This window comes from Euphorbia lathyris, chromosome 10 (genome assembly GCF_963576675.1).
Source record: "Euphorbia lathyris chromosome 10, ddEupLath1.1, whole genome shotgun sequence".
NCBI classification, from domain to species: domain Eukaryota; kingdom Viridiplantae; phylum Streptophyta; class Magnoliopsida; order Malpighiales; family Euphorbiaceae; genus Euphorbia; species Euphorbia lathyris.
This window is the reverse complement of record NC_088919.1, coordinates 72,170,941-72,243,029: the sequence shown is the minus strand read 5'-3', so window position 1 is coordinate 72,243,029 and position 72,089 is coordinate 72,170,941. Positions and strand designations below refer to the sequence as shown.

The 72,089-nt window shown below is 35.7% G+C and overlaps 2 protein-coding genes and 1 long non-coding RNA gene across 16 annotated transcripts; 2 read left to right on the top strand and 1 right to left on the bottom strand.

The window, feature by feature from the left end:
* The first annotated feature begins 39,644 nt into the window (after positions 1 to 39,644).
* Positions 39,645 to 43,734, top strand: LOC136207949 (DUF21 domain-containing protein At4g14240-like). 8 transcript variants are annotated; one of them, XR_010676972.1, is made up of 8 exons: positions 39,645 to 39,739; positions 39,843 to 39,921; positions 40,021 to 40,108; positions 40,195 to 40,352; positions 40,877 to 40,960; positions 41,086 to 41,199; positions 42,045 to 42,815; positions 43,523 to 43,733. XR_010676972.1 is itself a non-coding variant. In XM_065998808.1 (4 exons), exons 1-4 carry the CDS (start codon positions 40,462 to 40,464, stop codon positions 43,562 to 43,564), a joined length of 363 nt encoding a protein of 120 aa, XP_065854880.1. In that variant the 5' UTR covers positions 40,373 to 40,461; the 3' UTR covers positions 43,565 to 43,734. The 8 variants fall into 8 exon arrangements, 2 of the variants coding, with proteins under 2 accessions (XP_065854880.1, XP_065854879.1); XR_010676971.1 differs by lacking the exons at positions 39,645 to 39,739; positions 39,843 to 39,921; positions 40,021 to 40,108; positions 40,195 to 40,352 and adding an exon at positions 40,373 to 40,584 and having other exon boundaries at positions 41,086 to 41,163; positions 43,523 to 43,734; XR_010676970.1 differs by lacking the exons at positions 39,645 to 39,739; positions 39,843 to 39,921; positions 40,021 to 40,108; positions 40,195 to 40,352 and adding an exon at positions 40,373 to 40,584 and having other exon boundaries at positions 43,523 to 43,734.
* Positions 43,735 to 47,026: 3,292 nt separating this feature from the next.
* On the top strand, positions 47,027 to 51,032 carry LOC136207971 (uncharacterized). 4 transcript variants are annotated; one of them, XR_010676990.1, is made up of 9 exons: positions 47,036 to 47,303; positions 47,432 to 47,525; positions 48,058 to 48,212; positions 48,707 to 48,806; positions 48,896 to 48,951; positions 49,696 to 49,749; positions 49,862 to 49,944; positions 50,539 to 50,666; positions 50,779 to 51,032. It is a non-coding gene; the product is annotated as an uncharacterized lncRNA (long non-coding RNA). The 4 variants fall into 4 exon arrangements; XR_010676992.1 differs by having other exon boundaries at positions 47,027 to 47,303; positions 48,058 to 48,806; positions 50,439 to 50,666; XR_010676991.1 differs by having other exon boundaries at positions 47,028 to 47,303; positions 47,842 to 48,806.
* A 17,360-nt stretch (positions 51,033 to 68,392) lies between these two features.
* Positions 68,393 to 70,757, bottom strand: LOC136209324 (uncharacterized). 4 transcript variants are annotated; one of them, XM_066000763.1, is made up of 8 exons: positions 70,620 to 70,757; positions 70,367 to 70,448; positions 70,187 to 70,236; positions 69,923 to 70,069; positions 69,367 to 69,669; positions 69,237 to 69,273; positions 69,113 to 69,134; positions 68,393 to 69,028 (listed from the first exon to the last, which is right to left on the bottom strand). In XM_066000763.1, exons 2-5 carry the CDS (start codon positions 70,411 to 70,413, stop codon positions 69,575 to 69,577), a joined length of 339 nt encoding a protein of 112 aa, XP_065856835.1. In that variant the 5' UTR covers positions 70,414 to 70,448; positions 70,620 to 70,757; the 3' UTR covers positions 68,393 to 69,028; positions 69,113 to 69,134; positions 69,237 to 69,273; positions 69,367 to 69,574. The 4 variants fall into 4 exon arrangements, 3 of the variants coding, with proteins under 3 accessions (XP_065856835.1, XP_065856838.1, XP_065856836.1); XM_066000766.1 differs by having other exon boundaries at positions 70,367 to 70,445; positions 70,620 to 70,750; XM_066000764.1 differs by having other exon boundaries at positions 70,367 to 70,440; positions 70,620 to 70,750.
* Between the last annotated feature and the right edge of the window lie 1,332 nt (positions 70,758 to 72,089).

Here is a 72,089-nt window from a genome sequence, read left to right as displayed (position 1 = left end):
CTAAGTTCAGCTTCTGCTGATCAAATTGAAGCCTCCGAGTCATCGGTACAAGGGCTGACCAAAGGTAAACACGAAACCGAAATTACCTTTGCTGACAAATCTACTCCTGCTGATATTGTAGAAACACCTATTCCAGACAACTCAACATTGCCCAAAGAAATCAAAATTCCAAGAGGACATTCGGAGAAGTCCATTCTTGATGCTGTTGACAATAAGCTGATGATGAGAGATCAGCTTAGAAAGTATCTCAGCAATGTTGTATTCGTCTCAGTTCATGAGCCAAAGAGTTTCGCTGAGGCTGAGCACGATGAACACTGGATCAATGCTATGCAAGAGGAGCTTGATCAGTTCAAAAGAAATGAGGTATGGGATTTAGTACCAAAACCTAGGAACCAAAAGACCATAGGAACTAAGTGGGTCTTTAGGAATAAACTAGATGAGCAAGGCAACGTAGTCAGAAACAAAGCCTGACTTGTAGCCCAAGGCTATAGTCAGCAAGAGGGCATTGACTATAGTGAGACCTTTGCACCCGTAGCTAGGTTAGAGGCTATACGTATTCTATGTGCCTATGCTAGTTACATGAATTTCAAACTATATCAAATGGATGTCAAGAGTGCATTTCTTAATGGCTTTATAAACGAAGAGGTATATGATAGTCAGCCTCTAGGGTTTGAAGATCCAAAACTTCCAAACCACGTTTATAAACTCAAGAAGGCCCTATACGGCCTGAAACAAGCACCACGTGCTTGGTACGAGAGGTTGACCAATTTCCTGCTGACCAGGAACTATGTCAGAGGCAAAGCTGACACAACCTTATTCATTAAGAAAAAGGGAAAAAAACCCTGCTGGTACAAATTTACGTAGATGATATAATCTTTGGTGCTACTGACGAATCTATGTGCAAAGAATTTAGTAAACAGATGCAAACTGAGTTCGAAATGTCAATGATGGGCGAACTCAACTTCTTCCTTGGTCTTCAAATCAAGCAAGGGAAGAACGACATCTTCATCAGTCAGTCCAAGTACGCCAAAGAAATGTTAAAGAAATTCAATATGGAAGAATGTAAGCCCATATCAACCCCAATGGGTACTGACACTGTCCTGTGCACGGATGAGAAAGGTAAGTCAGTAGACAGTAAGTTATATCGAGGTATGATTGGCTCTCTACTCTATCTTACTGCTAGTAGACCTGATATTCAGTACTCAGTATGCTATTGCGCTAGATATCAAGCTGACCCCAGAGAATCACACCTTATAGCTGTAAAAAGAATTTTTAGATATTTGCAGAGCTCAGTTAATGCAGGTTTGTGGTATCCAAACTCAAACGACTTTACACTCATTGGATACACTGATGCTGACTATGGACGGGACAAGCTAGAGTGTAAGAGCACTTCTGGAGGATGTCACTTCCTTGGAAGCTGTCTAGTGTCTTGGTTCAGCAAGAAGCAGTCATTAGTTACCCTGTCTACAATTGAAGCTGAGTACATTGCTACTGGAAGCTGTGTGGCCCAAGTCATATGGATTAAGCAACAGCTTGAGGATTATGGTGTCAAAACAGAAACAATTGAAGTCAAATGCGATAACAAAAGCGCTATTGACCTGTCGAAAAATCCAATCCAACACAATAGGATGAAGCATATCAGCATAAGGCATCACTTCATCAGAGATCATGTACTCAAAGGTGAGATCAAGCTGACCTACGTACCAACAGATGAACAACTTGCAGATATCTTCACTAAGCCTTTGGCTCGTGAGCAATTCAGCATACTTAGGGAAGCTATTGGTATGTGTAATCCCATTCAATAAATTCTTGATCAATATTGACTGATTATACTATATGCCGAGTAGCTATTGCATGCTAAGTAACTTACTCAAACTGAGCTAAACTGAATAACATAGAATCACCTTATGCTGACTAGACATACATGCCAAGTGATTACTATAGGCGGAGTTACTCTGTATGAAAATTTCTTCTACGTAAAACTGAGCACTTAGTATCTCAAACGTTTGGAATTCTAAATGCCGAGTAACATTTACTTGGACATTAAATAGCACACACGCATTAAATAGCCACCTAGGATGACGTAAGCGCAATAATTAGAAAACAAATGCGTCGAACGTGTCATAAATGCCAGATTATTGTCGTTTGATCATCTCGAGGTAAAATGGCTACTCCAACATTCCAGATCAACTCGACCCTCTATAAATAGTGGACGAATTCCCACTCACATCTCTTTACACCTTGAAATCTCTGGCAAATTGATTTCTATCTAAATCCCTAATCTTCAAATACTCTCAAAAGAATCCCTAAAAATCATGTCGGATACCCAAAACATCTCTGGAGCTGATTATGACGGCAATCACTCCGATGAAAACCCTCCATCTCCTGCTCAGCAGGAATACGTCAAAACTCCCTCTAAGTCTCAAGGACAAGGTCAGCATGACCAAACTCCGAGCAAGAGCCCCCAAGCGGACCTCACAACCTCTTCGAAAAGGAAGAAGAAGAAGGAAACGAAAGAACCAGAAAGAACCTATTCCCCAGTTTTCGGCAACGTTAGGGGATGGAAAATTGATCGCTCCCGCTGGTTCTCTAAAGGGTTTTTCGAAGCTGAAAAGCCCTTCTGCGAATGGATCTCTAAGAATGGCTAGACTGGGTTGTTCTCTATCCGTGAAGCCACCTATCCTGAGTTAGTAAGGGAATTCTATGCCAACTTGAGAGCTGTTGACGATGATAGTGACTACATGGTCACTAAGGTCAAGGGGAAGAGGATCTTTGTTAACCCTCCTTATCTCGCTACACTGCTAAATCTAAAGAACGAAGGAGCTGAACTCAGAACCATAAACGATCCCGGTAAAATCGACTACCCTGTTGTATTTTGTAAACCGAAGGAGCACAAGGGAGAAATAGCCAGTACGTGTATGGGTCAAAATCAAAAGATGGCTCACTACATTCTGACCAACTTCATCTATCCCAAGATCAGTGCACAATCCTCTGCATCTAACTTCGAGCAGTGCTTCATATGGCACATGCTGACCTACCAGCCACTCAACATGCCTGTATTCCTTATCGGCAGATTTAAGCGGAGCACAGGGACACTTAGGTTGGGGTCCCTTATTACAAAGATCCTTCAAGATCATCGAGTGAGCTTAGCAGAAGAAATTCAAGTTTGGTGTACGGAGATTTCTGCAGGTATTCTATTCGGCTTGGCTTATGACCAACCAATTGTACCAAGGAAAGGAAAAGGAGCGGCGGTTGAAGAAGCACAAGCTATGCCGACCAAGAAGGGAAAGAAGGTTGTGGAGCAACCTTGTACTGACCACACCAGGAAAGATAAAAAGCGGAAAGCTGACCAAGCCGCTAAAGACATCAATACTGCCCCAAAGAAAATTTGGATTGTATCTAGCGTGTAGAAGGCTACTGCTGAGCAAGCCAAGTCAGCAGGAAAAAGGCCCGTTGTGCATGAGGAAGAAGAGAAAGAGGAAACTCCTGAGACACCTCTAAGGAAGAAGAGAAGAACATCTGGTCTGAGTCACATTGATGCTGCCCCTCTTGATTTCGTCATCTCTGATGATTCCCACTTCGTGAGAAGTCAAGAGATTGACCTTGAGAAAACCCCTGTTGACCAGGAAGATGACTTGGGAAATTTCGGAAGTCAGCTTGGTGCTGAGAAAACAGTGAGTGTTGATGATGAGCAAGCTAAGGATGTTGCTGCTGGAGAGACCAAGTCAGTTGATGCTGAGCCAACTGAACTACAAGCTGACCAAACAGTAAGAGTTCAAACTGTGAGAAGCCTTAATGCTGCCCTAGAGCTCAATTCTTCATCTGAGTCTCTTGACTCAATTGCTGCAGACCCCTCACCTCCAACCAGAACGGTCAATTCTGAAAAGCATTTTAAACGCAAAGCTTACAAGCCCAACTCCCTAGATCTATTGCCTGATTCTCCACTTAGAGAACCAATTACTGACCTAACTGGACTTCAGTACGAATTCTTCTCCTCCGTCATAGAACCAACTCTGGATCAATTCACACAAAAGCAAGCCTCTATTACTCATACTGAGGAACAAGCCAAGACTCCTAAAAATCCAATTTCTGCCGAGCAAGAGCTCGAAGTTCAAGCTGATCAAGAAGGTGAGCGAGCAAAGGAAAATCCTATCCATGTAAGTTCTAAAGTAACTCCTCCTGCACCAACTCAACTTCAGAATGATACTGTGCAGGTCAATATCTCTGCCGATCCACCTCTCCATAATCTTGAAACGCAGAATGTTGAATAGTCAGTCCCTTCTGCTGATCTGAATAAAAGTCCAGCTGTTGATCATGCTGGCCCATCTGGTCTTGGAAAGCAACATACTCAAATACCGGCCGCTGAGCAAACTCTTAAGGCAACTTATGCCTACCTAAATGCTACTGAGTCTAGGCGTCGGATCATTGACTCAGCTCAATCCATTCTCCAGGATTTGACTCCCTCTCATGTCGATGCTGCTGGGTTCGTTAATGTTGAGTCAACACAACTTTCTTCTGTCACTCAGCTCTTGAATGAGATCAAGGGTCTCAAAGATCTTGTGAGTGTCATGACAACTGTTCAATCTCAACAACCCAAGCAAGACTCCATAGTGAAGCTGGCTGAATTGCAGTTAATGATGGTGAATCACATGGATTCCCTCCAAGGCCAAATAAATGCTCTATCTGCAGTAAACATGGGATATGCTACCTCTGCTGAGGTTGACCACCACTTCACCAAGCTACACTCTGAGCTGATCGGTACCCATGAGCTAATTTCCTCCTCTTCCTAGTGTTCGATCGAGCAAATTAGTGAAGATATCCGTCTACTCAACTTGAGTAAGGAAGAGATGGATACTGACTTGGTGAAAACAAATGAAATCCTGCAATACTCCCAAGCCACCTTCCAACATGTGCGCCACACGAATGCTTCTACGATTCGGCCTTGCTCAAAATGTATCATCAAGCTTATGCTAAGCTGACTAACACGCTGACCTGGATTGGGAAATCACAAGAATATATTCTCAGTATGCTTAGTGCATCCATTCGAGTCCCCGGATCCATTATAGACGATGGCGTTCCTGTCTTCGACGGTCTCAGGGAGAGCACGAAATAGCTTAAAGCGTACTCAGTGAGATTGACTCGTGTTGTTCTGAATGACACTTTCATTCCTCCTCCGCCCGATGCTGGCAAAACGGGGGAGAAAGAACAAGCTGATGGAACTCAGCACAAATCAAGGGAAGCAGGAGAAGCATCTGGTAGTCAGCAGCAACAAAGAAACGCCAAGGGAAAAGGCAAAGTTAATCCTGCCCACCAAGCCCAAGTCAACAGAAAGAAATAGACTAGTCATTCGAACTTGACTTGCAGTATTGTATTTGGTTTTGGCGTTTTCTATTTTTTTGTATGCTGTCTAACCATCTATTTATTGTAAGCATCTTTTTCCTTTTTTTTAAAACTGACTTATCTACATATGATGCTTACTTAAATATGCTATATGCTGAACTGTCTTAAATGAACAAACAATCGAAGGAACATGCATGAAACTCTCAACACACATTTACTCTGATACATGAATACATTTTGCTCTGATACAAAAATTCATAGATATAATCTCTCTGATACCTAAAACTGACCGTGTATCAAACTGAGTAAACACATGTTCCAACATATTGACCTCTTCTGAAAGCTGACCTAGGACCATCTGAATTAGATCTTAGAAGGTGTAGAATTGAACTTAGTCAGTACAAGCATGTTTTGATTTTTCTCAATTAAATCTTGGAAGGTTTAGAGTTAAGTTAAGATAATGGATGCAACCCTTACGGGGGAGTAATTTCAGAAAAATGTAAGGCAATTCAATCATGGGGAATTTCAAAACTGAGTTCCATAATTAAAAATTTTGCCAACATCAAAATGGGAGAGTTTTTTGAAACACCTTTCCAACGTGATTTTGATTTGACAAAATTATTTAAGTTAATCCATGATTAAGACAATTAAATTTAAGTGCTTTGATTTAATTGTACTAATGCGTTTGTTTAATGTTGAGTATAAAAATATTTGTAAGAACAGGAATCAAATTAAGACAGAACATAATCAGCATGACAACATAGCACGGGCTGAGTAAAGAATAACTCAGTACGAAAGAAGAAAAGTCTTCTTCAGAACCGAAGCTTACAAATGAAGCTGATCACAAAAGCTGAGTGAAAAGCAACTCAACATAAAAGAAGAGAAGTCCTCTTCGGAACTATATCTTGCAAAACGAAGCTGACCGTGGAAGCTGAGTGAAAGACAACTCAGTATCGGAATTGGCAACAATCAAAGACAACGGCTATCAAAGTCATGCTGAATGATTTTAAGACAGCACGAATGATCCGTTTGCTAAAAGACAAGATTCGACAACTGTCTGCACCAATAATAGAGACCTCGAAATTACTCACAGAGTCAATTTCGAGATGCATGGGTCAATGTCCGTTAGCTAAAAGATGAACTGGCACTACAAGACAAACCTGCGAGAAGAAGACAAGCCTGGCGCCTGCGGAATTCAGACGACAGGATTGGCCTGCAAATCTGAAGCTGACGAGAACATGTCGCAAGAAAAAGCCATTTGAATCCAACAGATAATTCCGGATTCAAATGATTGTGTCTTCAGACATCAACTAAAAAAGGACAAGTGCAGTTCTGGGATCGTTAGCCGATTGCAAAAAACAAAAAGAGAACAAAAGTATACATACAAAAGCACACCAAAACAAGAAAAAGATCTTACACCACATTTCCATTTCTGTGTAAAAGCTAGAGTGATTTTTGTAATCATCTAAAGTGTTATTTGTCTGAAAAAGAACAATTCTGTATCAATTGTAAAATTGAGAGAGTGGTGCTGAGTACTCGATTTTAAGTACTCAGCGGTAGAGAAATCTAGGTGTTCGGTTATAGCACTTAGTAGGAGTTGAGTAGACGAATAGAGGACGACACTCTTGCATATTCAACTGCCTTGTAAACGGTTGGTTTGTGCTCTACCTTTAAAGAGCTCAGTATTGGATTGAAAAATCCCGGAGGAATTCTGGGGACTGGATGTAGGCGGAGAGGCCGAACCACGATAAGTCGTGTTGAGTAATTTCTATCTCTCTCTCAATATATATCTGTATGTGTTGCTTGCTATATTTACTCAGTATATAAATTGTTCAGGCTGACACTGAGTAGATTAGAGTGTTGAGTTGGAAGCTGACCACAAAAGTGTAATTTCCCAACTCTCAAGTAAAAGAGTTCTAGTCAGTATCTGACTAAAGCCGTCTTACGTATCACTCGGCCGTGCTGACCAAAACTGAGTTGTGAAACTCAAAGATTTATATTAAGTCAGCATAATTAAAACGAAAAAGTTATATTAGTTCCTAACCCCCCCTTAGAACTAATCACACGGGACCAACAACATCTAGATCAACACAGCAGATAAGCATAAAGCAATATGTAAAAAACACAGTTGTTTGTAAGAAGATACGATAATATATTAACTCAGTGAAGCAAGAAACATGGCAGCAGCAAACACTAAGATTACACAGGTTAAAGCATCTATTTTCTAATGTTGACAGAAACTTGGTTTGATTTAGGTTTGGTTTGCTGACTAGGCTTCAATGTATCTTGTCGCTGAGCTTTTGTGCTGGGAGGGACATCAGAAGTTGATCCTGGATGTTTCTTCTGTTTAGTTCCTTCTGCCGGTTGTGTGTCTTTCTCCCCCGTTTTGCCAGCATCACAAGGCTGAGGGACAGCAGCATAAAATTTCCCTTGATCAACATCACGAGTTAGCAAAGTTGAATACTGTTAGAATGGAGGAAGAGGAAACCAAGTCTCTAGTAGCAGTCAGCTCAGAATGGAGTTGAGTGAAGACTTGAGCAACTTGTGCCGACTGACCTACATTTGAGTTTGCGGCATATAGGGCATTTAGCTTTCCTTCAATAGTATCCATGTGGTGCACCATATGTAGATGAAGGTTAGCCATCTTTGTAGCAAACTCCTGCTTTGGCTGCTGACCAACCATATTGGTTAGCACACACATAAGCTCCTTAAGACCTTTGATTTCAGTTAGAAGTTGCGTTATAGTGCTTAGTTGAGTAGTCTCAGCAGAATGACACTCAGCATCAGAGGCATGAGTGCGTTGGATGTCAGCAATCAGTCCTTGAGCAGCTTGAAGAATTCTTTTCCCAGAATGAGAAGTAGTAAGAAAGCTTAAGGGGTCAACTGATGGATTCTCAGGAACTGAATTCTGGTTACCAGCTAGTATTTGGATATTTGATTGCTGACTAGAAATGGAGGTGCCGTCATGATTAAGTGAAAGGTGAACAATGGGAGTGGCATCCGGGGAAGTTGGGCCATCAGTTGTAGCTGACTTGTTGACTAGCTGCTCAGGTTGGATCAGAGTGGTTTGTGCAGCAGCAGTGCCTTCCTGCTCAGTTTCAGTCTGGAGCTGAGTATTGACTTGTGGAGGAGTCAGCTCAAGATTTTCCTGAGCAAGAGTGTCTTCATATGCTTGTTCATTCAGCTGAACAGCAGGTTCTTTGATCACTTGCTTAGTTGAGGCGTGAACAACGGTGTCGGCAGAGTTCTGACCCTTAGAAGCGTCAGCTTCGACATGTTCCTGACTACGAGAAACAGAGGCTTGTTTTTCCTGGACTGGTGAAGGTTTTGCAATTGGTTTGGAGAAAAAGTTGAATTCCAACGCAGTCAGGTCAATAATAGGATCACGCAGTGGAGAATCATTGAGTACATCAAATTCGGGTGGTTTGCGTGACTTCCTTTTGAATCGTTTGTCACTTCCTTCTTTGGATAGTTTTGGAGAAGGAGTTTGGTCAGTAGAGATGGTGTTTGTTGACTTAGGAGAGACATCAAGATGGACATCCTCAGCTTGTTCTTCAACAGTCGTGGTGTCAACAGGAGACTCAATTGCTGGCACAATAGCTTGTACTTTAGCAGTTGAGTTGCTGGGTGCATTCTTCTTTGTCTTCTCAACAGAGACAGACTTTTCCTGTTGATTATTAGGAGTTGTTTCAATACCATCAGTTTCCTGAGCTCGCAGGAAGAATGAGTCCTTTGGAACAGCAAAGTCCAGAGGAGTTGCGTTCAATGGTGTAACTCCAGAAACCTTCTTCCTCTTTAGGGGTTGCGTAGTTTCCTCCTGTTCGTCCTCAATCTCTTGGACAACAGCGGGTCGTTTTTGGGAAGCCTTAGCAGGTTCAGCTTTCTTCTTAGCTGACTCAACTGGAGAATGTCTGTTTAATACCACTTTAATTCTTTTTGCAGTCTGAATCGCCGGTTTAGTTCTCTGTTCAGATGATGTGTCTGCTTTTCTCTTTTTCCATTTACTGGGCCGCTCGATTTGCTCCTCATCATCTATCACTGTTTCCTTTCCTTTCTTTGATTTGGATTTGAAAGGAAGGCTGTGTGCTAGTCCAGTAAGGATCTCAACAGTGATTTCCGTCCCCACTACACTTACTTCACCCTTGAAGCTGATTTTATGATCCTTGAGGATCTCGGTTATGAGTGATCCCATTCGAAGAGCTCCAGTGCTTTGTTGAATTGCCCCGATAAAAAACACAGGCATATTCAGGGGTTTGTAAGTCAGCATGTGCCAGATGAAGCACTGCTCAAAGTTGGATGCGGAAGATGTGGCGTTGACCTTTGGGAACAGATAATTGGTCAGGATATAGTGAGCTTGTCTTTGCTGCTGACTGAGTGAAGTGCACGAGACTTCACCTACATGTCCTTCTAGCTTACAGAACTCAGCATCATACTTAGTTTATAATCATTGGTTTTCCTTAACTCAGTCCCATACTCTTTTAACTCTAAAAGTATGGCCAGATAGGAGGGGTTTATGATGATTTGCTTGTCATTAACGTAGGTTACCATGAAGTCAACATTGTCTGTTGCAATCAGCAAATTTGACTAGAACTCAGTTACAAGTCTTGGATAGGTCAGGCCATTGAGGGAGAAGAGTTTCGTCCATCCGTTTTTGGATATCCATTCGCTATAGGGTTTCTCAGCTTCAACGAAGCTCTTGGAGAACCATCGTGAGGAATGACATCTAGGTCCTCAACGTCTGAGAACGCAGATAAGAAGGTTCTTTGCTTAGGCTTCCTACCCTTGTCCTTCTTCTTTTTCTTTGAAGGAGTTGAATGTTCAGTGTTGGGGTCAATACCAAGGATGCCGACTTCATCCATGGGTTTGTCGTGCCGACCATGACCCGTTCTCATCATACTCTTGCTCAGGTGGAGAAGGAGGATTGATAAATGAATGGTTGTCTTCATATTGGTCATCGGAGAGATTCTGGGAATCAGACATGGTGTTCTTGAATGTATCTTAGGAATGCCGAGAGATTTGGGATTTGAGAGAGAGAGAGTTCGAGTGCGAAAATCAAGCGTAGAAAGTGAATAGTGAGAAATCTTTCACTATTTATAGCCGGGAGGAATTGATTTGATAGGTCAAAGAAAACAGTGGGAATTTGAACCATCGATAGTCAATTATTAGTGACATTAATTGTGAGAAACATCGCATAGTTTTACTAATGATGACGATTACGTCATCCTAGAGGCTACTTAAATACACGTGCAAACCCTAATTGTGCAAGTTGCTTTACTCAGCAACGTAGTTACTCAGCAGTTGAAGTGCTGAGTGTATAAGTCAGTTTTATAACTTTGCATGGTAAAAGCACTCAGCATGCATAGCAACTCAGCATGTAAAAATCACTCAGCATGAATAATACTTAGAATTTATTGGAGAGGATTAAACATACCGATAGCTTCTCTGAGTATGTTGAATTGCTCACGAGCCAGCGGCTTGGTGAAGGTATCAGCAAGCTGCTCATTCGTTGGGACGTAGGTCAGCTTAATCTCACCTTTGAGTACATGGTCTCATATGAAGTGATGCCTTATGCTGACATGCTTCATCCTGCTATGCTGGATTGGGTTCTTTGATAGGTCAATGGCACTTTTGTTGTCACATTTGACTTCAATCATTTTAGTCTGAACACCATAATCATCTAGCTGTTGCTTGATTCAGAGGACTTGGGCAACACAGCTTCCAGCAGCTATGTACTCAGCTTCAGTGGTTGACAAAGCTACTGACGACTGCTTCTTACTGAATCAAGACACAAGACAGCTTCCAAGGAAATGACATCCTCCGGAAGTACTTTTTCGCTCCAGCTTGTCTCTGAAGGAAATTAAGGCTAAGGTATAGCAGCGGAAATATAAAAATTTTAGCCTACTTCCTTTTAACCATAGGATCCGTTAATCGTTATTTCATATAAAGAGGGATAAGAAGAAATACCTTTCGATGATCAATCTACCGTTGCAAACGAAGTGCCCACAACTTCAAAGGAGATGTAAACTGTTTACCAATCTGCCCCTATCCGAAAAAGACCTTCCAGACCTCCGATCGACAATCCCTTCAGTGGAAACGTGGAAGAATATGTCTAGAAGCTACTGTCCAAAAATCGCGACGATCCGACGGTTCAATCTCCGGGAATCCTCGAAATAGTGAACTGACCTGATGTAGGTGAAGAAAAACGAATTTCTCCCTTTTGATTGTTTTTCCTTCTTTCGTGAACATGGTGAGATTAAGTCAGAATCAACCCTTATGAGATGCAACTAAAATAGATTGCCTCTAATAAACCAACACAAGATCAAAGAGAAAGAGGGATGAATAAGATTAATCAATCGATGGAATGCCGTATGAATTCTTGTTCACGAACTTGGGAATAGAATTCTTTTCTCCCTCTCTTAATTAAGCAATTTCGAAAATCACTTAAGGGAATGGATATAGGCTTAGTCGAAATTCACTATAGGGAGGGGTATATATATTAGCTTGTATCTAAACCCTAGTTAGATAGGAATAGGTTACTTAATAAGAATCCAATTCGGAAAAGGATTCCTAATTATTATCTCACTATATATCTAATATATTTAGGATAATAATAAATAACCTAATTGGATAATAATAGGAGAATATTAATCTAATTAAAACTCCTAATTAAATTATCTCTTAATTAATTTAATTCATAATCCTAATCTAATTAGGATTAATGGAATAAAATTAATTCCTTACTAATACATATAAATTTCGGCCCCCTCCTTGTATTTGGGCCTTACTGGGCTTAATTGGGCTTCCATCTATTAATCATATCCATCTCTCTTTTGGTTCCAAGTCTTATGTGTGATCCATTAGGTCGTTACTACTTCTGGCCGTATGCAACCTATTAAATTAATTTCTTCAAGAATTATATTTAATCCCTTGCATAACAGAATGATGTACAGAGTATGTTATTGGCAAGTCCGTAATCATTCCCCCAGAGTCTGTTAAGAAGACAAGTTGATTCTGTCGTTAACCCTTCCGTATTAGTTACGGTATAATACGATCCTTTATCAACTACATCCTTGAACTGAATCTTATGACTATGGGTAATGTCAAGTCACATATAGCGAGACGTTCGTTTTACTTGTTATTGGCCGAGTCAACTCAAAAAGATAGGTTAAGTGAAATCCGAATTTCTACTCTTAAGCTATCACCTTGCAAGGGTTTAGAGTCGAGTCTTCCACAAGCGATCCTTGGATGTATCTCCCATTAATCGGGAGTGATAAATGCTCAATCCAATGTATAACTACCCTGAAATTACTTCCTGTGACACCCAACCTTTGCAGTTCACACCCCAGAGTCATCTCTGTTAAGGATCGTGGGACCACAGGATCAAAGTCTCACATTCAGTAATTCAGGATGACCAATTAACATTCCTTTGAGTCTGAGGATTAGTTATACCTATTAATACCAATGAGATGAACAGTTGACAAGGATGAATCTACCCATCCTGTTATCTCAAGTCGGATCCCCAATCCTAATGAACAACGTTTCACCGGATCTATGTAACTGTCCAGATATCTATATATGTGAAGCTTGTGAGATCAGCTTTCTGTCGGACAGAAGACATTGTTACATATAAGTCTCAACTGTGATATATCAATCCTAAATATATCACTTGACTTGGGGTGGTTTTAAGTTTATCAGTTTATTATAAAGTTTTGTCTCACTTCATGCTTGTATGAACACTTTATAATCACTTTAAACAAACTTACGGATTTCCTTTTATTAGACTTTATTTAGTGCTTAAAAGGGATTGCCTTTATATAGTTATAAAACATATATCTCATTAAAACAAATGATATAAAGAACAATTCATTTACAATAAGTTTGTATCCTGCAACAATTGACTATAGGACACAAAACCCCAACATACTCCCACTTGGACTAAAGCCAATTGTTTCTAAAACTTATCCCAGTAGAAGTTAAATGACGATCATGTACTTTCTGGGTTAAAGGCTTTGTTAACGGATCTGCAACGTTGTCCTCTGTAGGTACTCTTTCTATTCTCACATCTCCTCTAGCCACAATCTCTTTAATGATGTGGTATCGCTTTAAGTAGTGCTTGGATGCATTATGAGACCGTGGTTCCTTTGCTTGCGCAATGGCTCCATTGTTATCACAGTACAGAGTAATGGGATTGACAATGTCAGGCACCACACCTAGTTCTGTAATGAACTTTCTAATCCAAACCGCTTCCTTTGCTGCTTCCGCAGCAGCGATGTACTCTGACTCGGTCGTAGAGAAAGCTACGCTTCCCTGCTTGGAACTTTTCCAACTGACCGCGCCCCCATTTAGGATAAACAGGTATCCTGATTGGGATTTAAAATCATTCTCATCTGTGAGATGACTAGCGTCTGAAAATCCTTGTATTTTCAGATCTCCTTCTCCATACACTAGAAACATATCTTTAGTTCTTCTCAAGTACTTAAGAATGTTCTTGACGGCAATCCAGTGCTCGTCTCCCGGATTCCCTTGGTAACGACTCGTTACAGATAACGCGAACGCTACGTCGGGTCTAGTGCATAGCATAGCATACATAATCGAATCGATCGCGCTGGCGTACGGGACTACAGCCATGCGTCGTTTGTCATCATTAGTTTTAGGACATTGATGATTGTTTAACTTTACTCCATGTACCATGGGTAAGTTACCTCGTTTCGATTCAAGCATGCTAAACCGATTTAGCACCTTTTCAATGTATGTAGCCTGTGAAAGACCAAGCAGTCTACGTGATCTATCCCTGTAGATCTTTATACCAAGTATATAGGCTGCTTCACCGAGGTCTTTCATTGAGAAGTTACCGGATAACCATATTTTCACTGACTGTAAAAGAGCAATGTCATTTCCCATTAACAGTATATCGTCCACATATAGTATGAGAAATGCTATAGAGCTCCCACTTGCTTTCTTGTAAATGCAAGCTTCTTCGCAATTTTGTTCGAAACCAAATTGTTTTATGGTTTCGTCAAAACGCTTGTTCCAGCTTCTAGATGCTTGCTTGAGTCCATAAATGGATCTCTGAAGTTTGCAAACTTTATTTGCATCCTTTGATATGAAACCTTCAGGTTGCATCATGTATACATCCTCAAGCAGGTTTCCGTTTAGGAAATCTGTTTTCACATCCATTTGCCAAATCTCATAATCAAAGTGAGCGGCAATTGCAAGCATGATTCTGATTGATTTGGACATAGCAACGGGAGAGAAGGTTTCGTCATAATCAACACCTTGTTTTTGACGATATCCTTTCGCTACCAACCTAGCCTTGTAGGTGCTAACCTTTCCATCCATGTCAGTCTTATTTTTGAAGATCCATCTGCACCCTATGGGTTTTATCCCTTCGGGTGGATCAACCAAAGTCCAAACTTGGTTAGTATACATGGAATCCATTTCAGAATCCATGGCCTCAAGCCATGCTTTAGAATCTGGACTAGTAAGAGCCTCTTCGTAGTTTTCGGGTTCGTCGTCTAACACGGGAACCTCATCATCATCTCCCACTAGAAAACCATATCTAACTAGGAGTTCACGAACTCTTCGTGATCTACGAATAGGTGCCACTGGAGTCTCATTTAATGGGACTTCTTCGGGTACCTCAACCGCCTCCATTGTTTCAGTTGGTGTTTCTTCCTCTTGAACTTTATCGAGTTCAATCACGCTTCCTTTTTGTGTTTCTTCGAGAAACTCTTTCTCTAAGAAGGTTGCGTGTTTGGATACGATCACTTTCTGATCATCTGGATGATAGAAGTAATATCCAATAGTTTCCTTAGGGTTTCCAATGAAGAAACATTTATCAGATTTAGAATCTAATTTTTCAGACGCAACGCGTTTGACATATGCTGAACAACCCCATACTCTCATGAAATAGAACACGGGTTTCCTACCAACGAACAATTCATATGGCGTGGAACTAGCGGATTTAGTTGGTACTCGATTCAGGGTGAAGAGGACAGTTTCTAAGGCATAGCCCCAGAACGTCTTTGGAAGTAAGGCCATGCTCATCATGGATCGTACCATATCTAATAGGGTACGGTTTCTCCTCTCGGATACACCATTGTGTTGTGGTGTATAGGGAGGTGTCCATTGTGAGCATATCCCACATTCAGTTAGATAATTCAGAAAATCATCAGAAAGATATTCGCCACCTTGATCAGATCGAAGTGTTTTTATTTTCTTTCCTAATTGATTTTCCACTTCATTCTTGAAGCATTTGAACTTGTCAAAAGCTTATGATTTGTGCCTCATCAAGTAGATATAACCATAGCGAGTATGGTCATCTATAAAGCTAATGAAGTATCTGAATCCTCCTCTTGCTTGGACTGACATAAGGCCACATACATCTGAATGAATGAGTCCTAGAGTGTCTGATACACGCTCACCTTTATTGCTAAAGGGTGTCTTTGTCATTTTACCTTTTAAACATGATTCGCATGTTTCCAATGATTCAGAATCGATTGGATCTATAAGCCCATCTGAATGTAGCTTTAGCATGCGTCTCTTGTTTATATGGCCTAAACGACAATGCCACAAGTAAGTTGAATTATCTAGCTTATGTCTTTTGGTATCAATTGCAAAAACAGGAATTTTATCATCTAACACATAAATCCCATTTTGTGATATTCCTGAAAAATAAAAGATCGAATCTTTATAAAAATTGCAACTATTGTTCTTTATTGAAATATGAAAACTGTCGCCAACGAGACGGCTAATAGAAATAATGTTACGAGACATCTCAGGAACGTATAAACAATTCCTTAATTCTATTACAAGCCCAGAGGGCAAAAGTAAAACATAATCTCCAATTGCGAGGGCGGCAACTCTTGCTCCATTTCCCACTCGCAAGTTTATGCTTCCTTTCTTTAGTTCCTTAGTCTGTTTTAGCTCCTGCATATTTGTACAAATATGGGATCCACATCCGGTATCAAGTACCCAAGATTCAGACCATGAAACCGTATTTATTTCAATATAGAACATACCAGATGAAGAAGCACCGCCTTTTCCCTTCTTGAGGGTGGCTAGATACTCCTTGCAGTTTCTCTTCCAATGCCCGTCTTTACCACAGAAGTGGCACTCTCCTTTGGGCTTCTTAACTTCCTTTCCATTGGACACATCTTTCTTACCTTTCTTGGGATGTTTAGAATTGGGAAATTTCCCTTTTCTTTTCCTCGATCCCTCGATTACAAGAGCCGGTATGGCCTTGTCTTTCTTCATATTGGGCTCAACTGATTTGAGCATGTTTGCAAGCTCTTCAAGAGAGGTTTGCAAGTCATTCATTTGGTAGTTCATGATGAACTGTGAATAACTCTTTGGGAGGGACTGAAGAACCAAGTCGGTACTTAATTCGTTGTCCATCACAAATCCAATACTAGAAAGTTTGGTAATATAGCCTATCATCTTGACACAATGTGTCATGACAGATGTGCCCTCTTGCATCCTGCAACGATATAACAGTTTTGATATCTCGTAGCGTTCGCACCTGGTTTGTTTCCCAAACAATTCCTTTAGGTGCATGATGATGGAATAGGCATTCATCTCCTCATGTTGCCTTTGTAATTCCGATGTCATCGATGCAAGTATGATGCAAGCGGCATGATCATCATCAGCCTTGTGCTTCTGATAAGCATCAATTTCCTCGATGGGAGCATCATCCTCAGGGATAGGGGGTATCGATGTATCAAATACATACCCTATTTTATTGAACTTCAAAACAATTTTGAGGTTGCGATACCAGTCGGTGAAGTTTGAACTATTCAACTTGTTATCGGTAAATGTTTTCCAGATTGGTGTTAGTCATGATTTTAAGAGTGTGTGTTTAAACAAAACCCGAGAGTGAGAAAGAGTAAACGTATGTCATTCATTTGCTTTAAAGTTTAACAATCTAAAATTATAGGCCTTTTAATTTATTTCAGATTGCTCCCACTATTTTGCCAAATTAATAACCCTCCACATTAATTCGAAGAATTTCACAAATCCTTTAGTGAGCTAGGATCCTAACTCCTGAGATTTCGCCTTGAGTTTACTCAACAAGCTAGTCTCATTCATTAGGTAGATTCATATAATCAATCACATCTCTAATGTGATTCCTAGGTTATTGGGTTACTAATCACATTAGTAACTAATATGCTATTCATATTAATCCCAACCGTTTTGCCCATTAGTTTATGACAACATGAGTTTACTCATCCAATTATCATAATCTAATTTAAGTATTACCCCATATTCATGAAAAATGATTTTCGATAATTCACGTGTTACCATAAGACCCCGAGCTTGAGTTTACTCAACAACCCAAAGGCCCCCAGTACTGCCGGCTGAATTATAATATTAGGGAGGGGCAACCGATTTTAATAACTTACTTATTTACTTAACTTTTTAGTGAGGGATTTTATTTAAGTCTCATAATCTAACTTAGTCTTGATTTGCTTTAGCATACATCAGACATACATACATTCACATACATTGGCGTTATGGACATATCATCTAAATTATTCCGTCGAGCCAGAGACGGAATAAAAGGCCAAACCTAAGGAAATACTAACTATTACATATTTCTCTTTAGGTCATCCGTCTTCTCCTTGGCGCCTTGAAATTACATTTTAATTTCTATACTACTATAAGAAAACTTCAATTGAATTGAAGGGAATCAGATGAGAGGAGAAATTACAATAGATAGTAGAAAGGCAGGACGCGCAGGCCCTATTTCAAAAATACCAAAAGACTAAAAGAGGGTCCAAATATGTCCATAACTCCAAACATGCATAGACTCAATTAAATAAATTTAATTGATTGATTACATAACCGGCTTATGTAATATTTAGGTTAATCACATTAACTCGTCAAATTAACTTTCATCCAATTTTACTTCTTATCGTTTTGTATCTTTATATTAATCATTAGATTAATATAACCATATAAAACGTCGATTATGCATGTCCCAATTATTTTGATTTCAATTCATTTAACACTTTGATTTACAACTTGGTAAAAACAAACTTTTAAACGAATTTTCATTCGATAATCAAAACAGAAAACTATTAATTTCCGAAACATATATATATATATATATCAGATTTTAAAACGGTTTTTAAAAACGATTTTCAGAAATAGGAAAAACTACAATAGATTTCCGTTTTATAATTTAGAATTAATAAAACTAATTTTATTAACCTAACTATAAAACTAATAGATTTTGTTATAATGATTATCAACCGAAATAATTAGGAACATACGCATAATCAATTTTAATTAACAATTAACTAAAATTTATTTATCTTTAGAATTAATTAATCAAACAATTTGTTTAACCATAAATATTTATTCAATCCTATTGAAAAACTTCTAAATTTTCATATATGAAATAACGGATTTAACGATGGCTCTGATACCACTGAAGGAAATTAAGGCTAAGGTATAGCAGCGGAAATATAAAATTTTTAGCCTACTTCCTTTTAACCATAGGATCCGTTAATCGTTATTTCATATAAAGAGGGATAAGAAGAAATACCTTTCGATGATCAATCTACCGTTGCAAACGAAGTGCCCACAACTTCAAAGGAGATGTAAACTGTTTACCAATCTGTCCCTATCCGAAACAGACCTTCCAGACATCCGATCGACAATCCCTTTGGTGGAAACGTGGAAGAATATGTCTAGAAGCTACTGTCCAAAAATCGCGACGATCCGACGGTTCAATCTCCGGGAATCCTCGAAATAGTGAACTGACCTGATGTAGGCGAAGAAAAACGAATTTCTCCCTTTTGATTGTTTTTCCTTCTTTCGTGAACACGGTGAGATTAAGTTAGAATCAACCCTTATGAGATGCAACCAAAATAGATTGCCTCTAATAAACCAACACAAGATCAAAGAGAAAGAGGGATGAATACGATTAATCAATCGATGGAATGCCGTATGAATTCTTGTTCACGAACTTGGGAATAGAATTCTTTTCTCCCTCTCTTAATTAAGCAATTTCGAAAATCACTTAAGGGAAGGGATATAGGCTTAGTCGAAATTCACTATAGGGAGGGGTATATATATTAGCTTGTATCTAAACCCTAGTTAGATAGGAATAGGTTACTTAATAAGAATCCAATTCGGAAAAGGATTCCTAATTATTATCTCACTATATATCTAATATATTTAGGATAATAATAAATAACCTAATTGGATAATAATAGGAGAATATTAATCTAATTAAAACTCCTAATTAAATTATCTCTTAATTAATTTAATTCATAATCCTAATCTAATTAGGATTAATGGAATAAAATTAATTCCTTACTAATACATATAAATTTCGGCCCCCTCCTTGTATTTGGGCCTTACTGGGCTTAATTGGGCTTCCATCTATTAATCATATCCATCTCTCTTTTGGTTCCAAGTCTTATGTGTGATCCATTAGGTCCTTACTACTTCTGGCCGTATGCAACCTATTAAATTAATTTCTTCAAGAATTATATTTAATCCCTTGCATAACGGAATGATGTACAGAGTATGTTATTAGCAAGTCCGTAATCATTCCCCTAGAGTCCGTTAAGAAGACAGGTTGATTCTGTCGTTAACCCTTCCGTATTAGTTACGGTATAATACGATCCTTTATCAACTACATCCTTGAACTGAATCTTATGACTATGGGTAATGTCAAGTCACATATAGCGAGACGTTCGTTTTACTTGTTATTGGCCGAGTCAACTCAAAAAGATAGGTTAAGTGAAATCCGAATTTCTACTCTTAAGCTATCACCTTGCAAGGGTTTAGAGTCGAGTCTTCCACAAGCGATCCTTGGATGTATCTCCCATTAATCGGGAGTGATAAATGCTCAATCCAATGTATAACTACCCTGAAATTACTTCCTGTGACACCCAACCTTTGCAGTTCACACCCCAGAGTCATCTCTGTTAAGGATCGTGGGACCACAGGATCAAAGTCTCACATTCAGTAATTCAGGATGACCAATTAACATTCCTTTGAGTCTGAGGATTAGTTATACCTATTAATACCAATGAGATGAACAGTTGACAAGGATGAATCTACCCATCCTGTTATCTCAAGTCGGATCCCCAATCCTAATGAACAACGTTTCACCGGATCTATGTAACTGTCCAGATATCTATATATGTGAAGCTTGTGAGATCAGCTTTCTGTCGGACAGAAGACATTGTTACATACAAGTCTCAACTGTGATATATCAATCCTAAATATATCACTTGACTTGGGGTGGTTTTAAGTTTATCAGTTTATTATAAAGTTTTGTCTCACTTCATGCTTGTATGAACACTTTATAATCACTTTAAACAAACTTACGGATTTCCTTTTATTAGACTTTATTTAGTGCTTAAAAGGGATTGCCTTTATATAGTTATAAAACATATATCTCATTAAAACAAATGATATAAAGAACAATTCATTTACAATAAGTTTGTATCCTGCAACAATTGACTATAGGACACAAAACCCCAACAGTCTCGTCCATAGTCAGCGTTAGTGTATCCAATGAGTGTGAAATCATAAGTATTAGGATGCCATAAACCTGCATTCACTGAGCCTTGCAAATATCTAAGGATTCTTTTTACAGCTATGTAATGAGATTCCTTAGGGTTAGATTGATATCTAGCGCAATAACATACTGAGAACTGAATGTCTGGTCTACTAGCTGTTAAGTAAAGTAGGGAGCCAATCATACCTCGATATAATTTACTGTCTACTGACTTACCATTTTCATCAGCACAGAGGACAATATCAGTGCCCATTGGGGGTAGATATTGGCTTACAGTTTTCAAGTTCATTTTTCTTCAATATCTCCTTAGCATACTTAGTTTGACTGATGAAGATGCCATTCTTGCCTTGCTTGATTTGAAGTCCAAGGAAGAAGTCGAGTTCTCCCATCATTGACATTTCAAACTCAGTCTGCATCGGCTTACTAAATTCCTTGCACATAGACTCATTAGTAGCACCAAAAATGATGTCATCAACATATATTTGAGCCAGTAGGGTATCTTTACCCTTTCTCTTAATGAATAAGGTTGTATCAGCTTTACCTCTGACATAATTTCTAGTTAGCAGGAAACTGGTCAGCCTCTCATACCAAGCACGTGGTGCTTGCTTGAGACCGTACATAACCTTTTTGAGTTTATAAACATGGTTTGGGAACTTAGGATCCTCAAACCCTGGAGGCTGATTAACATAGACTTCCTTATTTATAACTCCATTAAGAAATGCACTTTTGACATCCATTTGAAACAATTTAAAATTCATAAAACTGGCATATGCACATAATATTCTAATTGCTTCAAGCCTTAGCCACTAGGGCGAAGGTCTCACCGTAGTCAATACCTTCATGGGCTATAAGTCTTGCTTTGTTTCTGACCACATTCCCTTGTTCATCTAGCTTGTTGCGGAAGACCCATCTTGTTCCTATGGTCTTCTGACTTCTTGGATTTGGCACTAAGACCCAAACTTCATTCCTCTTGAACTGATCAAGCTCTTTTTGCATTGCACCTATCCAGAACTCGTCGTTCTCAGCTTCTGAAAAATTCTTTGGTTCCAGAACTGAGACGAATGCTACATTGCTAAGGTATCTCATGAGTTGATTCCTTGTCATCGGGGTATTATCAGGAGCATCGAGAATGGTGCTTTCAGAGTGTCCCCTTGGGATTTTGATTTCTTTCGATAGTGTAATGTCTTGAGCTGGTTGTGTTTCAACAATCTCTGCAGGTGTAGATTGGCCAGTGAAAACAATTTGAGTTTCGTTCTTACCTTTGGTCAACCCTTGAAGTGGTAACTCAGCGGCTCCACTTTGGTCAGCATCTGTTGAGTATGGATCATCCTCAGTCGGTTGACTGGCCTTCCCTGCAGGGTTAGTTTCATCGAACTCAATGTGTACTAACTCTTCTAAGACCTGAGTTCGTTTATTGAAAACTCTACATGCTTTGCTGTTTGTTGAGTAACCTAAAAAGATAGCTTCATCAGCTTTTGAATCAAACTTGGCAAGGTTGTCTTTAGTATTTAGAATAAAACATTTACAACCGAAGGCACGAAAGTATCCAATGTTGGGTTTTCGTCCTTTCCAAAGTTCATAGGGGGTCTTCTTCAATATGGCTCTGACTAGAGCCCTATTGAGTATGTAACAAGCTGTGTTGACAGCTTCTCCCCAAAAGTACTTTAGAAGACTATTCTCACTCAACATTGTTCTGGCTATTTTCAACCAAGGTTCTGTTCTTCCTTTCAACTACCCCATTCTTTTGAGGAGTTCTAGGAGCAGAGAAATTATGGTCAATGCCGCTGGCTTCACAGAAGTCAACAAACTGTTGGTTTTTGAATTCTCCACCATTATCACTTAGGATGTGAGCTAATTTTAGGTCTTTATCATTTTCAAGTTTTCTAACTAATGTTGAAAATGTCTCAAAAGTTTCATCCTTGCTACTCAGCAAGATGATCCAAGTGTACCGAGAAAAGTCATCTACAATGACCAAGGAAAATCTCCTACCACCCAAGCTCAGTGGCTGGACTGGTCCGAAGAGATCCAAGTGTAGAAACTCTAGTGGATGCTTGGTTGAGACGACGTTTTTACTTTGAAAAGATTTTTTGGTTTGTTTTCCTTGCTGACAAGCATTGCATAATTGATCCTTTTCAAACTTAAGTTCGGGCAGTCCCTCAACTAATTGCTTTCTTGATAATTTGGCCAGGAGGTCCATGCTTACATGACCAAGTCTCCTGTGCCATAGCCAGGAATTTTCTTCCTTTGACACTAAGCATATATTTTTTGAAAATTTCTTTTCTAAATTCAGCATAAAGACATTGTCAACACGAGGGGCAGTTAAATTCAACTCATTCGTTTTCCCCTCGAGTATTTTACATCCAGTGGCATCGAATATAACCTTTCTACCACTGTCACATAGCTGAGCTACGCTCAGTAGGTTATATTCAAGTCCTCTGACTAGGGGGACTGACTCAATGGTAGGATTACCACCAACGGTTCCTGACCCTACTATCTTACCCTTTTTGTTGTCTCCAAAACGTACGCTTCCTCCTCGTTTGAGCTCAAGTGTGATGAACTGATTTTCATCACCGGTCATATGCCTCAAGCATGTGCTGTCAATGTACCACAACTTTGACTTCTCAGCACACCTGAGGCCTACCTGCAATATATCTAGTAATCTTTAGGTACCCAAGTCTTTTTGGGTCCTCGTTTGTTAGGCATAGCAGGTAATACATTATTTTTAATTTTATGACGGCACACATGGGTGGTGTGGCCAGTCTTACCACAGAAGTCACAATGGACCTTCCTTTGGGGACGCCTTATTGGCGGGTCAGCACTATTGTGCTGAGCATGCCAACACACCTTGGTAGTGTGGCCTTTCTTCCCACAAAAGTCACATTGGACATTTCGTTGGGGAGTCCATTTCCGCTGACTAGTACCTGAGTACTCAACGTAATGATGGACACTTTTCTTATTCGGAACCTTTAGCTGGTTCTGAATAGATGTGATGTCCTTCCTCAGCGTCTTAGAGTCTGATTGGACCTCAGTGACATACCTATGCATGATTTTTAGATTTTCATCTTGCTTGGTATTGTCCTGGAGAAGATGACGAAGGTCACTAAGTTTGACCTCCTCAATCTCATCACATCGCCTGCTGAGTGCTCGTACTTTCTTGTTACACTTTTTGACAAGTGTGTAGAGATCACTCAGGGTGTTAATCATTTCATTCCTGAGCAAAGGTAGAGTTGTTCCCTCAGTTGGTTGATCCTCATTGTCAGATGCATATAAGGAGTCAGCTTGCTCAGAAAGACATGGGTCAACAGACTTATCCGCAATGAAGCAGATGTTTGCTAACTCAGTGGCTTCAGCTCCTGATGAGGATGATTCATCACTATCGCTCCAGGTAGCCACCATTGCATTTCTACTGCTCTTCTTGTCCTTCCTTAGGGTAGGACAGCTTGACTTGATATGGCCAGTTTGATGACATTCAAAGCATGTGATAGGCTTTGAGCTTTCCTTCTTGTATTTGTTGTCGCTTGACTCAGCCTTGTATTTGTCATTTCTCTTGAATGGCTTTCTGCTGTACTTGTCATTCTTGCGAAACAGCTTCTTCGTCTTTCTTCTAAACATGGCCATCTCTTCATCATCAGATGAGTCACCGTCAGTGGAGTCAGCTTTCATGACAAGAGACTTTTGCTTCTTGTCCTCAGCTTTCTCTTTCACCTCAAAGTTCTTCATTGAGATCTCGTGGGTCAGCAGAGATCCAATGAGCTTATCATATTTGTAGGTGGTCAAGTCTTGGGCTTCCTCAACGGCTGTCTTCTTTGCTTGCCAGCTTTGGGGAAGACTCCTTAGTATTTTCTTCACTTGCTCTTCCTCAGTGAAGTTCTTGCCGAGCCTCTTGAGTTTGTTGATAATGTTGGTGAACCTTGAGTTCATGTCAGAAATTCCTTCACCATCATTCATCTCGAACAACTCGTACAGCCTCATGTGTTGGTCCACCTTGGATTCCTTGACCTTACTGGTTCCTTCATAGGTGAACTCCAGCTTCTTCCAAATCTCCTGTGCTGACTCGCAACCTGAGATTTTATTGTGCTCTGCAGCATCTAACGCACAGTGAAGCATGTTTATAGCAGCGGCATGATTTTGTAGTTTCTTGACCATTTAGCCTCAGCCTTGACTATAGAAAGCCATGCACTCATGTTTGTTGCCTGAATGAAGTTTTTCATTCTGTTCTTCCAAAAGGTATAGTTAGACCCGAAGAACAAAGGAGGCCTAGTAATGGACAGTCCCTCAGGAAGAATCTGAGTTGTCTGATTTCCTGGGAGGAAACGAGTGTTGTTCTCAGCCATTGTGGGGATCAGCTCAAGATAGTTATATCTTGTTCAGTGAGCTGTTAGGCTCTGATACCACTTGATGATCCCGTGTAACGTGACAATATTAGTCCTAGGGGGGGGGGGTTAGGAACTATTTAAAAAATTTCACGTTAGGCTGACTATTAATTTTTAACTTAGACTTCTCAAAGTCTTTTAGCACGATGATACTGAGTAAGTTTTAGATACAAGCTTAGTTAACATGTGACTAAGTCTGAATCTGTCCTTGAGTCGGGAGATAGCACTTGAGTCTATTCCTGAACTCAGCTTCTCAGTTCACTCAACTCAACTTATGTTCTTTTCAGCGTTTTAACTAGGCAGTATTATAGCAAGCAATAAGTTAAGGAGATAAGGGTTAGAAAGATATTACTCAGCAGACGTATCCTGGTTCGGCCTCTCCGCCTACGTCTAGTCCCCGGAATTCCTTCCGAGCTTTTTAGAATCCTTTACTGAGGTCTTTAAAGGTAGAGCACAAACCTTTTACAATAGAAAGCCGAGTATATAAGAGTACCTTCCTCTATTCCTCTACTCACTCCTATTTCTACCGCTGAGTACTATGACCGAGTACTCAGCTTCTCCTTTCTATACTTCTAGAAATGATAAGTGTTTGTTTGTCCTAAACAACAATTGCTAAGACACTTTAGATGAATAAGATCACTCTAGACTTTTACACAAGATTGGAGTTGGTGTAAGATTTGCTTTTCTTTTCTCCCAGAACTTCGAATATCAATTTGGTCAGTGTTTCGACTTGATTGAAGATCTGTGTAGAATGAAGCGTTTAAGTGGCGTATTTATAGTGACACTTGATGTACCGGTAATTTCGAATTTCGAAATAACCGTTGGAGACAAACGGCTTCCTGTCGCTTTCACTCAGTACATGCTCAGTGTCCTTGGCCAATCAAATTCTTATATCTCCTGTCTTCGGCAGTGATCAGTAGCTTTTCGTCTGACTAGACATAGTATCTCCACATTTATGGCAAAGTCTTCCAGACAGCTTTCTGCGTCTTTTGAACTTTACCCAAAGTAGAAATACTTTGTCTTCAAGTTTATTCAGGTCAGCAGCTGACCTGACTTCCTTGTCGCTCAACTCAGCAACTTCATCTTGAAGCTTTTGGTCGAAGGCTTCTCGATCCTTCTCTTTGCTGGGCTTGCGTATTGTTCAGCTTGAGCTGCGTTTTGATTTGCTTAAGCCGTGAGGCTTTCATCCGTTGACTAGGACTTGACTTTCTCTTGTGGGCCTTTGGGCCTTAAAACTTAATGTCTTTATAAATTAAATAACTCAACATTGAACAAACACATTAGTATAAATAAATCAAAGCATTTAAACTTAATGTGTTAGAATATTTTTTTATCATGGTAGTTTAATTTTTGTTAAATAATTTGGTCAAATCAAAATAATGTGGAAAGGTGTTTCAACAATTTCAAGCTATCTAAAAAGGACTCAACTAATAGCAGAGAAGAGCGAGCCCAGATGGAGAGAACTCTGTATGCCTCAGCAATTGGCAGCTTGATGTATGCAATACTGTGCACAAGGCCGGATATTGCATATGTTGTGGGAGTTGTTAGTCGCTTCATGGGAGACCTTGGTAAGAAGCATTGGGAAGCAGTAAAGTGGATTCTAAAATACCTGAAGGGAACCACTGAACAAGCTTTGTGTTTTGAGGGCAAGGAAGTTATATTGACAGGATATGTGGATGCAAATTTGGCATCTAGTGACTTTGACAAGAGAAGAGGTACAACTGGATATGTCTTCATATTGGGTTGTATTGCTTTGGGCTTCAAAGCTGCAGAAGGTGGTGGCTTTGTCTACTGTAGAAGCTGAGTATGTTGCAGTGACTGATGCTAGTAAGGAGATGGTATGGTTGCAGAATTTCTTACGTGAGTTGGGAAAGGAGCAGAAGGATCATATTCTGGACAGCGATAGTCAGAGTGCCATTCATTTGGCGAAGAATCCCACATTTCACTCAAGCAAAAAGCACATAGAGTTGAAGTATCACTACATACGGCATCTCTTGGACTTGAAGACATTGCAGTTGATGAAGATTCCAGGCACAGAGAATCCTGTAGACATGTTGACTAAGGTCGTAACCTTAGAGAAGCTGAAGCTTTGTATCGCTTCAGCTGGCCTTGGTAACTAAGTTCAAGGCATGACACTACCACCAGATGACGGGTTTAGTCTCCAGGTGGGAGATTGTTGGGCTTTGCAGACTAATAGATCTACTTCAGCGATTAGGGTTTCTTGAGGAGTATAAATATAGCCTCTTTCTTTGTAATCTGTATCTCTAAAATTATAGTAAAATATTCTGGCATGGTAGTGCCCCTAGACATAGTCATTCAAATTTAGTGGTGAACTGGGTAAACAATTCTTGTGTGTTTGTTTGTGTTTCGTTTATCGTAATTGCATTAGTTTTTAACACCTCAGAGCTTCACCATGAATCTTTATAATTCTCTCGTCAGAAGTAGCATATGAAGGCACCTTCTCTTCACCAAGAACCCTTTTAATAGCACCATCGTTTTCCTTTATCAATTTTATTACAGAGCCTTGCTTTCCAATTAAGTTAATAGCTTGTGAAGATGCAACCAGTAACCGTATGGAACAAAATACAGCACCAGAAATAGCAAGGGATGTATTATCACCTTCACCACCTGATAGACCACTAACATGTTTGTACACTCTCACCACATCATCCATTGCAGGAGATAGTATTGCTTCTGGTTCCTCTTTTCCAGATATCAAAACAATGTTGAACAATACGAATAATGGTCGTGTCAATCAAATTCTTGATCTGGATGAACAATGAGCATTGTCCTCCATCCAATCTTCATCCTCCTTAACCTGAATAAACAAAAACAACAATAAAATAGAGACATGTGCAAATAATCAATAGAAAACCTAAGCAAAAGGAGAAAGTCTCGATTGCAGTTTGTTCTTTGTTCCTTTCTTTGTTAACTAATGGTTTCATTTAGAATTTCATAATGACATTAGGACATCTAACATCATGTTGAAGCTACTATAACAGAGGAATAAATCAAGCAGTCAATTATAGGTTTCGTTAAATTGAAGGTAGATATGCCAAACATTGAGATTTTCATGAAAATAAAATAAAATCGAAAACCTAAACTTGAAAATTCATCATAGCTGGTTATGGATGGAGACCGTATGTCGGCTGGCAATGAGGAGGGGGAGCCAAGAGAGAGAGAGAGAGACGTTGTCGTAAGCAGATGAAGAAGGAAAAGAAACAACTTGTTGCTTAAAAGAATTGGGTTCGAGTGACACTGATGAAGTCTGTCCTTGGTAACTGCATATTGTGTATTATAAAAGGTCAGCACTCGGATCAAGTTTTAAGTTCTACCAGAGAAGAAGTAAGCACATGAAAAAGGAGAAGGAAAAACTTGGTGCTTAGAAGAATTGGGTTTCAGAGACACCATGAAGTCTGTCCTGACGGTGTCCTTTCATAATACATAATATGTTGTTTGGTCATTACAGACTTCACCGGTGTATCTGGAACCTAATTCTTTAGAGCATCAAGTTGGTCATTTTTCTTTTCATCTTCTTACTTCTCCCGTGGTAGAACGTTGCCTACTAGTCTCCTTTCATATATTTATGTTTTCTTTTTTTTTATAGTAGTAATATTTTGATATTAGTTTCTATTTTTCTCACATTTTTATTTTGTTGCTAAATGAATTTAGTTTTTTTTTTAAGAAAATGCTTGTAATTTCATTAGATAAAAAATAAAGAAGTACAATAAGCAAAATGTAAGGAATAAAACCTCCAATGAATTTAGTTAAAACAAATTAACTATAAAGTAAAAATTATAACCTATGCTAAAACATAAAAATTAATTACCCCAACAGATTTGACTAAAAACTAATTTACTAACTGAATTAGGTTCTGCCATAGCCCGAGGTATGAAGGAGTTGGTTCATGATGATAGATGTGAAGCTAAAATAAACGGAAAATAAGAAAATATTATGATATTTTTTTGTTACATTTTTACGGTATTTGTTTGTGGTAAAAAATATTTCCTATCATTAATTAAGTATATAATGTTATATTTGAAAATAGTGTTTTATAGGGAAAATATGCATTAACCGAATTTCTTGTACACATAAAATCATTATCTCCTTTTGGAAACTGAGTTTGTTTCCTTGTGGTGATAATATCCAATTCATCATACCTAACCTTAATTTGACAAACTGAAAACCCTAATTGAACACGATTGATGTAACAGATTAATCAAAGAGGGCCATAGTGAGCTCTAAGATCAAATATAATATTGGAGTCCTAAATATATATATTTTAATCAATCTATAGCTATTAAATTTTTCGGAGAAGTACAAAAAATAAACTATGTGGTTAACTTATAAAGTCGTGTATTTTGACTCCCAAAAGAAGGTACTATTTTGTTTGTTTATTTAGTGTCATACAGGACCAGTCCTGACAATTCATGGACCCTAGGCAAATTAAGGAATAAAGGCCCCTACCCTATAAAAAAAATTTGTGCGTAACAAAATTTTTCAAAAGTCGTTTTTTAAATAACAATTTTTTTCCATTCGTATCACTATTCTACTATTGCTATCGTCATCAATAAAAATATCTTCTGAAAATCACCTTTTACGAGTTCACTTTCAATACATGATAAATAGAAAAGTATTTTATTAGTAATTATACAATATGTTTTATTACGGTCACTAAATACAATTGTTTATCCAAAATAAATAAAAAATGTTCCACAATTTCTTTAAATTATGGATTAAACTCCTATTTGACCCATGTACATTTAAAATTTTATCGTTTGGCTAATAAGGTATTATTTGATAGCATTTGTCCCTTGGAGTATTTTCATAAGGGACATTTAACTCATTTTGGATAAAAAAAAAACTAACTTATTTGTTAAATTTTTTGCCAATAATTTTTTTATTGCATTTTTCTATATAGACTTAATATTAATTATTTAGACCCTTTAAAACCTAAATAATTTTAGAGCTTTTTACATAAATATCGGAATTGGTTACAAAATTACAATTAAATCATATCATCAAAATTACTTTTCAATATGTCATTATTTTTCATATATAAGAAATAGAGTATGATTTTTTACCTTAAGTAAAAAAATTTAGACTTCAATTCATAAATTCTAAACTTTAGTAAATATATTTTAGATTCTTAATTTATAAGTCCTAATCTGTAAAATATATTAAAAATAATGATTTTATTAGTTTGATCTAATTTAAAAGTATTATTTGATATAATTGTAAATAAGTTTTAAAAAGTGAATTTCTATATAAATTTCTTAATATTAATATATATATATATTTTGAGAAAGCCAAAATTTGTACCATGGAAACTAAATCAACAAAAGACACAAAAAAAAACAACAACAGCAAAACCAACAAAAGAACAAGCAAACTAGCAACAAAACAAAGAATAGCAAAGACCAAAAAAAAATATAAAAATCAAAATAAAAGAAAAAAAGCAAAGAAACAGCAGGAAAATATTTGCACTCAGAGGGAGTCCAACCTAGGCCCCCTTTAAATAAAGAATGTGTCTTAACCACTAATAAAGCATAGAAGGCACCTTTTATGTATTGGAAAAAAAATTAAATTAATAATTAGAATTTTCATGTTTTTATTTACAGCCAGATTTGCATACGAAACAATTGGAAGACGCTTAAGCAATTCAACCAAATAAAGCAAATGTCCGGTATATATTAATAAAATGCATTTTTATGACCTTATTGGAACATTGTCCAAACTTAAGTACCCGTAGATGAGATTGACCCTAAAAGCCCCTACATCCCCATTTTTACAAGACCCAGAGAACCTAATTAACTCTTAAAAACTGTGATAAAATCTCCAATCCAATTGTCCCTTTTCTTTTAATGAGTATTTGATGATGACCCTTTATGTTGTTAAGACATAGTGATAAATTGTTTTTAGCAGATGTACCAAATTAGCAGCCACATCAACACAACCAATTATATAATTGGAAAGCATAATGATATGAGATACATTCATTAGCTTATCAAGGCAGTGTTATTTATGGATTCGGTAGTTCTGTATACTACAAAGCCTTAAGTTAGCACGTTGGTAATATATGAATATTCCATCGCATCTGTCTAGCTAATTAATAAAAAAAGCGACCCCGTGCACTACGCGTACCGGCTTAAACGAGTGTCTGGGGAGGGGTCCCACCATGAGGGTGTACTAGGGCCAGGTTTCCCTTGCCAATTTTTTTGGAAAGAGGCCGCTTCTAAAACTCGAACGTCATTTGAGAATCGAGCGCATTTTTTATTTCGCCTTCAGATGACATAGAGTTAAAATACTGTCATGAAAAATATGCAGACGACACGAAAAGGGAATGAGATACTAGTCTATGTGAGATCGATATTGTTCTTAAGAACATTTACGACTTGATATGATAAAGTTCACTTGCTCTTTAGAGTTAGAGATACGTTTTATCTCCTATCAAGTATGACGAGACAATCCGACTGTATTTGAATTTTCTCACCGAGGCGATGCATCTTAATCCAACTTAAAGCTTATTTGATAACCATGGCCTCAGATAGATGGTGACTGAGATTTTCTTGAAAAACTCCCATCTTAGCTAGAATGCCTTCTCTGGAGTGATTACTTGATGATGCCATAGATGCAAAAAAAAACTTTTGACGCAAGAATTGAAATGAAAAGAAGAAACTTGTAAAAAGATAAGACAAAACCAAACTTTTTAGACCACAAGACCCATATATTTACTCAAATCAAATCAAATCTAACATTGAACCTGAGTCCATATTATGGAAGCACTACTATAGTATTTCCTGAAAAATATATTGTGGTTTATTTTCTGAATAGTAACTCTCTGATATTATTAGTCATATTATTATTTTTTCTAATTTTTTATATTGATTTTTAAAAATAATATAAAATATAAAAATTAACTAATCAGAAATTAGAATAAAAGAAATGAAAACCTAATATAAGCATTGTTTTGTTAACAACAATTGCATCCGGCATATGTATTCTTCATCCAGAAGACATATTGATGGGAAATTGTTATTGTTGGGCTAGACCACTTAGTCCAATTTTGAATTTATAAAAAAAGCCCAACCTTAGTCTTCAATCCGGGTCGGGTTGGGTTGATGTGATGTGGACTCTATATTTTTTATTGAAAAAATAATAATATTTATTGTTATTATTTTTAATAATTCGGATTTAATTGTTTTTTATAATTAAATTCCTTTTCTCCTAACGTTTCTTCAATGGTCATAGTCAATGCTTATGGTCAATGGTCAATATTAAATAAGGAGTAATCTTCCCTGATTTTATGAGTAACAATCCCTGATTTAATAAGGAGTAACCTTCCCTAGTTTCTCTCTCTCTTTATTCTCCATTAATTCAGAGCGTAACTGCTATTTTTTCTTATAAATAGCTGTTGAGACTGCTATTCCATAGAGAGAGAATTACAATATAATTTTCTTTGAGTAAATCGAAACTGGGCATTTATAAAGTGCAGACAAAAACGAGTTCGTACGATGCAATTTGAATTCGTATGATGCAATTTTCTTTAAGTCATTGTTTTACGTTATTTTTTAGTATTTTATGAGCGTTTTGTCCTTAGTTTGAGGGTATTTTACCTTATTCTCGTCTTAATTGGAGTTTAGAGTAATTTTAGAAATTGCTTGGTGAGCTGACTGCGATTCCAAAATTAGAAGAAAAAAATAGAATCTGCCTAAAAACTCCAAACCCTTCCTTACTAAATTCTAAATCAATTATGGTAAGAAAAAGAAACATCCTTGAAAGTTATGGAGATATAAATCTGCCTAAAAAGACTTCAAAACCTTCCTTGGTCAATTCCACATCAAATATGTCAAGATAAGGCAGCAATGTTAAAGACTATAGAGACAATTTAGGTGGTTTTTATGTAAATATGTGACCCAAAACTCCTATAAATAGGGACCTTATTGCTAGTTAGCTCACCATTTTTACATGGTTTGTAGCTTATTTTCATTTACTTTACCTTTCAGTTTCACTGGTTCTTAGAAATTATTCTCTTTATTTCAGTTCTACTTCTCTTTTAGTGTAGCAAAGTTAAACTAATCCATAATTTAGACCGTGCAAAGCTAGACTTATGTTGCTATTCATATTTCGTGTAGGGGAGTCATCAAGATAGTTTTGGATTTATGTTGGATCAAATAAATAAACTTTCACAGGTAACAGAGGAAGTGTATAATTACTGGAAAAAAAATTCTCTTTTCATCATGACTTTCTATGAAACATTACAACTCTTGATATATGCATAAATGACTCTTGAACAATACAATGAACCAAATTAAAGACTATTAATTATAATTTTATTATTTCAACAATTTAGATGAGATACTGACGGAAATGAAATGTTCAAATTTGATATCTGTATTAATGTTGGATTTTCCATTATTTACATCAAGTTAATATATGGCCCTAGTATATTATATACTAATATGGTTTAATAAAATAAAAGGATAAATCATATTGGTCAGTTAATGAAAAGGTATGTTGAATCATATTGGTTCATTAATTAAAAGGTGCCTTATGGATGAAGATATACCTTAATGGAATAAATTCTAAAGGGTTAAGCTAGAGAAACACAATTCTCGGTGATTCCCGAAGAACTCTATTGTTATCATCATGGATCAAGATACACTCTCTTGATTGTCATACGTGTTTGTGAAAATCATCTTATTCCAATATCTAGGCAATCAGTGCTTATCTAATATTATCATGAAATCTAAGATATTTTATCATGTGATATCAGAGCCTGGTTTTGGAATGAGTGATTTTTCAATTATGCTTTTATGTATTTATCATCTGCGTTAAGTGTATTCTATTCATGAATATTTGTTTTACAATTGAATACTCGTCAGATGAATAAATATTCTATTTAATGGCCAAAGTAGTTTTGTACTAATCAAGGAATTATATTATTTTATAATTCTTTGGATGAAAGATCATTCTTTTGAGTTTTATTTCCGTAAAGGTCAATTCATGTATTAATGATTACGTTTTATATGCATTGTTCATCTGAATATATTTATATTTTGTTAGAACAAGATGACGTTATAATCTAATAGTGTTTAATACTTTGATAATTTATTGCTATTCAAAATATTTTATCATGGGTATATTGACGTTTATTATTATAAAACATATCATAGATCATCCAAAGGTTGATTAATTATTTTATAATTTATGAACATTACATGGTTAATAAAAAAAACATTACATGGTTAATTAATATTCATTTGATTAGATATATTTAGTATATTCAAAGATAACAAATATGTCTAGTTGGAGTGTACGAATTACAAATTATGTGTAATTAAATTAAGCATCAATTATGTTTTGTTTCATTGTTATATATTATTGTTTTATCCAAAGGAGAATTTCAATGTACATTTGATGATGCTATAAAATTATGAATCTATATTATTTAAATTAAATTTATTACTCAAAGCATTAATGGATGAGTATAATTATATATTTTTTTTGTAGCATGTGTTCCTGTTTCTCTTCATTCGCAAGCTACATCTGTAACTAAGTTCAATGGACTTAATTTCTCTTAATGATGTTAAATTCTCTTAATGGTGTGAACAAATCCAGTTTCACCTTGGTGTTTTAGATCTTGATTTTATCTTCCTTTAGATCTTGGGCATCTTCTAAGTCTATCAAATTTCTAGTATGGCTGGTTTGCCCCCACCAACATCTCACTATGTTTCTATTGACTTTTTACTTCTCAACTCACACTACATTCTTCAGTTTAATATCTACTCGAAGAAGAGAAACTTCTGCCCTTTGTATCCCTGAGAAGTTTCTCTATTCTCAGGGATACAAAAGGCAGACGTTTCTCTTCTCCGAGTAGATATTAGACTGAAGAATGTAGTGTGATTTGAGAAGTAAAAAGTCAATAGAAACATAGTGAGATATTGGTGGGAGCAAACCAACCAGACCGGGATTTTAGTATACTTAGAAGATGTTCAAGATCTAAAGGAAGATGGAATTAGTGCAACTAATTCAATCATTTTGAGGATTCAATCTGATAGTAGATGGAAGTCCAGGTAATAATTTTGCTGGTAGCAATCGATTTCATCGTGATAGTTTGGAGGATAAAGAATCATCCTTTTCTTCGCCTTACTCTAGCTTAAACTTTTTGTTGTCCTATTGGTAATACTTCATAAAGCGATGGCATTCTAACTCATTGGCATTGGCCTGCTGTTTATTTGGTATAGTCTGTAGGTATGCGTGTTGACACACTTAGCCACCTGGAAGGGCCCTCCCCTTTTTCTGTCCATATTTTGTTTTCCTTCTTCGGCCTGGATGCCTTAGTGCTAGGGAAGACCAGGTCACCAGCCTATAATTGTTTGGGCCTTACCTTCTTGTCATAGGTTTCCTTCATTCTTTTCCTCTAGGCCTCAATTTTAATCGACGTTCGGTCTCTCCTTTCTTTGACCATGTCTAACTTTCTTCTCATGTTGGCATCATTATCCGCCTAAAATTAAAGCATTTTTTTGGGACTTGTGGCACCAATGTCTATTGGGATGTAGGATTCGATTTCATAGGAGAGGAAGAATGGAGTTTCTCCCGTAGCCCTCCTTGGGGAAGTCTGGTAGGCCTATCAAACACGTGGTAATTGGTCCACCTAGTCAGGGTCAATGAGTTCTAGCCTTTTTTTTTTCAAGCCTTGGACAATAGTATGGTTCGTTACTTCTATTATTATGTTTCTCTAGGGGTAGGCCATATAAGTGAATCGAAGTTTAAGGCGTAGCTACTGGCAGTAGGTTTTGAAAGCTACGTTATCAAATTGTTTCCCATTATCCTTAATGATTGTATGTAAGATTCCATACCTTGTGAGTATTTGCTATAAAAAAAAATAGTTGTCATTGTTATGGCTGACATTGGCTCGCTTTCCACCCATTTGGTGAAATGGTCCACTACAACTAGTATGTACTTCTTCTACTTCTTAGCTTTGGGGAAAGCGCCCATGATGTGAAGTCCCCATGTCGCAAAGGGCCATGCTAGGTTGATGATTTTCATGGCTAAAGGGGGTGACTTATCACTGGGGAATACCTTTGACAAGCCTCGGACTTCTTTACATACTCAACTACATCCTTCGCAATTAATGGACAATAGAGTCCTTGTAATTGGATCTTTCTGGCCAATGCTTCTCCACCCTAATTCGCTCCATCGTCTCCCTCTGTATTTCCTTAAGGATATAATGGGCCTTTTGGAAGCCTATGCATTTCAGCCATTGATGGATGAATGACTTTTAGTAGAGGTCTTCCCCTAATGCTGAATAACGACTGACTTTTCTTACTACCGAGTCATGAGTGAAGTTCTAGCCATATCTGTTTCATTCACTTGAATAAGTATGTTGCAACTAAATAAATTGATATGAACTGACAAAGCTTGTATTTTTGCTTGACATATACGTGAAAACGTTATATTTATAATGGTTAGAGGTGGGTAAGTGAAAGGTTGTGGAAGGAAAAATGATAAATGCTTTTAGGGTTTTTGAAATTAATTGTAATCGTCCTGCATTCCTACATTTAATAACATATTGGGATGAACTACCGACAACACTAAATTTACTAAATATCAAGAACTAGCACAAATATACCAAAAGTATCATAAATATTCAAAACAATTGCAAACTTAAACTCAAAATTTCAATAACTTCAACTTTAGAAATTGAAGTTTCAAGCTCAAATTTTGAAATTTTTTAGAAAAAAACAATAAAATTAGAAAATAAGATTGACAACTGATTTAAGAAAAAAAATTATAAAGAGATAATGATGGGAAAAAAATGAGAAATTAGTTAATAAAATGATGGGAAAAATAATAAAATTAGATAATAATAATGGGAAAATTCTAATAAAATTAGATAATAATAATGGGAAATTAGAAATGGAAGTTTCAATTTGGAAAATTTCAATTTGGAAAATTCTATAAAAAATAATAAAATTAGAAAATAAGATTGACATTTTGATTTAAGAAAAAACAAATAAAAAATTGAAGGGAAAAAGCTTAATTAAGTCCCTGAACTTTATCTGTTTTAAGGATTAAACCACCTGATCATTTATTTTTCCATATTGAGCCATTGATCATTGATTCTTCTATGGATTAGGCCCTTATTTAACTGTTTCGTTGAGTTTGGACTGCATACATCATTAGGGCGATTCGGCTTGTTGACATGGACAAATAAAAATAAGAATTTATTGACTAGGAGAGATAAAAAAATTCAAAACTAAAACGAAATTATAGAAATTAATTTCCAGTATATTCTTCCAAACTCGATTTTCTCCTCTCCCATTTTGTGATTTTCAATATTAGAATCGTCAAATCGATATTCTCATCTCCTAAACTCGACGGAAAAGTTTAGGGCCAAATCCATAATAAAATCAATGATCAATGCTCAATATGGAAAAATAAATGATCAGAGGCTTGATCCTTAAAATGAGTAAATTTTAGGTGTTTAATTATGCTTTTTCCCTAATAATAATGGTAAAACAATTATTAGAGAGTAGCAAAATTTGGAAAAAAAATTAGAAAACTTAAATTTAAAATTTCAATAACTTCAATTTTAGAAATTGAAATTTCAAGCTCAAATTTTGAAAATTTCTAAAAAAACAATAAAATTAGAAATAAGATTGACATTTTAATTTAAGAAAAAAAATTAAAAATAGATACTGATAGAAAAAAATGAGAAATTAGTTAATAAAATGACGGGGAAAAAAATCTATACTATATATAATAGCGGAAGCAGAAACAAATGAGGAGAAATGTTTTAAAGGCCTTTTTGATGAGTTTTCAACGTAGTAAAAAATCAAAATTAAAAATAACAGATTTATATTTATAATATATTAAATAATGGGTAAAGTACAAAAAAAAACCCTGTAGTTTCCGACTTTTGCAAACAAGGTCCCGTGTTTTAAAAGTGTACAAACGGGGGTCTGTGGTACCAGCCGTTAACAAAGAAGGTATTTTTTATGGATACCGTTAAGTTTGGCTGACCTGTCACTTTGACTAAAAATTGCACCAAGGGCAATTATCATGCTTGGAAAATTTTACTTGACAAATTTAGTTCAGTGCACAGAAAATTGAGAAAGAACTTTCCCAAGCATCAATAGCAATCCAACAAAGCCTATCAACTCAATACTTAGAACCATTATAAATACTTAAAGACATACCACAATGAACTGCAATCCTGTAAATTTTGAACCAGAGGCTGTATGGACCAAAAAAGAAGAGGAAAAGCGAATTTGGGGGATGGAATTTCTCAAGCCTTTTATACCACAATTGGGATGCGAAAGGATGAAATTGCCTTGGTGCAATTTTCAGTCAAAGTGCCAGGTCAACCCAACTTAACGGCATCCATAAAAAATCTCTTCTTTGTTAATGGCTGGTACCACAGACCCCCGTTTGTACGCTTTTAAAACACGGGACTTTGTTTGCAAAAGTCGGAAACCACAGGTTTTTTTTTTGTACTTTACCCTTAAATAATTACTAGCTCATTAATTAAAATAATAAAATAAAGTAAGAGTTACAGGAAGATGAAAAAAAACACAAAGCAAAGAAAATTCAAAAGCCACAAATAAATTTTTCATCTTTCAGATCCATTTCTGTCATTACCTAGGTTCTATACCTCTAGCTACCTTATCCATGTTTTCTTTTTTATTTGTCTTTTTTTTCCAAACTGATATCTCTAATTGAAGAAATCCGATAGAAATAGAAGATTCATAGACAACTAAAATCGGGAAACACAAAGGTGTCAAAAATTACAAAAAAATCTTATATTTCTCGAGGTAATTGTTCGATTTTTTTTTCAAATGTTAGAGTTATTTTTCTTCTCAATTGTGTTTTTTTTTATTAAACAATAGTTGTTATAGTTTCATATTTGAAAGATGAAATTCCAATTCTGTTGTTATCCAGGTTCCGTACCTCTCGCTACCTTATCCATATTTTCTTTTTATTTGTCTTTTATTTTTCAAAATGAATAAAATAAAGATTTTGTATATTTGCATTCTTTTTTAGTGTATGTTGCTAGGTGTTATCGTTTTGATTGTTAAGTCTAACTAAAATTTAGATTTTCGGCTTTATATGAACTCAATTGTTAGCTTTAATTGAAGTTAACACTATGCCAGACATTTGTTTTCGTGTCGTCTGAATATTTTCGTGACAGTATTTTAACTCTATGTCATTTGAAGACGAAATAAAAAATGCCATCGATTCTGTCATCCCAAAAGAACGCGATTTTGATTGAAAAGTCACTTAACCAACACTGCGAATAAATGACTGTCATTGTTATACGAAAATAAAAAAGCTGGCAACCAAATATTAGAAAAGCTGGGAGCAAAAAGTTCCCAAAATTTTAAGGCGCCCAATCTTTTAGACAGGATATAAAATCCAAAATGAAAGCCTAATTTCTCATTTTGTCTGTCCATTTCTCTAGAATCCTTTGCGTTCACGAGTAAGTCCAAACCCTAACTCTTTCATGTTCTTCTTTTCTTCTTCATCGTTTCTTCCTGTTCAAAATGTGTCTAATCTTCTGATTTTTATGTTTCTTCTTGTAGGGATAATACAATGGAGCAGGATGCGAAGCCGATTGTTGAAGCAATTAAGTTTTGCAAGAAGGAAAGACTGGGAAATTAGGTATTGTGGATTTTATCTTACTAATTCCTCTTTTCTGTCTCTTTCTCTCACTCTCTCAAATCTTGTTAAGAACTGTTGTTATTCCAACTCTATCTACAGGTGCCACGAGGAATCGCCTGAGCTATTAGATTTAGATCGGAGTCCCCTGAGCTCAAAGAAAACATCATGTTGCTGTTGAGTCTCCATTGTAAGTATCGTTTCCCCCAATTTGGAGACAACATTGGTCTTTTTTACTAAAAGCTCATTAAGCTTTTCTTCCATATTGTTATTCAGACTAAATGGATGTTCTAATAGACCAACTTAAGGAGGTTTTGAACTTTTGAAGATTGAAATCTGAGGGTCCAGTTCTAGGTTTAAGATCAGAAATAAGCTGGGTTGCAGTTTATCCTATACTAATAGAAATAACTCTGTACTTCGACTGCACATTGCAGGTAATTCCATTGAAGCTTTTGCATATTCCATTTGTTATATGATGACTTCTATGAGTCTTTAATATCTTATTAGATTTTGTATGAGTATGAGCTTGATTTAGGAGTGTGTATGGATAAGGAGAAGTTTAGATTGTTGAACCCTCTCTCTAGTCATGCGTTTGGAAGTTTGAAGTTATGGAGCCGATCCACTGTTTTACTTGGCTCATTCTTCTTTGTTAAATGGTATCTAATTGTAAGCATCGTTTCTGCTCAAGTGAAAGCTTATTGTGTGTGTGGTGGTCGGAATGATACTTTACATATTTTATATGATTGTCATAAGGCCCGCAATGTCTAGGGCCCTCTTATTCGTAGTAATTGCATTTACAGTTTCGACTGCAGGGATTTGAGAAAGTGGGTTCTTATGAATCTTTCATTTACACTTTCTTATAGATGTCTCATCTTGCTACAATTTGAATATATATTTGCACAGATTTCATTTCAGTTAACTTTTAAGCTGAGCTTTGACTTTGACGTTGCATATGTAGGCTCTTCCCATATACCTGGATAAGCTTTTCAATCAGAATGTTGCAATCATACTCTCTGTCACATTTGTTCTATTTTTTGGGGAGGTAGGTGTTCTACGAAATCGCTTTATTGCTCAGTGGTTTCCCCTCTCCAATCTATTTGTTCTGTGTTGTTTCTTTTGGGTTGGTTAAAAGGGAGTAGTTTGGAAGTTGACAGTTTTCTTTTGCAGGTTATTCCACAAGCAATATGTTCCAGATATGGACTTGCTGTTGGTTCTAATTTTGTTTGGCTTGTTCGAGTTTTGATGGTAATTTGCTATCCAATTGCATATCCCATTGGGAAGGTAAACTCACTGAAAGATTTGATTTGGATATATACTAGAGCACATAGAATTACTAATTTTTTGATGAAGCAGAATTGTAAAAAAAAGGCCTAAACTTGTGCATGTTCATATAAATGTGAATATATCTACAAAGTGACAAATGTAGCATATTGCTTGGATTGGTCTCTACCAGCTCTTAGTTTTTTATGCACCATCTGTTGCACTAATATGTCCAAATGGATATTGCATCTAGCATGTAACACTTTACTACTATTGACTTGAATGGACTATATGAGCACGGCCTGAAGAAGTGAAGTTTGTTTAAAAAAATGGAATTTAGGATTATATTTCCTCATTGAATCCTAGATTTCCGTCCATTGTTGAGCCATCTGGCTTAGCAGCTTTCCTTGTTGATAAATCATGAAAGTTTAAGGATAAGATAACCTTTTCTGTAGTTGATATTTCTTTTACTGATTTGATATGCTGATACTGAGGCTTTTAATATTGGTTATGGTAAAAAGGTATAGGGATAGAGTGTTTGCTGCTGTTAATTATGAATGGTTATCTTTTGAATGTCTATTGAAACTAGTATGGTGTGAGAAAAATGCTCTCTAGAATGTGTGTGACCCAAAATCAGTTGAGGTGCCCTAGCCATGTGCTACATGATAATTGCCCTCCTGTGATATGAAATTCTGAAATGTTTTTATCTTCTTGTTTTCATTGATGAGGAGATACTTCTTGTGTTTATCTTTAATATTTTATTTGTTCCAAGGAACATTTTTCTTTTTTTTGCTCAGTAATTTATGCTTAGTGAAATTTATCTTCCCACTCCATGTTGGATGCTTAGTGAAATATATCTACTGTAGGGTGTGTAGGGTGGGAAGGTACGTGCTAAACTTGTAGCAGAACTAAGTGGTACAGATGGTGTGGTAATATATTAGGGGAAAGCGACAGGCGAATCACGCTCATCGCTTCTGTCCAACAACTTCCACTCTTCATCATACATATCCTTCGGCTGCTCACCCAGAGGCTGGTACAGATCTTTACCGTACAGGTAATCCTCGATCTGCATCTTCTAGAAACCGAAATCCGAACCATCGAATTTCTCCACAGGGGGTTTTTCCGTCTCCCATCGTAATTACCCTCGCTCTGATACCAGTTGTTAGGAATAATTGAAATTACGATAAACAAAAAATAAGCAAACACACGAGAATTGTTTACCCAGTTCGCCACTCAATATGAATGACTACGTCTGGGGGCACTACCAAGCCAGGATATTTACTATAATGAATGAGATACGAATTACAGAGAAAGAGGTTACATTTATACTCCTGAAACCCTAACCGTCTGGGGGCACTACCAAGTTGGATCGCTGCAGTTGGGCCCATCGCTTCAGTTGGGCCTATATATATTAGTCTCCATAAGCCCAACAATTTATCTTCCCACTCCATGTTAGATGCTTAGTGAAATATATCTACTGTAGGGTGTGTAGGGTGGGAAGGTACGTGCTAAACTTGTAGCAGAACTAAGTGGTACAGATGGTGTGGTTATATATTAGGGGAAAGCAGCAGCTCAGCTCAGAATGGTATGCGAAAGCAAATATACAAGTCTTTATGGCATGTGGAAGAAAGCTTGAGGTACTTCGCTTTCTTTATCCATAACTAGAGTGAGATTTCCGTTCTCTAATTGCATTTGAACTTGGATCAATTTGGAATTAGACAGCAAAATCATGTCCTCTTTTTCTATAGTTTTCCACATTCATGTAATCTTTAGCTTTTATATGATAGGCCAGCTTATACCAAAAAAGAAATTGTGGTCCATAGAAACAGCCCTGTCACGAAAATAAGTGCCATAAATATTTAAATGAACAATATCTATCGAGGGACATGGTAAGAGGTGCAGCTATGGATGACTTTAAATATAACAAAGCAAATTAATTAAAATGTTAGCTCAGCTGTCAAGATTTTGTAATATTAGCTTTGTTAGCCAATTATATTTGGTCTATTGCCACATTATAGTATTTCAGGTACTCATTTTTCATCAATAGTAGCCTTTCATGTTTCTATTTGGAAAATTTGGATTAGAGCTTTATTCAATGGATCACCATTAATCAATAATGCCATTTTATGTTGAAATCCCTCACACTAGTATGGTATGTAAAAGTAAATTATATCTCTATATCATTCTGTTTTTGACCAATTTGTAGCTATAGTGGATTTTCTAATCTATTTGGTGCATTCCTTTACAAAATGTCATGATATGATGATTAATTATGTTATTCATTTACTTGATATTTATACTTTGAAGATCAACATTCAATTAACTTGTGTATTTTATGTTGCAGGGAGCAAAGGGATGGAAGAAAACCTGCAAAGAATGGGTATAAGAAGTCATGAGATTCAAGGTTTAGGTTTTTAGGCTTCTTATATAGTTAAATGTTAGCTTTGTAATGACAAACCTTTGGTTAGGATTGTGATCTTCACATATGTATAAGTTTATTGTTATATATAAAGGTTATTTGCACATTATTTACAAGAAATTTTGGTTGTTTATACAGGTTCATGAAAGAGGTAAAAAAAAACAATGATAAAATTCTTATAAGAAAATGTCATACTAATTACGTTCCAACAACATGATTTAATACAAATTATGTTATGTGAATTACGTTACAACGACAGTCAGGAAAATTAAAACTTTCATAACATTAACATAATTGCTTCATTTTAACTTAATATTTTGACAGATTATTTAAAAATGGTGTCATGAGAGCATATATTCGATGACAGTTGTTATTAGATAAACCCATATAGTTAGTGGTCAGATGACATGTCGCTGTCATGTGAGGCTATTACGGATGACAGAACGTGACCGTCGTCTGAAGTACCATCAGATGGCAGCGAGCCCTGTGACAGATTTATATCTTGCGGGATGACGGTTTTTAACCGTCGTCTGAAGGGGTTTTTGGCATAGTGTAAATTAATTTTTCTAATTCGGAACCTGTTGAACTCCACTCATTTTTTTTAGTTTGAGTTTATTTAACTGATATGGATTGTATTTTTTATTTTCATGCATTTGGTACAAATAGATATAAAGTTTCACACAATAGTTGTTAATTGAAGTTTGAGACACATTGAAGAAAATATTGAAAAGGTATTGAAATATTATACTTACAATGAAGTTTATTTTAACTATAAATTATGTTATATCATTATTATTATTATTATTAAGGAGTTAATTTTTCCCAGTTCTCTCGACAAAGAGATTGTAAGCGTCTAATACATTTGATAAGATGTTTATTCTCAAAAAATTTGGATTATGTCAGATACGAACTCAAAATGAAGGTAAATAAAAATAAATTTTGATGCTTAAAATTCAAAAAATGTACATTAATTATAGGATATTGAGATAATTGCTGTTGCAACATTGGTTATATAGTTTTTAACTATTATATTGTGGTTTGTATAAAATTGTTAGTATTTTAAGAGTTTTTAACAGATGAAAATGAAAGATGAGCATAAGGCAATTTGTTAGAAAATATTAATTAAAAAATATTATTATTTGAATCTCTTCAAATTCTCAAATGTGGAGCATAATGATTCTAATTAATAGAATTAATTTCACATATTAATTATAAAACGTTTTTTTTGTACTGATTGGTTACAATTACGATTTAATTCTATTTAACTAAAATTAATTTATTGACTTAATACTTCATTAATAAAAAATAAAAAATTTAATTAATGGGGAAAAAATATTTCCACTATCCTCTTTATATGCTTATAGCTTACATTCTCTCTTATTTTCGAAAAAAACGAGAGGAAGATAGTTCTCTCCTAATTATCTTTTTTGTCACTTCATTTTTTTTCTCTATTCTTTTGTTTGTTTTTCTTGCGTACGAAATTCAAGAATATATAATTATTAGAAAATATAAATAAAGTCAAATAAGTGATATCTGCGAGCGGGAGTGATATTCTATACAATGAAAGAATGAAGAACAAATTGATTGAATGTCTTGATGAGATATTACGAGATAAAAAAATAGGACAAATCATCACTTAAGCTGATTTAATTGGATATATTGGGTTATTGTAGCATAATGAATAATTGAATTCGAATATTTGGTGATCATGAAATTCCATCAAGCAAAATGATAATCATCAATATGAATTTATGACTAACTGAAGTGTTTCCTATTACGATTGGAGTGCATCAAGGTTCCGCACTAAGCCCATTTCTTTTTGCCATCGTTATGGATGAACTAACAAGTTCACTTCAAGATGGTATACCATGGTGCATGCTGTTTGCAGATGATATTGTGTTGGTTGATGAGACGAAAGAAGGAGTGGAGAGGAAGTTGGAACTATGGAGACAAACTCTAGAATCTAGAGGCTTTAAGTTGAGCCGAACTAAGATATAATATTTGGAGTGTAAGTTTAACGGCCATAGGAGTAGGGAGGCAGGGACAATCACCCTAGATGGGAGAGTTGTTCAGGCCTCAGATTGCTTCCGGTATTTAGGATCTATTATCCAAACGGATGGAGAAGTAGATGAAGATGTTGCTCATAGGATTAAAGCTGGTTGGTCGAAGTGGAAGAGTGCTACGAGTTTCCTTTGTGACCCCGGCATGCCTAATAGATTGAAGGGGAAATTCTACTGGACGGCAATTAGACCAGCATTGTTATATGGTACGGACTGTTGGGCAGTGAAACACTGTCACATCCATAAGATGTCGGTGGCGGAGATGCATATGTTGAGATGGATGTGTGGTCATACGAGAAAGGATCGGGTGAGTAGTGGAATAATTAGGGCAAAAGTAGGGGTCACATCTATTGCGAATAAAATGAGAGAAAACCGACTAAGGTGGTTTGGCCATGTGAGACGTAGAGCGCTTGATGCGCCGGTTAGGAGAACCGAAGAGTGGCAAAGGGATGTAGTGGTGAGGGGTAGGGGAAGACCTAAGCAAACTTGAAGGAGGGTGATCGAGAGTGATATGAGTTTACTGGGAATTGAGGAAAATATGGTAGTGGATAGGACGGAGTGGAGTGAGCGAATTTGTGTCGCTGACACGACTTGATTTCACGGTTTTATATGATGGTTCATGTTAGCCGATCCCGAATCATTTCGGGACTAAGGCTTTGTTGTTGTTTGTTGTTGTTGTTGTTGTTACATGTAACATACTACAAGAAAATAATAGTTTACTAATGACAATTTACCAACGACACATATGTCGTGGTTAGTACAAACAACATACCTACAATTTACATACAAAATCATTCAACCAACAACGTAAACAAATACACCCATAAATGACTTACCAAGACATATATTACCAACGACTTTTGTCGTTAGAAATTTTAATAATTTTGTTTTCCCACTCTTTTTCTAAAATTCCCTCTATGTTATTTTACTTTTCCATCTATTTTTTTTTACTTTCACCCTTTGCCCTAAAAACTTACCTCTTAACATTTTACCTTTTACTCATTTAGTACTTTCTCTATTTCCCTCAAAACGTAACTAGGGCGGGGAATACCCGTACCCGTCGGGCCCAATCCTGACGGGGTGGGGATTCTCCGCCCCGTTTGTTAACAGGGACGGGGACCAATATGGTCCCCGTAGGTGAGTATGGGGCGAGGCCGGGAAATGGTATCCCCGCCTCGCGGGGATCCCCGATTATAAATGAAATGCAAAAACATTTACTTAAAATGTAGATATGGAAGATCGAACTTCTAACCAACTAAAACGTCATCAAATGTCTTAACCATCCGGAACCATTCCATTTCTTGTTAACCATTCTTAGTAAGAAATATTATAATGTTGAAATATTAGAATTTTTAAACAATCGATAAAATAAGATTCAGATTCTTATCTCTTTGTTCTTTCGAGATACGCAGACTCCACTCCGTTCTTCTCTGCTTCCTTTCTAGGGTTCTATCTCCACACTCCACTCCATCGCGGCCACCACCTCGCACACCGCCACCACCACCTCGCACCGCCACCTTGCACATGACGCGGGAAACATGGAGCGGCTTCGCTTCTCCTACTCACTCTCCACTCCACCACCTCCTCCACCTCTCGATCTCCACCTCCTCCACCGCCGCCTCCACCTCTTCGCTTCTCCTACTCGGGTAAGTTTTCTAAACTCTGAAGTTTTATATTTGCAGTTCTAAACATTGTCCACGCTTTTCACACTTCCATTCCAGATTTCAGCGTTGTAGTTCAACTCTGACCTTCTTTCTGTGTGGCACTTCAATAGTTGGAGCATACCCTTCTGCAGCTCCTCTTCAGTCGATAGACCTGCTCCTTCAAACTATATCATCTATTTGTTGTCGCAATCTCATCTGTTCTGGGTATGCTCTACTGGTTCTTCAGTTTCTTTGTTGTGGACCTCTCATTTATTGCAAATTTAATTTGAGATTCATGTTTGTTTATTAAGTTTTGTAATTTCATTGAATTTAATTAGTTTGTAATATCCTTATATGTTCATTTAGGTCCACTTACAGTAGGACCCTTATATATCTGATTTGATTTGTTAATTAGTTGGTCATCTCTCTTAATTCCCATCCACACCACAAACTTAATCTAAATATCTCTATTCAATTCAACTCTCTTAATTAGATATCCAAAAGCCCTGTAATATGACTCCTGATTCTCTTATGCTTGAAGGGTGCAGCTCACAAATCTCTGGGCTTTGATAATTGCCTAAACTCCAGCTGATCCTTTTTTCTACAGACTGCTGGTAGCTAAGTGCTATATGGCCGCCAGTTTATTGCTTGTGAACATGACACTTAATGTTGATAACTCGTGATATTTTTCAAGTTATGTGCTAAGTGCTACATGGCCACCAGTTTATTTCTTCAAGTTATGTGCATTATTTTTCAGGGTACATGCTTTGAGCTTTTCAATAAAGAAGCACTTTATGTTATAGACTGGGGATGAAACATGTGAAGGGTATGCTTCTGTATGGACCCCCTGGTACGGGAAAAAAACTCATGGCTCGTCAAATTTGGAAAGTCTTGAATGGGAAGGAACCAAAGGTTTGAAAATAACTTTTTTGTGCATTATTCGTGGCTTACTAAAGAACAAATGAAAGAAACTTCCTCCTAGTGCCATTCAGTATTGATATACTTTTTATCTCCAGTTTCAAATCAAGAGTTTCCATTTCTGTTTGTGTACCATCTACTAAAGTTTCATGTGGCTCTTCTGGTTCATTTAATTGTGATCCCTAATCATTAATTTCATGATTTACTTTGATTTGAGACCTTTAGAAGAGTTTTATGTGTGTTAAAGTTTTAATAGGATGGCGCTTTGTCATATATGAATTTGATTGAAAACTGAAATTTAAAGTCTTGATTTGAAACTGAAGATAAAGAGTATATCAATACTGAATGGCATTAGGAGGAAAATGAAAAGCTTCCTCTTTTTATGCTCTTTCTTTTGACATGACTAGTTTAACAACTTTTTTTGCACAATTAATTATTATTTAACTCTAAATCCATACTATAAAATGCCTTGGTGAAAACTTTGCAAGATTGTTAATGGCCCTGATGTCCTGAGTAAGTTTGTTGGTGACACTGAAAAAAATATAAGAGACATGTTTGCTGATGCTGAAAATGATCAAAAGATTAATGGTGAGGACCTTCATGATTTGATAATAGTTTCTAGGCCTTTTTACCATCGTTCCATAACTATAATGGCATCCTATCCTTTTATTTTTCAGGTGATCAAAGCTATTTGCTTGTCATAATTTTTGATGGGATTGATGCTATTTGTAAGGTATGTATCCTAAATGATAACTAGCATTTAATGTTGTAGCTCACCAGTAGTAGGATTAAAATAGTTGTGATAGAGCAAAACATGCTTATACGTAGATGTTTTACTTTATTATAATCCTCTCATGTGGTAGAGCAAAACATGATTGTGTTTGTTGGATCTCAAGGTTGAATGTGGAAAAGGATAATCACAAAGTATCCTCTCATCTTAAGTTGTTGGATCCTCTCATCTTAAGTTGTTGCCCTGAAACAATTCACAAAGTATCTTTAAGATGGACTAATGGATGGCTACGTAGTAATGATGAGTAATTAGGTAGTAAAAATGAATTAATAGAGACGGGTTTTTGGTAGGAAAAGTGGGTGCAATTGTTCAATAAGACTGACAAGGTGCTGAAATGTACAATTGAATGGTTAATATAGCACAAGGAGAACGGAAAAACCTTATTCCTGTGTCAGCTAACCTTTATAGAGCATGTGTTATGGGTCCATTCGGGAGAATTTCACTTTCAAAGTCCGACCTGACAAATATGTATTTCCTGAGACCATATTTGTTAAATGAAGATTCTACTCATGACTCGAAATCCTCATTTTATGAATGGGGAATCGTGAATGCTTGGTTTTGAATAGTGTTTATACTCATGATTGCTTGCTGAAGGAGTTTGTGTACTACTTATGTATTTATTGCTTATGTTTGATGGTGTATTTAAGAATAGGAAGAGGAATATATGACCTCATTCTGATTTTACAGTAAAAAGGATCGACAGGAGTTCATGATAGTATTGCGAACCAGCTACTTACAAAGGTTGGTAAACAATTTCACATCTCATTTAGGTTATCATACTCGATGTTTGTTTATTTTTTATGTAACAATAATAAGACTGTCAGTATGACCAAAATATTACTTGTGTTTGCAGATAGATGGTGTGGAGTCACTAAATAATGTCTTGCTTATTGGAATGACCAACAGAAAGGATTTACTTGATGAAGCACTTTTGAGGTTTATCTCTCTACATTGATTTTCTATGGATGTTTGCTATCTATTGTGTCATGTTTGTCTAAAACTATTATGTCATGTAACCTTGAATAGCAAATGATAGTGGAAGGTGTTTGGCTGAAAGCCTATTCTGAGTTCAGTGATTTTCTTAATTTATTGGAGGTTTAGTCACTTATTAAGTTATTAGATTAAACGAGGAGATACATAGCACATATATGTCATATCTAGTGCATTGATTTTGATGTTTTAATTAGCTGATGAATTTATATTCATATTCATATTATTGTTATTATTATTTTTGTGTGTGGCTAAGGAAATTAAATAAATAATAAAATGAAATAATCATGTAATTTCATAAATTTATTATTTTGACTATATAATATTGTATTAGTCAGCATAACCTTTTCTTCAGGTCATTTCCCGTACTTGCAAACTGTAATGGTTCTTTTCTAGACTTTATTTTTTAAGTTCTTTCAAGAAGCTTGTAATGAATGTAGGGTGATGCTGATATCTTGAAGTTCTTGTTGTGCTATTATCGTTCTATTTGGATTCCCATTCTGAAATAGCAAAGTTGCTTTGTCATTGAACATGTTTTAGATAGTCGTGGACACTTGCTGGTAGCACTGGGTATGGATTATGGCCTTCTATGGTTCTTATCTCTGAAATTTTCCAGAAATTGTCCAGACTTTCATCTTAGCAAACTTCTGTTATTATTACATTAAGAGGTACTTATTATTTGAACCTCTTTCTTTTACCCAAGTACAAGATAAATGCATGGAATGGCATCTTCATGACAAGATTGTCAAATTAATTATGATTTTCTTTCTGATTTTGCAGTGTATTTGGAGGGATGCTTGTTCTTCATTTTCCTTAAGGAGTGGTGTGGTTGCAGGTCCTCTTCAGTTGTGGTGGTTGAGCAATATCACGAGTGAGTGGGAAAGGGTTGAAATGCTCCATGAATCAAGGAAAGTACTTTATGCTCAAAAACTAGAACATTAAAGTAATTTTGGATATATTGTGTGATTATTTTGGATATATTATGTTATTAGTTTGATGACTTGATTAGTATTTTTTATTATTTTGGTGTATGGGATATAATTTATTAGTTTTAAAATTATTTAAATATTATATAAAATTGATGATTTATTATTGCCAATGACAATATTACAAACGACTTTCATCTTATTGAATTTAGAAAACACATACAAACAATTTCCCGACAACACATGTTAGCAACGACATAGCAACACCTGAATTACCGACGACTTACAAACGATACATATATTTCTAAACTGGCGCTAAATATTATTTACCGACTGTCCACCGACGACAAAGTTGTCCCTATTTTTTGCGCCAATTAATTTGGTGCCAAATTCACGTGAAGATTACTGACGGTATTGCCGATGACATATATATTAGCAATGACTTAACGACAACATACGTCGTGTCCAATAACGACACCAGTTAATTCTTCTGGTTGGTCACTTACAACACCAATGCCAATGTCGTCGCTAATGCAAATGATAATGATTTTGTCATTGGTAACTATTTTCCCAACAAGCAATCTGACTACGACATGAGTTTCGTTTGTATGTCATCGGTAACCGATATTACCTACGAAAATCTTGTTATTACCGATGACATTATGTCGTATGTAAACGTTCGAGTAAAATCTCCTGATTTCTCCTAAAATACAAGATGGTCAAAGCCATAATGACAGAGAACTCTAAACGACATGATTTTGGGATTAAACATGAACTATCTACCATTGCAAACGAAGTGTCCACTAACTTCTCAACTGTGTTTCACGAACAATGAAAATAATAGAAAAGAAAATGGTTAATAATCAACCAATAAATAGCAATCTAAATTGATTGCCTCTAAAGAAATCAACTCGAGATCAAAGAGAGTAAACGAGAAAGGTAATTATTTGAGTGGAAGTCGGAAGAATATTTTCTCACTATCTCTTCAGCCCTTTAGAATTTTGGTTCACTACATTACATGTAGTATAGAGTGTATTTATATTCCTTTTTGCAAGTTGTTAACTCCTAACAATTAATTTGTTGTTTAACTTTGCATAAATCATGAATTCATTTTGTCATCAATTCTTCTCTTAGAAAGAATAACGTTTTGTCATAATTTCTATCAATTACCATTATTCCTTCAAGAAGGAATAACGGTTGATGACATCAATGTAAATAAGGATGTTATCATATTTTAATTAGTGTTATAATCACATTACATTTACTAATTAATTTAGGAACATTATTTTTAATTATATATATATATATATATATATATATATATATATATATATATATATATAAAAGTGAAAAGTACAAATATAAACTTTGTGGCTACATTTGTTTTCGATCGGCACATTTGTGGTTTAAAATTTTTGGTATCTTGAGGTTCATTCTGCGAGCAAACATAGGCCAAATGGACTAATGGTGTTAATAGTCAAAAGAAAAAGAGTTAATTTTGTCCCTATATTTATTTATTTTATAAATTAACCTCCTTATTATCTAATTATCACAAACAAACCCTAAAATAAAAAATAAAAATCATATGCACCATCTCCCCCATCTCTCTTTATTTTCTTTATTTTTCTTCTTCTTTCTCCCCTCTTTGTTAATTTCTCTTTCTAAAATCAATTTAATTTCCATCTCTTTCTAAATCTAATCTTTAATTAGCTTACTACTCTAAATCTATGACCAAAGTATCCCAATTTCCGAGAAACTAGAACATCAATGTGGTAAGTCGTGCATATTTATTTATAAATTCAAATGAATCCATTAAAATCAAAACTTCTTTCTCTCTTCCCACTCTCTCCTTTCCGCATGGAATAAGATCATTGTTTTCTCTTTTGCTTTGCAGCTCCTCTCCTACTTACTGTTACTTCCAGAGCGTGAGACATTGGGGAAGACTTCCTCACCAAGTTCTGATGGAGGGGACAAGAGCTGAACTTCACTACAATTACTGTTTTGCCACTCAACTATTTACTGCTTTGCCATTTACTCTAATTACTCTACTATCCTTTCTTTATTTGTTCCTACCTTACCCCTAGGGTTCCTTAGTTGTTGGTAACCCTAATGAGGTCTTTTAGTCTTTTGCTTTCTTTTAGAAGCCTCCATTATTTTGTAATCTCCTTATTTTGTAATGATTGTCAAATTTTGATGATATTAAACTTTGAAGCCTCCATTGGAGCAAGGATTTCATCCTTAGGGTTTCTTCAACCTTCAAGTTAAGCTTGAGAAGATTTTATTCTTTCTGAGCTTAAGATTAAAACTCTCAGTTCGACTTTAATTCGCATCACAAAATATTGCAAGAAAAACTATCAGATTACTCAAATCAATTAACCAGATTTAAATCTAAATTAGACATAAAATATTACAAACACAATCAAATCATGAAATACTAAATTGACTCGAATCTAATCCAGTTGTTGTTCCATAATTAGTTCCAATTAAACTGATCAAATTCAACCATTGCTTGATGTTCATATTTATTATTGATAGAAAAATAAGTCTCTATGGAACCGTTTGAATCAACAGCTCAAACTGATCGTTAAGGCTCGATCATAGATCTTAGGTCTAATACATTACCAGCTCTTTGAACTTGTTCATCAAAGTAGATTGGCTCCGTGAAATTTCTTAGTGTCTCACCAGGTCCATAAACTTGCTTATTTCGTATCACCAGCTCCATAAACTTGTTTATAAAAATAGATTAGCTCCCTGAACTTTGCAAGTGTCCTAAACTTGCTTATTTTGTAACAACTAAATACAAAAACTTATTAAACCTAAATTCTAAAAATGCATCTGGATTTATTTGAGATGTAATTTTTTCTCTTCTTATACCTTTCAACCTATTATAAGAGTTAGTATTGCAGGTTTGAGAGATCGAGTGGATGAGAATTGAGAGTTAGTATTATGGTTTTTATATTTATTTATTACCAAATAAGCAAGTTTATGGAGTTGGTGAGACACTTATAAAGCTCATGAAGCTAATTTACTTTTATGGACAAGTTCAAGAAGTTGGTGATACAGAATAATCAAGGTCAACGAGCTAAAGTTCAGGGAGCCAATCTACTATTATGAACAAATTCAGGGAGCTGTTGATGTATTAGACCAGTTTAATTTAAGGAGTTCTCTCACGTAATCAAGAGCCTTCCTTATTAATATAGATAGAAAAATAATTATGCACAGTTGAAACTGCCATATAAAGATAAAAAAGAAGTTAAGCATCCAAATTTGTAATAAGGTGATCTATTAATAGCAATGTTATCAGAACCGGATCGGATATCAAACTAGATTTATAACTAGGTCACGGATCATTTGGTCTGACCGGATAGTTCGGATCGGTCGAACCCAATGACATAATAAATAAATAAATAATATTAAATATATATATAATGAATTTAAAGTTATTTTCATAAATAATATATAGACAATACATCAATATGTAAATAATATGAGATATAATAATAAAAAATATAATTTAGAACAACAACAAATTAAAATAAAAAAATAGAAAAAACATAAATGATATATATCTAGGTATAATAATAATATAGTGGAGTGAATTGGTCCTTTTCAAAAAGTAAAAATTTAATTGGCTGTCTCATGAATTCCTAAGAAAAAAATCCCACACCCGTGCACAGAGGCAAACATTTCAAAATAGTTTTTAAATTTGTCCCACATCGGATACATAAAGACAAACATTTGAATGTAATGGTTATAAATACAACACCTTGCAAAACCAGTAAGGAAGTCAAGTCAAGGTGAGCGGCACAGCTGCTTACCATTGATTATTTTATTTGAACCTGGGTCAAAGAGGTTGCTGGTTAAACCGCCGGTTCTCGGTCTAACTCTTGTTTTGTCCGTTTTATTGTATTTACAACAAACAAGTGTCACTCGGACTGAAGATCTAGCCGGTTCTCAGTTTCACCGGTTGAACCGGTTGGTTTGGTTCGAGTTTTATAATATTGATTAATAGACAAAAGGAGTTCTTAGATTTATTAATTAGTTCAAAATCCATTAAATGATTAGTTGCTTCATATTATAGTTTTTATTATAACTAATTACATGTCTCAACATTATGGTACTTTTTCTGCAAATGAATCTCTCTTAATTTTAATTATATAGTTTCAGGAATTATTTTTTTTTTGGAGGTGGGACAGGTATCCACACAGTTTGGGATAGTAACTCTTATCAAACCCTCACTCAAATTTAACCTTCCAATAATTGTTAATTAATTAATATATGGCTTAATACATCAGTTGCTTCTGAATTTGTCCAAAAAAAATTGATTGATCCCTATAATTACATGATGTCTCATTAGTCCTTAAACTTGCTTAAAGTGTCATGAGTAAGTCCCTAAATCTATAAAAATGTCATAAAAATGTACAAAATAGAAAGTTAATTTGTTTCAATGACATAAATATGATAAATATTGAACACAATAGACAAATTGCAACACAATGCAAAGAGTATTTGTTTAGAATGTAAACTGAGGAAGCTTTAAATAGCTTTACAGTGAACAGAAATCCAAAAACAGAAACTAACGTATCCCACATATACAGGAAACGTGATTACAGCAAAGACCAAATCAAACTCTAACTTATTCCTAGTTTTTAGGAACTTATTGTTAACAGCAAAGACTACTTCAAACAAGAATACACGTTACTTAACAAAGACTACTTCAAACACGAAGACACGTTACTTAACAAAACTCTCCCCTAAACTAAACTTGCTTACAGCAAGTTAGTTTATACCCAAGCTGCTTCGAACACCAAGTGCTTATCTAAGCTTCTCAAATTGATCAAGTTTTAAAGGTTTTGTCATGATATCTGCAACTTGCTCATTCGTGCCACAATATTCCATTTTAATTGACCCATCATTTGCAAGATTTCTTAAAAAATGAAATCGTACATCAATATGTTTGCTTCTCCCATGAAGTATCGGATTCTTTGCAAGTTTAATAGTAGAAGAATTGTCACAGAGAACCTTCACATAGTCAATTTTTGTACCTTCAATTTGTTTCAGAATTCTCTACATCCAGACACATTGACACGCACATGAGGCAGCAGCTATATATTCTGCCTCTGTAGTTGACAGACTCACTACAGGTTGCTTCTTGGACGCCCAAGCTACAGCTCCTCCACTTAATACGAAAGCATATCCTGATGTACTCTTTCGATCATCTATATCACCAGCATAATCACTGTCCGTATATGCCATTAACTTAGTTGTGCAGCCTCGTTTGTAAACAATGCCAAAATCAGTAGTACTTTGAATATATCTCAAGATTCTCTTAGCTGCTAACATATGTATCTCCATTGGTTTTGACATAAATCTTCTTATGAGACATACACTGTACATCAAATCTGGTCTTGTGACAGTCATATATAGCAAGCTTCCAACAATCTGCTTGAATAAGGTTCCATTTACTTGAGTGCTTTCCTCCTCCTTTGATAGTTTGTTTCCTGGAACAATTGGATTTCTGACTCCATTGCACCCTTTCATCCTGAATTTTTCAAGCATTTCACTGGCATATTTCTTCTGGCTAATGAAAATGCCATTTACTCCTTGATGAACTTCCACTCCTAAGAAATACTTCATTTCTCCTAGATCAGTCATCTCGAACTCATTCTTCATAGAGTTTTTGAAATTTTGTATCATAATCAAATCATTGCCTGTAAAAACAAGATCATCAACATAGAGACTTATAATTAGAATCTTGTTGTTCTCCTGTTTTACAAACAAGGTAGGATCACAACAGCTTCTTTCGAACCCTTCTTTGACGAAGTATCCTTTAATTCTACTAAACCACGCCCCTGGAGCTTGCTTTAAGCCATAAAGAGCTTTGTTTAGTTTGTATACTTTGTTCTCCTCTCCCTTAACTTCATAGCCCTGTGGCTGAGCGACGTAGACGTCTTCTTTGAGTTCTCCGTGAAGAAATGCGCTTTTAACGTCTAGTTGAAACAGCTTCCAACCATTTTTCGCTGCTACTGCAATTACCATGCGAATAGTATCCCATCGTGCTACTGGTGCAAAGACCTCATTATAGTCAATTCCCTTTTCTTGAGCATACCCTTTTGCCACAAGGCATGCTTTACATTTGTCAATCTCTCCATTTTCGTTCAGCTTGGTTCGATACACCCACTTGACACCTATCACCTTCACTTCCAAAGGAGCCTTTACAAGTTCCCAAGTTTGATTTTTCTTTATTGCTTCAATTTCAAGATCCATTGCATCCCTCCATTTCTTCAATTTTGCTGCTTGTTCATAGAAAATGGGATCAGCAGATATACATAGAGCAAAGTTTTGTACCTCATCTTCAGAGAATCCTTCTCCACTTGTGTAATCTTCTAAGTAGGCAGGAGCTCTTCGTTCTCTGATTGAGAAAGATGAATTAGAGGTATTGTTGGGGCTGGAATTCAGTGAGTTAGAGCTGGAACTTGCTGAATTTGGAACATCACTGTTGGAGCTTGAATTTTCTGCGTCATTGGAGGTGATGTCTTCATCTACATCTGTTGTATTTTCTTCATCTAAATCTGCTTCTTCATCACTTTCATCTCCTTGATTGTATGCTTTTTCATATTCTTCTCCCCAATCAAGTACATCAGTAGTCTCCTCTTTTGTTTTTGCCCAATCCCATCTTTCATCTTCTTCAAAAATGACATCTCTGCTGATGGTTACTTTCTTTGTGAGAGGATTAATCAGCTTATATCCTTTGGACTCCACACTGTAGCCGATTAGGACTAATTTCTGGCTTTTTGCGTCTAACTTCAATCTCATAGCATCAGGTACATGAACATTTCCAATGTAGCCAAAGACCCTGAAATATTCAATGTTAGGTTTCAAATCGCTCCAACATTCTTCTGGAGTTTTATTTTTCACAGAGGCAGTGGGACTCCGATTGAGAATGTGACATGTCCACTTCGCAGCATCTGGCCAAAGCATTTTGGTCATTTGTTTTTCTTCAAGCAAGCATCTCACCATATTGAGGATTGTACGGTTTTTACGCTCCGCAACTCCGTTTTGCTGAGGCGTATACGTTGTAGTAAGTTGTCTTCTTATGCCTTGTGTTTTGCAAAATTCTGAAAATTCTTTGGAGTTGAATTCTCCTCCTCTATCTGTTCTTAAGCTGCACATTGATAGACCACACTCTTTCTCCACCATTATTTTGAAATTTTTGAAAGTCACAAAAGCTTCACTCTTTTCGTTCAGAAAATAAACCCACAGCTTTCGACTAAAGTCATCTATGAATGTTAATATGTACCTCTTTTGACTGTAGGAGGCAGGCGAAATAGGACCGCAAATGTCTGAGTGTATGAGCTGTAATTTCTTTGTGGCTCTCCAATTACTCTTCTTTGAAATGGCTACTCTGTGTTGTTTTCCCATCATGCAACTTGTACATTTTTTTGTTGGGGTTTTGATGTTTGGCAGCCCTCGAACCATCTCTTTGTTGTGCAGCAATGCTAGATTTTTATAGCTCAGATGCCCAAATCTTTGATGCCAAATTTCACTCGATTCTTCAATTTGTGCGTTGAAGCAAGAAGGTGATTTCATGAGAATGTTTGCAATAACTACAAACATTTTGTTTGCTATCATTTCGCTTTTCATTATAACACCACGAGTCGGATGATATAACTTGCACACTCCATGTTTGATAACAATGGTGATTCCTCGTTCTTGTAATTGACCTATACTCAGCAGGTTATTACGCAATTCAGGTACATAAAAAACATCACTCACAATTTGGATTTGGCCTCCAACTTCGAGCTTGATACTCCCTTTCCCCATCACCATCAGCTTGGAATCATTCCCAAGTTTAACAGAATGCTTAAAAACTTCATCAAGTCGTGTGAACCACTCTTTGTTTCCTAACATGTGGTTCGGACATCCAGAATCAAGAAACCAGATCCCTTTCCTTTTGTCTTGCTTGAGATCAACTTGCGCCATTAACAACATCTCATCTTCATCATCAATCTCGGCATAGTAAGCCCGTTTCTCTGAATATTGACATTCATACTGAAAATGTCCCAAATTGTGACATTTATAGCATTCAATAGCAGATTTGTCAAAGAACGATCTGCCTCTGCCTCTTCCTCGACCTCTAAACGTGCCTCTGCCTCGTCCACTTCGGTCTTCATGTGTAACTTTCAATACTTGATCTTCTTCTACAGATCCTTTCATCCTTTGTTCGTGAATTAAAAGGCTGCTTTGGAGTTCATCCACAGTTAAAACATCAACATTATTTGATTCTTCAATTGAACATACCACGTAGTTGAATTTTGGAATTAAGGATCGAAGAATCTTTCCTATGATATCAGCTTCTTTGAGACTTTCACCACATGATTTCATCCTTTTGGCAATTGAGAGTGTTCTTCCAAAATAGGCATTGACACTTTCCCCTTCTTTCATCTTCAGAATTTCGAATTCAGTTTTTATGGTTTGAAGTTGTGCTCTTTTAACCCTTGTTGACCCTTTAAATTTCTGCTTCATCGAGTCCCAAATCTGCTTGGATGTATCATCGTTCAGAATGGTTTCCATAATTTCTCTGTCAATAGCTTGATAGAGATAATTCTTCACCTTCTTGTCTTTCAATTGCTGTTCTGCAATAACTTTAGTCTCTGCTTCTGATGGCTCTCTTCCTGCTAGAATCTCTGTTATTCCGTCTTCTACTATGCTCCAGAATTCCTTTGCTCGAAGGAAATTCTCCATCAATTTTGCCCAATGTTCATAGAAAGCCATCAAATGTTGGGATAGCTGGTTGCACAAAACCATTATTGTTGCTTTCTGCCATCTCTTCACACTCTTCTCTCGTGTTTCTCTCACACCCTTCTCTCTCAATCAGGCCTGTTCTGGCTCTGATACCAAATGATAAATATTGAACACAATAGACAAATTACAACACAATGCAAAGAATATTTGTTTAGAATGTAAACTGAGGAAGCTTTAAATAGCTTTACAGTGAACAGAAATCCAAAAACAGAAACTAACGTATCCCACATATACAGGAAACGTGATTACAGCAAAGACCAAATCAAACTCTAACTTATTCCTAGTTTCTAGGAACTTATTGTTAACAGCAAAGACTACTTCAAACAAGAAGACACGTTACTTAACAAAGACTACTTCAAACAAGAAGACACGTTACTTAACAAAATAGTCATTTATTTTTTAAGTTTTGAACTTTTTTTACCGATTTAGATAAATTGCAATGTATGTCACTTTAAACAAGTTCCAGGGACAAATGGATCACTGTAAGCAAGTTGAAAGGGCCAATTAGAGGCGTGCATCAGTTCGGTTTAAACCACATACCGAATCGAACAGAGTGAATTCGGTTTTTTAAAACACAATTTGGTTCGGCATCGGTTTTCATTTTAAGTGTATTTCGGTATTCGGTTCGGTTAGACAGAAAATATGAAAAAACCGAACCGCACCGAATTACACATATTTTACATTTATATATATAGATACACATATATATTTGATTATACAAGTTTAATTTTTTTTAATATTGATGAGATAATAACCCAATATAGATATATTTTGGAAATATTTAAATTTTTGTTGTTGTTGAAGTAAATTTAATTAGAAAATATAGTGATTTTTATTTGTTGTTTGTTATTTGTTATTTTTAACTTAACTTGGTTTATTCGGTTTAAACCGAACCGAACTGCATATTTCGGTTTGGTTTTAATTCGGTTTTATCTATTATTCGGTTCGGTGTCGGTTTGAATTATTTTGATTATTTCGGTATTCGGTTTTTTCGGTTTGGTTCGGTTTTGTACTGATACACACCCCTAGGGCCAATATGTTATTTTAAACAAGTTGTGGGGTTAATGAGACATCATGTAAGTTCAGTGGCTAATCAAACTCAAACTTTTTCTTATCAACCACTGGTTTGCTGAAAAGGCTACTTTGCCGACCAAAACATTTTCTGTCAGTAAAATGAAACCTTGGTTTGCTGATATTAAAATGGTGATCCCAGTGTTTGGCATAATAGGAATAAGCATTTTTTTTTCTAAAATTGAGCTGATACACCCTCAAATTGTAATAAAAGGACATATTCTTTAAAATTATGAAAATTTAAACACTTACTTAATCTAGAAAAAATAAATTATCATAGGATCAATCCTTAAAATACCAAAATTTAAGGGTATAATTATGTGATAAAACTTCAATTCAAAATAAAAAACTTTATATTTGATATTTTGGAGGCAAATGAGATTTGGTTTATTTATATAGAATACTGAAATACCTGATTTCAATCACTTTCTCTTGAGGGTTAGTTGTTGCTATTTCTGTTATGGAATTTGATTGGAGTTTTGGTATCAATCTCGAGGGTAAATTAAACTCATGGCCACTGAACTTTATCCATTTTAACATTGTGGCCAATGAACTTCAATTCTGAAGAGTATTGCCAACAAACCACGTAAACCCTAATCTGTAATCTGATTTCCGCTTCCTAGCTATTCTCCTTCTGCCCGTGGACTAGCCAACATAAGGTTTGTGAACCACGTAGATCTGTGTTTTGGTTTCTGGTTTATTTATCTTTCACTAAATTTGCACAACATATATATATTGAATTTCTGAAAATAAAATAAATTAAAAAATACCTTGAGCAAGGGAAGATGAACATAATATAACTACGCATAAAATGAAAATGAGGGATTTCAGTGCTGGCTTCACCATTTTAATATGTTAATGATATTCAAGTTGTATAATTTCTTGTACATAGACAATGGAATTGGCACAAATTTATAGCAGGCTAAATGACTAATTTTGGAATAATTTCTTTTGGATTTTCAATATCCACAAACAAGATTGTATTTGTTATTATTTTATTTGTTAATATAAATAAGTTGAGATTACATGAGATTTTTTATCCTTTTTTTAGAACTATGAGTGCCAGAAAGTTAATTAAAAAAACAAAAGCAAATTTCTGAAAAAAAGAGTTAAAGCAAAATGAACTAGTAAATTAATAATTGGGGTTGATTAATTAGATTTTAAAAATTAATGAAGTTTTTAATTTAAATTCAGTTTAATTGTGAAAGCAAAAAGTAGTAGTTAATAGAGCAAAATCTTCATATAATATCATTATAGTTTTTTCATTCGGAACCTGTCATTTTTTCAAATGTTTTTTTTTTTGTATCACGTGAATTTGGATGCTTTAAAAGTGAGTTTTTATTGTATTTGACCATTAATTAATTAATTAGGCCAAGAAGCAAAATTAATGGTCGAAATCCATTGATTAGGTAAAAAAAATAAAAAACAATTTATGAAAAATTAGGTTAAAACCACGTGAAAATCACTAAATCGAATTTTTGAGGCTCTAGACGACGAAATTAGACCAAAATAGAGTGGAACCCACCATCATCTTAGTTTGTGGGTTTTAAAATAGGGTCCCGAGACGCCGAAATCCTAATAATAAGTTAAAATCTATTAATCAGGTAAAAAAATAATAAGTTATGGAAAATTAGGTTAAAACCATACGAAAATCACTAAATCACATATTTGAGGCCCTACGCGATAAAATTTGACAAAAATAGGGTGGGATCCACCATTTTAGGTTGTGGGTTTTTCCTATTGGCCCGTTTCCGATAAAAGCAGGGTCCCAAGACACCGAAACCCTAATCCTAATTTAACACTGTTCTGTTTTTTTTATATTCCTAAAAGGGTTATTTTGACCTATTTGATCTCAAACTAAACATTCTGTTAGCGATATTTTTGAAATATGCTACTTTCAACCTTGTCACGTGTGTGGTTAGGGTGCGGGCGTGCCAGAGAAATTATTTCTCAATTATGAAAGACGGTTAAGTTTGTGAAATTGTGCGCCGAAAACATGAATTCTAATTGAAGCGATTGGCGAGGGACCCAAGGATTGAAAAAGTCCCTCTTGGGTCTCTAGCGCCGTTATAAAAACTTTGCTAGATTAATTATTTTTATTTAAGCTAAGCGTATAAATTGAAGATGGGTAAAAATAAAGAAATTAAAAGTGCGAAATTGACACGGGATTTGGTGAAAAAATTGGTATTTTATTGATTTGATCAAGGTTTGAATACATATGTTCAAAAAGCATGAAATTGAAAATGAATTACAATTGAAAATTTTTTATACTAAACATATAGACAACCAATTGAATTGGGAAAAAACAAATCAATACAAGGAATTGAAATGCAATTAAAATAAAATTGAAATTCAACGACATACTCGGAGCCACAATAGCTATCTCGGCTGGACGTTGAATTTTGGTGTCAGCTTGAAGTTCTCGGAGCACTGCGGTTGGTCGGGCCCGTATGGTATACGATCTTGGCAATGTCAAAACGTGTGGTAGACAAATGGGGCATATTTAACCTTTGAATTCGGTGGGCTCGTTTGAGTGCTTAAGAACACGGAATTGGACAAGTAAATAGGCTAAATTTAACTTCGGGAGGTCAGGAACAAACTTCTGTAAGGGATCGAAGGCTAAAACAGACTCTAAATAGATGAAATTGAGTTTTGAATACAACTGGACGAATCTGGAAAATTCTGGGAACAGACTATCTAAAAGAATTTGGGCTGTAAAGATTGGCTTGTAACTATAGTTTCTGTGCACGGAATTGGGAAAATAAATGTACTAGATTGAAATTCAAGACGTCAGGAACAACTTTGTTGAAGGGATCGAAAGCAAAAAATGAACTTAAATAGACGAAATTGAACTTTGAAAATACTTGGACGAATCTGGAAAAATTGAGTTGCAAAATAATTATAGCTAAGGAATTGAGTAAACTAAAGGCTTAGGAATGCTAAATTGAATTGAAAAACTTGAAAAGAGGCTTGAATTAAAGCTACAGCATACTAAAAGAGATAGAAAAAGAGCTAGAAAAAGGAAATGAGAACTAAGAACTTGAAGAACAAAGAACAAAAACTAGGAATTAAACATTGGAGCTTTGAGAGGAGGTTTGTGTATTGAATGAGTGTGTTTGAGTTGAGTGTGCGAGGGTCTATTTATAGTTTTTTGGAAGGGCATTTTGGGTAATTAATTATCAACTAACCCTTATTTTTCTCTCTAACTTTGCCCACTAACTTGCCACCTCACTAACTTCCTCAACCTCCACCAACCACTACCAACTTCCATGCCACATCACCCCACTACCTTGTGGTTAGAGAGAATTTTAAGGCTTGGGCCTAGATGTGGGGATGGGATAGGCTTCGTAGGTTAGCTCTTGGTTGTGTTCGGGTGCATTTGGAGAAGTCGGGTGGACCGAAACGGGCTCCGAGCGAGGACTGATCTCTCATTTGTCGTGCTGACTTCCAGCTCGCCGAGCTGGAGGTTAGTTTACATATATATATTTATTTTTATTTTCCATTAATCATTATTATTTTTCTAGAAAAAATAGAAACTATACCCTAAAATTAAACCCAAGCTTTCTATATACATAAAATAAAATTTATTTTATTTTGGGCCAACACATTCAAAACCCCAACCCTAAACATCTCAAATTAATGGTTCCAAATAGGGTTCGGAAACCCTAAGCCCTAATTTCGCATGTGTCGCTCTCTCCTTTTTCATTCCTAACCATGCGTTTTTTGAAATATCTTTTTTCAGTATCAAGTGAACTTGGATGCTCTAAAAGTGAGCTTATTATTGCATGCCAACCATTAATTAGGTCAAAAAGTAAAATTAATTGTGGAAATCCATTAATTAGGTTAAAATAATAATAAAAATAATTCATAGAAAATTACGATAAAACCACACGAAATTTACTAAATCGAATTTTGAGGCCGTATATGATGGAATTAGGCCAAAATAGGATGGAGCCCACGACCATAGGTCGTGGGTTTTCTCCGTTGGCCCGTTTCCAATGAAAATAAGATATCGAGATGGCGAAAAACTCTAACCCTAATTTGACACTTTTCCATTTTTTTTATATTCCTAAAAGGATTATTTTTTACCTATTTGATCTCAAACTAAACATTCAAAGCCCCAACCCTAAACATCTCAAATTAATGGTTCAAAAGGGTCTGGAGACCCTAAGCCCTAATTTCGCATGTGTCGCTCTCTCTTTTTTCATTCGTAATAGGACGTTTTTTCAAATATCTTTTTTCGGTATCAAGTGATTTTGGATGCTTTAAAAGTAAGGTTATTATTGCATGTGAACCCTTAAATAATTAATTAGGTGAAGAAGCAAAATTAATGGTCGAAATCCATTAATTAGGTCAAAAAATAAAAAATAATTCATGGAAAATTAGGTTAAAACCGTGCGAAAATCACTACATCGCATTTATAGGCCCTAGATGATAGAATTAGGCCAAAATAGGGTGGCCCCACCGTCTTAGATTGTGGGGTTTGCCTATTGGCACGTTTTCGATGAAAATAGGATCCCGAGATGGGAAATCCTAATTCTAATTTAACACTTTCTGTTTTTTTATATTCCTAAAACGGACGTTTTTGACCTATTTCATATCAAACTAAACATTCAAAACTTAACCCTGAACATATCAAATTAATGGTTCAAAATAGGGTCCGGAAACCCTAAACTCTAATTTCGCACGTGTCGCTCTATTTTTTTCATTTTAACGAGGCATTTTTTTAAATGTTTTTTCCCGGTATGAAGTGAATTTGGATGCTCTAAAAGTGAACTTATTATTACATGTCTACCATTAATTAATTGATTAGGTCAAGAAGTAAAATTAATGGTAGAAATTCAATAATTAGGTCAAAAAAATAATTCATGAAAAATTAGGTTAAAATCATGCGAAAATCACTAAATCGCATTTTTGAGGGTCTAGAGGACAGAATTAGGCCAAAATAGGGCGGGGTCTCAGTACCATAGTTCGTGGAATTTGCTTGTTGGTATGTTTGCGATGAAAATAGGGTCCCAACACGTTGGAACCCTAACCCTAATATGACACTTTTTTTTTTGGTTTTTTTTAATATTTCTAAAAGAGTCATTTTTAATCTATTTGATCTCAAACTAAACATTCAAAATCTCAACCCTAAACATCTCAAATTTATGGTTCAAAATAGGATCCTGAAACACCAAGTCCTAATTTCGCACGTGTCACCTTTTTTTTATTCCTAACCAGGCGTTCTTTCAAATGTCTTTTCAGTCTCCTATATTTACATGGTGTCCTAACCGCTGTGTGGATAGCTTTGCAAATCTTTCTTTTAGCTTGCATGTTGGCTACCACGAATGGAATGAACCCCCCTGATGCTATTCGTGAGCTGCTCCGGCAGGATAGGATGGGAGTGGTGTTTCCATTCCCTGAAGTTTTATCATAGTGGGTTAATATCTATATATAACCATAAAGAAATCAAAGTTTCTTTGCTAAATCAAAGTTTCTCTTGTTTGTTTGTGTAGGGAATACACAGTTCATATGAATGATACGCAACGTTTAATGGAAGAGGTTGAGGCTTAGTTGTTTTTGTTGCTTTTGTTGTTGTTGTTATTGCTGTTATAGGTCTATAGTTTTTGGAGAAGTATCAATTTAGATTCCACTTACAAAATAGCATCAATATAGGCTTAATGTTTTAAAAAAGTACAAATTTAAGCCTCGATAATGGAACGAGACACGATTTTGATATTATTCCGTGTCCAATTGATTTTCTAGGAACAGTACAAAAAAAAAACTTTCAGGGACGAAAAAAATCGTCCCCAAAAACATAAAATTTTGTCCCCTATACTTATAGGGACAATTTTCTCGTCCTCATTTTTTGTCCTTGTTTCCTCCGTCCTTGATTCTATTGGGGACGAAAAAATTGATGTCGTCCCAGTTTAGAAGCACGACTGTCGTCCTGCTCTTAAGGACGACTGTCGTCCCCGTTCCTAGGGATGACATGTCGTCCCTATTGAGAGGGACGACATTTTGTCCCCGTTCCTAGGGACGACTGTCGTCCCTATAACTAGGGACATCATTTTGTCCCTGTTCTTTGGGACGACTGTCGTCCCCATTTATAGGGACAACATTTCATCCCAGTTCCTAGAGAAAACATTTCATCTCCGTTTATAAAGACGATTGTCGTCCCCGTTACTACTAGGGACATCATTTTGTCCCTGTTTTTTAGGACGGCGATCGTCCTTGTTCATAGGGACAATATGTTCCCCTGAGAGTGCTACTATATCCATTCAGACAAACCCATTCTGTAAAAGATATCCCTGAAATTTGAATGACCTTACAAGAAAAGAAAAAGTAAGTTTCACATCCTGTATAATCTATCAACATCAATAAAATGCTTGATAGTACTTATCTTAGATATGAAAGCGCAACAAATATTACAATCATGTTGAATACCAATTGTTTGATAACAGTGGAAAAAATGTCGAAAAAGAGAGTAACATATGTATATACTAGTTAAAAAAGATTGATCAAATATATATTGAAACAAATATGAGTCAATGTTACTATCACTTATAAAAGAATTTTTGGAAATAAAGAGGTTTATGGCAAAGTGATGGTGCTGTAATATCAACAAAAAAATATACCATCAGAGAATAATGTTAAAAGAAAAAATATCCTATAACTACTAGTGATCCACCAACATATAGCCACTCTACGACAAAATGAATTTAATCTACTCTACTATACATATATGCTGCTAGAATAAACTCCTTTTAGATGGAATCTAGTTATTCATGTTGGTGTTATTAATATGCAGATTATGTTTAACAATTTGGTTGGAGATTGATATTTAGAAACTGTTTCATCAGTCAGTTTCATCTAGCTTAAGCTTAAATAGCTTCAATTCAAGTCATGAACTCATACAGTAATAAGGCAAGGTGCTGACCTCTTTAAATACATGCTATATAGATAGGGCTGTCACAACAGAAAATGGAAGAGCTTCATGATCGTGAGCGAGCAACTCGTTTATTTACTAACGAGCTCATTAATTATGTTCCTAAATTTTGCTCAAAAACATCTCATTAATCATGTTCATAACCTACGAGTTTTAGAACCTACCAAACTAATGTTTCACACAGAACTAGCTAGTTTTGTATTTGAAGAAATAGCTTGTTAATGAACACTAACCGTATAGTCGAGCTTGTTCATAAGCTTGTTCACGAACCTTTGTTCAAAAACATCTCACTAATTGTGTTCATAATCTACGAGTTTTACAACATATAAAATTAAAGTTTCACACGGAACTACGTACTTTTACATTTAAAAAAAATTTAGTTCATAAACATTAACGTTATATTCAAGATGAGAAGAATAATAAAAAACTAGTTGAACACGTGGACTCAGATCAATAGCGTAAACAATATGAGGCCTTATCACTTAATCCAACATAACTGGTAAGAATTTTCTTTCTTATCACTTCAAAATTACATGCAATTCTCCATAATTAAAGATGAAAACTTGAAGAAATACTAAAAAAATCATCTTCCATATTAAGTTTAGAATTTAAGATACTAGTTTCCTAACTTTATAGCTAAAAACGTTCGACCATCTGTCAATAACATTCCCAATATTTGAATAGATTATAAAACTAGCAAAGCTATTACTTCACATCTGTAATTGAAGACCATACAGCATCAGAGAAGACTCTTCTCCATTTAATTTAAAGAATACTAAACAATTTCAGTCCCATTAGGCAGATCAACACAAGAACCAGTTCTACAGCCAAAAATTCTATAATAAAAAGAATGAGAATAACACTCCAAATTTAGAAATGAATTAACTAATCACCTAAACATCAAGGCGTCCTTTCACAAATTCAACAACTTGAGCCAGATCTAAATTCAAAGCTACAAATTCAGCAGTGCAGGGTATTATACACAAGGGTATAATTTCTATAATCTACAACTTACTTTTTGCATCATCTTCTCCTAAAAGTTAAGACCATGCAAGTATAAAATTTATGGCTTCTGTTCCGAAATCAATAGATGAACAACTGCACTTCAAATTTAGAAGAAAAGGCAACATTCACTTGCTTAAGGAAAAGCTTAATAATATGTACCAGTATCTCATAAAAGAGGATTGCATTTCTTTTCTTGCTTCTTCCTTCCACAAGTGGCATCCAACTTACTACTTCCTGCTCTCTCTTTTTCTTTTGATTCATAAAGTATTGGTTCAAGTACTTCATTACCACTCTGCAACACAAATTGAACAAACTTAACAGAGGCTGATTCATAAGAATTAGGCAGGTAAAATGAAACAACCCCTTATTAACTTACGTGGTTTTTGCACACAAGCCATCTGCAATCAAATATTTATGAGATAAGAACTCTATTTTCTATGAAAAAAAAATGAGCTCATTAATTTGAAGCCAAGTACAAATTAAATTGAAGTACTACTTACTCCAGTCCTGGTTATCTCTCTCACTTGAATTTGTATCCTGGTTAATAAAGGGGAAAAACATAAAAAAAGGCGGAAATTTTTCATTTCTGCAGGTCTTTTGATCTTAAAATATGTCAACCAAAAATCTCACCATTTTAAGGTGGAAGCTTTACATGATGAATGCGTAACTCATTTATGAAAACTGAGATCAGAATCTTGCTCCTTATCAGGAGACTGGTCTTTCTCTTCTCTTTTAGATCCGAGTCTCGCTCTATCCAAGTCAGGCATTTTAGGTCTTTCAAAACACCTCAGTGATTTAGTACACTGAACATGTGTTTCTAGAGCAATTCCTGTTTGCTCTAGAGATCTAACAGCAGTATGAAATCCTGATACGTTCTATACATTCTCTTGAGGTTCCACATCTTATAGTGATTTCTATCAATATTCCACTTGGCTGTCAGATAAAATAGAGGAACTCATAAGCAAATTCTGTGTTAGTTAAAAAAAATTGATATCACAATAATGGTATTTGCAAACTTTATTGTACACATCAATCATGGTTTAAAATAGAAAGTAAGAACAAGGTTAAGAGAATTTAATCATCAATCGTTGTCTTTTGTTAATAATTTGTTAGAACTCTAAATCTGGAATTTATTTGTATCTTAGTATCTAAATATAAAAGGAGACACAAGAGAAAGCATTTGCACCTCTCACAAAACTGCAAGAAGAACCTTGGCTGTAGAAATTGGAGTTTATATTTTCTGAAAACTGATATGTAACTCTAAGCCAAGAAATCATGAAACTGATCTTCATGCTGCATATGGGCCTACTATTACCATTACAATGCTCTATTCCTTATCACCAAGGAAATATCATAGCAGAAATACAAAATAAATCAGCTTTTGAGTTCAAAGTACACGGAAAATGCTAATATACCATGGTTATTTTGTTGAAGAAAAGGTAAACCTTACCTGTTGAAGACATGTTAAACCTTATTTTGTTGAGTTCAAACTCCAAAATCCTGCAGATTAATACAATTACCACTATCAATTAAGAAAAAGAGCAAAAGAAAAAAATCAATTCCATCAAATAATCAAACAAAAAAAACAAGAAACAGCAAGTATTATTACTCTATCTAGGTAGGCAATTACCTTTTGTCACCATAATTCAGTACATCATCAACCAGTGTTGTAATCATTCAACCAATTGCAAAACCAAAGCCAGACTAAACTTCTTGTGGAAGACATAAAACCAAAAAACATCAAAATCAAGAAGAAATATTAATATCTAATTAGGAGATTTTGGAATTGAATAAACCCAAAAGGAGGAAGAGATTGAAATTGACAATGATTTGGAGAAAACCATAGCCAGCAAAACCCTAAAGACCAGCCTGAATTTTTTTACCTGACGCCATCATGAAGCACTAACTTGCTCTTGTGACTGACGCGGAAATAAGAAATCACCTGCATCCTCTGTACTTGTTCGCCCGAAATAAGGAAGAAGAAAAGGAAGAAGTAAGAGAGAGAGAGAGTGGGGTTTTTATTTTACCGTTAAAATCACAAATGCCACTCGCCAAATACCACCAGAAACCCTAGTGCAGGAAGAAACTTCATACGTGGTCGTTTAGAGGGAATAATCGGCTGAAATAATACTAAAAGAATGAGGGCATAGTTGGAAGCTGAAAATTTTAAAATTGAAATCAATTGATTTCAGTTCCAAAGTTCCTTTTGCCACCGAGAATAATATACAGACTTTCAAATTGTCCCCAATTGTATTATCAAATAGTATTAGAGACAATATAAATTTTTGTCTCCTTTAATAATTTAATAATGTTAATAGAGGACAATACAATATAATTGTCTCTAAGGATTTGTAGTTGAACATGTTATTACACAACTCGTACATCTTGTTATTCTATCGTTTAAAAAAGAGACTTTAATTTGAAAAGAGACATTCTGCTATGGTTTAAAGTAATTAATTTAAAAATTAGGGGGATAGGATTTACTATTTTGGAGGCCAATGAAATTTGGTTTATTTATATAATAAAATAGGGAAATACCTAACTTCAAATCACTTTCTCTTAATTTGAATTTGGCTACTATAAGAAAGAACAAAGAAGGATAGTTTTGGTGCCGATGGAAAACAAGAATGGGTTTTGCGATTTGGGTTCAGATTTATAGACTGAAGAAAATTATTGTTGGAAGAGGTTGAAGCTTTGTTGTTGCTGTTGCGGGTTGCTATTACTTCTAATTATGCAACATCAACAGCAGGGCTGGTCCTGATGTGTCGATCTAGGATTCAAGGCTGGAGGTGTAAAAAAAAATAAAAAATTTAATAGGTCTATATTATATATGGAAATTTATACATAGATTAATAGCATATAGGATTTGAAGGGTTAAGATAATTGATGTTTTAGACTTAAAAGGAGGTTAATTTAAAGAAAGGGTAGATTACACTCATGGCCAGTGAACATTAACCCATTTTAATATTGTGGCTACTGAAATTCAATTCTTAGAGGTATGACTATTGGACTTTACACTTTTTAACACTCGTGGCGTTAACGTCTCAAAACGATCATTGATGGCCTCAAATAAAAAAAAATTGAAGAGTTAAAGATATTCTGAGGAACTTAATTCTTGAAATTTTTTATTTTAAGGTTATTTAAGTGTTGTTTGGTTAGGAGAGAGTATGGATTTTTAGAGAGAGAAAGCTCAAAAAATGTGATTTTGGAAAATAAAAAATATAATTTCATGGTAAATATCATTTTGAACAATTTTAATTCTTAAATTTTTAATTTTGAGTTCGTTAATGGTTATTTTGAGGAGTTAGGTAAAATTGAGTAGCCACTGGTGTTAAAAAGTGTGAAGTTTAGTG

Excerpts from the sequence above, each read along its gene's own strand:
- LOC136207949 (XM_065998807.1), top strand. The coding sequence starts at position 40,462 with ATGGATAAGGAGAAGTTTAGATTGTTGAACCCTCTCTCTAGTCATGCG. Across the intron at positions 40,585-40,876 it reads TTGTTAAATGGTATCTAATT|GCTCTTCCCATATACCTGGA; the intron begins GTAAGCATCGTT and ends TTGCATATGTAG. Across the intron at positions 40,961-41,085 it reads TTGTTCTATTTTTTGGGGAG|GTTATTCCACAAGCAATATG; the intron begins GTAGGTGTTCTA and ends TTTCTTTTGCAG.
- LOC136209324 (XM_066000763.1), bottom strand. The coding sequence starts at position 70,413 with ATGATTACAACACTGGTTGATGATGTACTGAATTATGGTGACAAAAG. Across the intron at positions 70,237-70,366 it reads CTGAATTATGGTGACAAAAG|GATTTTGGAGTTTGAACTCA; the intron begins GTAATTGCCTAC and ends ATTAATCTGCAG. Across the intron at positions 69,670-69,922 it reads TTCTTGCAGTTTTGTGAGAG|CCAAGTGGAATATTGATAGA; the intron begins GTGCAAATGCTT and ends TTTATCTGACAG.